This window comes from Brassica napus, chromosome A9 (assembly GCF_020379485.1).
Source record: "Brassica napus cultivar Da-Ae chromosome A9, Da-Ae, whole genome shotgun sequence".
Classification (NCBI taxonomy): Eukaryota; Viridiplantae; Streptophyta; class Magnoliopsida; order Brassicales; family Brassicaceae; genus Brassica; species Brassica napus.
In genome coordinates, this window is record NC_063442.1 from 16243646 (window position 1) to 16311929 (window position 68284).

General features: G+C 32.3%; 7 protein-coding genes, 2 long non-coding RNA genes and 2 pseudogenes across 10 annotated transcripts; 4 read left to right on the forward strand and 7 right to left on the reverse strand.

Annotated features, from left to right (window-relative positions):
• Positions 1-14048: 14048 nt before the first annotated feature.
• Positions 14049-15904, reverse strand: LOC106444292 (annotated as a pseudogene).
• Positions 15905-17446: 1542 nt separating this feature from the next.
• Positions 17447-17922, reverse strand: LOC106444293 (cysteine proteinase inhibitor 5-like). The gene has a single exon (XM_013885779.2). The coding sequence runs from the start codon at positions 17896-17898 to the stop codon at positions 17536-17538; it is 363 nt and encodes a 120-aa protein (XP_013741233.1). The 5' UTR covers positions 17899-17922; the 3' UTR covers positions 17447-17535.
• A 2287-nt stretch (positions 17923-20209) lies between these two features.
• LOC106444295 (cysteine proteinase inhibitor 5) lies at positions 20210-20682 on the reverse strand. Its single transcript, XM_013885781.3, has one exon. It carries the CDS (start codon positions 20659-20661, stop codon positions 20299-20301), a length of 363 nt encoding a protein of 120 aa, XP_013741235.1. The 5' UTR covers positions 20662-20682; the 3' UTR covers positions 20210-20298.
• A 5065-nt stretch (positions 20683-25747) lies between these two features.
• Positions 25748-27227, forward strand: LOC106444296. The gene is made up of 3 exons (XR_001288211.3): positions 25748-26106; positions 26176-26336; positions 26574-27227. It is a non-coding gene; the product is annotated as an uncharacterized LOC106444296 (long non-coding RNA).
• Positions 27228-35587: 8360 nt separating this feature from the next.
• Positions 35588-41743, reverse strand: LOC106441851 (annotated as a pseudogene).
• Positions 41744-41910: 167 nt separating this feature from the next.
• On the forward strand, positions 41911-43347 carry LOC106441853. The gene has a single exon (XM_048740736.1). The coding sequence runs from the start codon at positions 42149-42151 to the stop codon at positions 43178-43180; it is 1032 nt and encodes a 343-aa protein (XP_048596693.1). The 5' UTR covers positions 41911-42148; the 3' UTR covers positions 43181-43347.
• Positions 43348-49872: 6525 nt separating this feature from the next.
• Positions 49873-50621, forward strand: LOC106443550 (probable calcium-binding protein CML16). Its single transcript, XM_013885104.3, has one exon. It carries the CDS (start codon positions 49987-49989, stop codon positions 50470-50472), a length of 486 nt encoding a protein of 161 aa, XP_013740558.1. The 5' UTR covers positions 49873-49986; the 3' UTR covers positions 50473-50621.
• Positions 50622-51545: 924 nt separating this feature from the next.
• On the reverse strand, positions 51546-54116 carry LOC106437952 (glutamyl-tRNA(Gln) amidotransferase subunit A, chloroplastic/mitochondrial). Its single transcript, XM_013878977.3, has 9 exons — positions 53435-54116; positions 53040-53351; positions 52784-52963; positions 52609-52703; positions 52450-52525; positions 52292-52369; positions 52073-52216; positions 51885-51998; positions 51546-51785 (listed from the first exon to the last, which is right to left on the reverse strand). Exons 1-9 carry the CDS (start codon positions 53963-53965, stop codon positions 51699-51701), a joined length of 1617 nt encoding a protein of 538 aa, XP_013734431.1. The 5' UTR covers positions 53966-54116; the 3' UTR covers positions 51546-51698.
• Positions 54117-54350: 234 nt separating this feature from the next.
• Positions 54351-57072, forward strand: LOC106437954. Of its 2 annotated transcripts, none has more exons than XM_013878979.3 (11): positions 54351-54646; positions 54721-54807; positions 54891-55034; positions 55121-55212; positions 55304-55392; positions 55481-55584; positions 55685-55751; positions 55833-55908; positions 55992-56106; positions 56177-56708; positions 56806-57072. In XM_013878979.3, the coding sequence occupies exons 1-11, from the start codon at positions 54424-54426 to the stop codon at positions 56897-56899; spliced, it is 1623 nt and encodes a 540-aa protein (XP_013734433.1). In that variant the 5' UTR covers positions 54351-54423; the 3' UTR covers positions 56900-57072. The 2 variants fall into 2 exon arrangements, with proteins under 2 accessions (XP_013734433.1, XP_013734432.1); XM_013878978.3 differs by having other exon boundaries at positions 54355-54655.
• Positions 57073-57417: 345 nt separating this feature from the next.
• On the reverse strand, positions 57418-59264 carry LOC125578308. Its single transcript, XR_007316396.1, has 2 exons — positions 57924-59264; positions 57418-57805 (listed from the first exon to the last, which is right to left on the reverse strand). It is a non-coding gene; the product is annotated as an uncharacterized LOC125578308 (long non-coding RNA).
• A 4781-nt stretch (positions 59265-64045) lies between these two features.
• LOC106443551 (small polypeptide DEVIL 6) lies at positions 64046-64542 on the reverse strand. The gene has a single exon (XM_013885105.3). The coding sequence runs from the start codon at positions 64465-64467 to the stop codon at positions 64345-64347; it is 123 nt and encodes a 40-aa protein (XP_013740559.1). The 5' UTR covers positions 64468-64542; the 3' UTR covers positions 64046-64344.
• Positions 64543-68284: the final 3742 nt, after the last annotated feature.

Below are 68284 nucleotides of genomic sequence, written 5' to 3' on the forward strand. Positions count from 1 at the left end.
CTTAGAGAGTAAAAAATTCAAATAATATTGAAGCATAGATCGTTCTCCAGACTACTAAAAGCATATTAAATTATTAATGCGTTACGTTCCGGGAGCTTTCTAGAACTTGTGGAACGACCAACAAAATAAAACGATGATAGTATGTTGTTTGCTCTTTTCATAAATTTATTTGGTAAAAAAATATCATTTTTAAAAAAGTATTAAGTTTTCTTTGGGTATTCTATTATTCCAATTTGAGGTGGTCCAAATCAGACCCGACTCAAAGTTTGCAAAAACCCTATACTGTAAATTGTTTTGTTTAAAATAATAAAAAACCAATTAAATCTTGTTAGAGAAGTGACCTATAAAAATAAATGGGTTTTACAAAGACGGTAAAAACACATGCAGATTTATCTTTCTATCCTAGCTCTGTGCATACATATGATGATAATAACATTTTTTAAAAGAAATTTAGGACCCTAGAGCTTAAAGAAATGTATGTATATATGTTGGTTACTAACATTTTCAAAAGAAAATTAGGGCTCTAAAGCTTAAGAAAATTCAAGAAAAAAAATATGAGACCCTGTGCTTTTGCACCTCTAGCACACGTGTAGAGCCGGGTCTGGTCTGAGTAATCAAAATGGAATAGAACAACCAATAAAACAAAGGTTTCTGTAAAATGATCGAGCAGCCCTAGCTAAAGAAACAGCAATATCATGTTGCGCTCTTGGAATGTAGGAGATTTTGAAGTCCACAAAGCATATTTGAAGTGGTTGAATAACCTCTCTCTGTTGTTCAAAAAAAAAAGAATAACCTCCATCTGTGTTGAGAAGTTTGGCCAAGACTGTGAATCTTTAATCATTGCAATCAGGTCCCTACAATCTATCCCAAAATTATGACAGATCGAATGTTGAAGCATGCTCTCCATTGCCCACCTTAGCACCACCACTTCCATTGAATGTGATGTAGAGGTCTATGAACCATCCACTATACGAATATTATACAAGCTTAAGACTTGTGGTTCTTCGAGTGCATGTGTGTACCTGTTAGGGGGGGAAGGTATTGTATCATTTGCATTGTACCAAGCTTGACATTCATTCTCTGCATACCTGGCAAATTTTAGTGGGTCTTTATACATGTGAACAGCTTATCATTCATACCCTTCCAAATATCTTATATCTTATATATATATATAAAGTAGACTTGTGCTCTCTCCACGGACTGCCACGTCAACAGGAGAATGTGGGCAATTAATGACACATGGCACTCCTAAATAAAGCTTCCAATGTTGTTTTTGCTGTGTTGTGTTGATTGGGCCAAGTTTTGGTACGACACTTAATAAGCAATCTATTATGGGCCCACTTCTATTCTCCGAGTCTTCGTCTTCTCGATTTCCCTTGCTCCCATGGGTGTTCCTCTGTCAAACGTTACTTCTTTTAATTGATTCACGCCTTAAAGCGAGTACTTTACTTCTTCCGGCCTCTAAACCCACTACGCCGGCTTCAATGATCCGTCTTCAACATCGATTTCATTACCCCTAATTCTTCATACTATAAATAAGTCATGAAGCCCTCTCCATATTGCAGTGCTTCATCTTATTTTTTTGATGGTTTCCTTACAAACTTTGATTGCATGAAATTATAAGAAATTTATATCCAGAAAGAAATCGTGAGAAAATAATATTTGCTTGTCGTTTTGTGTGCTTGACTGTGTTTATAGATATGAATGTGCTTATAAGTGCGATGCTATGATCTTCAGGTACCATGGCTCCACTCTGATATCAGCAAGTTTTTCAGGGTAAGAAAAAATACACTTCCTCACTAAAAAAGTGCCAAAGATTCTCCTTTTCTTTTTTTGGTAACAAATGTAATCCATTTTTTCAGCCTTCCAGCACTGCACTTTTGATTTACCTGCACCGTTTGTGCTCCTTCACTACTGGCGTTTTCATCTTCTAGCAAAAACTTCCACTGTACCACTAAAAGTAATCTTTGATTCTAACCTCAGAATTGTTTGTCCAGGTGAAACGGAAGTGGAGTTCTCAACCAGATTAGTCAAGAATGCAAAGGATCTTATCATTAAAGAGGGACCAGAAACAGTAATCATTCGATTGATTACTTATGGAAATTGCCATCTTTATGTGTTAGGATGATGTTGGCATCTCAATATAACACAAATATCTTCTTTCTAGATTGGTGCTTTTATAGTTGAACCAGTCATGGTTGCTGTTCGTGTGTTACCTCCACCTGCTACGTAATTTGAAAAGGTCATTTCTAAAACTTCATTGGTACTAAGTACATTTGGCAATGGTTATGCTATTTTGTGTTACTAAGAACCAAGTATATTGGGCTCTTTCTGTACTGCAGGTCTAAGCGGTTGTTTGCAGTATGATATCCTGCTCATTGCTGTTGAAGTATGTGCTTATCTAACTGAACCATGTTCATTACCATGACCCCAAAATCGATGGAGAACAAAAATACATGACTAACCATTTGTATTTTGTTTGGCCTTTAAGTGACAAAAATACTTGATAGTTTTGTTGGGAAAATTTCAGAATTATCAACAAAATCGGCAGCACTAGGAGAGGTCATTGAGGAACCAAAGGTGGTTAAGAAATTTCTTCATAGCCTACCAAGAAAGAAATACATACATATCATTGCTGCCTTAGAACAAGTTCTTGATCTCAACAAGACAAGCTTTGAGGATATCATAGGACGGCTAAAAGCATATGAAGAGAGAATCAATGATGAAGAAGAAGAAGAAAAACAAGAAGATCAGGGGCAAAGCAAACTAATGTATGCTAATAACGACTCACAGCAGCAACCTTACCAAGAAAAATATGACTACACGAGAGGTAGAGGCAGAGGTGGTCGTTACGGCTATCGAGGAAGAGGCCGTGGACGATACGGAAATCAAAGGAATGGAGGATACTACCGCCAAGAACGAGATGCATCAAGGGTGGTATGTTATCGATGTGATAAGATAGGACACTTCGTCCAGAACTGTCCTGATCTCTTACTTAAGCTGCAAGAAACACAAGAAAGTGAAGCGGATACTACACGAGAAGCTGATGAATTGATGGTCAATGAGATAGTGTATCTCAATGAGCGGAAGGTCATACCAAACAAACTCGATGCAACTACAGCTAGTGAGAACTTGTGGTACTTAGATAATGGAGCCAGTAACCACATGACTGGAAATCTCGAGTATTTTTCGAGGATTGATCGGAGCATAACTGGGAAGGTGAGGTTTGGTGATGATTCTCGGATAGATATAACAGGCAAAGGCTCAATCAACTTGGTCACGAAGAACGGTGAAAGAAAGACGATTTCTGATGTATACTATATTCCCAAACTACGAAGCAACATACTAAGCCTTGGACAGGCTACCGAATCCGGCTGTGAAGTAAAAATGAAGGGAGACTTGCTATTCCTATACGATCGTGACAGCAAACTTATTGTAAGGGCAAAACGTGCACCAAATCGTCTATACAAAGTAGAGATGGAGATAGAGAACAGGAGGTGCTTACAGCTGGTTCATCACAAAGAATCATCAAAGTGGCATTCACGTTTGGGTCATGTTGGTTTAATCAATCTTAAAGTAATGATAGACAAGGAGCTAGTAACTGGTATGCCTCGTTTTACAGTGGAGAAGGAGACATGCGAAGCTTGTCTGCGAGGGAAACAAATACGAACTTCCTTCCCTCAAACAAGCTCGTACCGTGCAACACAAGTCTTGGAATTAGTACATGGAGATCTTTGTGGTCCGATATCACCACCTACCGCTGGACGAAACAGATATGTCTTTGTCCTAATCGACGACCATTCTAGATATATGTGGACCATTCTCATGAAGGAGAAGAGCGAAGCTTTCACTAAGTTCAAAGTTTTTAAAGCTACAGTTGAAGCTGAGACAGGGACGACGATCAAAACGTTTAGAACCGACAGAGGAGGAGAATTTACTTCGCTAGAGTTTAGAGAGTTTTGTGATAGCTCAGGAATTAAGCGACACCTAACAGCTCCATACGCCCCACAGCAAAACGGAGTTGTTGAAAGAAGAAACAGAACATTACTAGAGATGACCAGAAGTATCCTAAAACATATGGACGTTCCGAACTACTTGTGGGGAGAAGCAGTCAGACACGCAACCTACCTCATTAACAGGCTGGCAACGAGAACCCTGCTGTTGCAGACTCCGTATGAGAGTTTTAAAGGGAAGAAACCGAATGTTGGTCACATAAGAGTCTTCGGGTGTGTTGGATATACGAAGGTTGACACACCACATCTAAAGAAACTAGACGACAGATCAAGACCTTTGGTTCATCTTGGAACCGAACCGGGAACAAAAGCGTATCGATTGCTTGATCCATCAACACAGAGAATAGTGACTAGCAGGGATGTAGTATTTGAAGAGGATCAGAAGTGGAAGTGGCTTCAAAACGAGAAAGAAACCAATGATAACTTGAGCATGATCAACTTTGGTTTTAGAGAAGTTGGAGAAGAAGATACTCCACGAGTGGTGGAAGAGGTAAACAACGAAGAAGAAGGACTGGATACCGATGGTAGACAAGAGGAAGCACCCGTGGCTCTTAGACGCTCATCTCGTACGATCATCAAACCTGCGTATCTTGATGACTACGAACTGCTATGTGAAGAAGACGAGATGTACGAGACGTTGTGTGAGATAGAATGTGAACATCTTTTGATGCTTGTCAATGAGGAGCCATGGAACTACGAAGAGGCAAAGGAATTAAAAGTGTGGAGAGACGCATGCGAAGATGAAATAAAATCCATTGTGAAGAACGATACTTGGAGTCTCGTTGATCTCCCATCACATTGCAAAGCAATAGGATTGAAGTGGATATTTAAAGTTAAGAGGAACTCTGATGGGAGTATCAGCAAGTACAAGGCACGCCTTGTTGCCAAAGGATACATTCAAAAACATGGGATAGATTTTGAAGAAGTTTTTGCGCCTGTGGCAAGAATAGAGACGGTTCGTCTCATCATTGGAATAGCTGCTTCACGCGGTTGGGAGCTGCACCACTTAGATGTTAAGACAGCCTTCCTTCACGGTGATCTAAAAGAAGAGGTTTATGTATCGCAGCCGGAGGGGTTTGTTATCAAAGGGAAGGAGAGCAAGGTCTATAAGCTAAAGAAGGCACTTTACGGACTGCGACAGGCCCCGAGGGCGTGGAATGAGAAGCTCAATGCAGTGCTGCACGAGCTGAAGTTCCATCGCTGCCTTAAAGAACCTTCTCTGTATCAGAAACGGGAGCAAGGACATCTACTGGTGGTTGCAGTTTATGTCGATGATCTACTTATTACAGGGTCTAGCTTGAACATGATAGTAAATTTCAAGAGAGATATGGCAGCAAAGTTTGATATGACAGATCTTGGAATGTTAAGCTATTACCTTGGGATAGAAGTCATACAAAGAAAGGGAAGCATTGTGTTGAGCCAAGAGAAATATGCCAAGAAGATACTTGAGGAAGCCGGAATGAAAGGATGCAACTCTACGCATATACCTATGGATGCAGGTTTGAAACTAAGCAAAGCCGAGAAGGAGAATGGCGTGGACGAGACAGAATACCGAAGGAACATTGGTTGCTTACGTTACTTGATACACACGAGACCGGATCTTGCGTGTAGTATTGGCATTCTAAGTCGGTATATGCACAGTCCAAAGGAGTCCCATCAAGCCGCATTGAAACAAGTTCTGAGGTACGTGCAAGGTACTCTATCATACGGATTGATCTTCGAGGCAAAACCGCAAGAAGGCTTAATTGATTATAGTGATAGTAGCTACAATGTCGATCCCGACGATGGTAAGAGTACAACCGGGCATATATTTTACTTTGGTGGCAACCCAATCACATGGTGTTCACAGAAGCAGGAGATAGTTGCTCTATCGTCTTGCGAAGCGGAGTTTATGGCAGCAACAGAAACAGCTAAGCAAGCAATATGGTTGCAAGACCTTATTGGTGAGATATTCGGAGACCCAAGCAAGAAAGTTGTGATACGAATTGATAACAAATCTGCAATCGCACTGTCTAAAAATCCAGTGTTCCATGGCCGCAGTAAACACATTCACACAAGGTTCCACTTCATCAGAGAGTGCGTTGAAAAGGGCCTAGTAAGCGTGGAACATGTCGCTGGGGTGATACAAAAGGCTGACATACTAACTAAAGCACTTGGAAGAATCAAGTTCAAAGAAATGAGAAATCTCATTGGAGTTCAAGATGTGAAGAATGAAGAGATCAAGCTTAAGGGGGAGAATGTTGAGATAAGCTTGAGTTAGCTTAAGATACAAGTTACCTAGTTCTATTGAGTTATAGAATAGGAAAATATCTGTTTGTGATTCCTAATGAGTTTAGGAAATAGTGAGATATATATAAAGAGATGCAAGGGTGTTTGCATATCTTATGAGTTGAGAGCTTTAGGTTTTGAGTGAGTTTCCTAAAGGATTAAGAGATTAATAAAGAGTGATTTGAGATTTGTGTTTCTTTGATTCAATAACACCATCAAGCCAGATCTTCTGTCCTTAGCTAAGGTGAGATTTTTATAAACTGATTAGTAGCCTTTTATCTCGGTTGACAAATTTCCCGTACGATTGGTTAGTGTTTTAATAGATGCAGGCACCGTCTTCAGCACATATGCCTATGGAGCCATTCTTATGAGTCAAAAAGTAGCAGATGTCATGTATTCTCAAAGCAACAAGCTAGGTACGTTTTTAGTTTTGCCTAACGTGGTAAGACTCAACTGTTCTGATCTTAAAAACCATTTTTGGTATTTCAGGTGATTTCTCGCATGGATTTACTTATTCTGCTCATCCATTTTCATGTGCTATAGCGATTGAAGCGTTAAAGACATACAAGTAAGTTTGCGTAACCAAATGATGTTATAAAAAAGACACTGCAGTTCAGACTTCATAAAATGCAGGAAACACTTCATATGGATTAATTGAGCAGCTAAGCCTTGCGTGGTTTCTTGAGTACGCCCTCCGGCACTGCAACATGTGGTTCTGTAACTGAGCTCTCGCCACAGTATCTTCTGTAGATGTCGTGATATCATTCAGTGGAGGCAAATACTGGGCCTGCACCACAGCTGGTGTTAGTGTGAGCTGTAGATAGCTTCTCACCGTCAGAGCACATGCATGACACACATGTAAATCCATGCATATCATCTTCTGGGTTGTTGTTCCCGTCCTGTCAACACAGATTAGACTATGTCACACTAACTCTCTATTAAAAAGTTTTTGTCAGCTAGGAGTATGGGATGGTTTACATGTGAGTTGAGAGTTGCAGTTGGGGGTTGGGGCACGTTGGGTGATCATCTTAGAAGGATCATTTCAACCTCCATAAGCTCTCCCTCTTTCATGACATTGCATGCCTCCAAAAACGGAGAAGCCACGCTTCTGAGGAGAACGGCCGGCCGTCAAACCGGCAAACATTATTGGAGAGTAAAATGTAAAAATACAATAATTTTGTTATATAGATAATGATTTAAAATAGAGAAAAAAGACTAGAATAGCATCAAACCAATTTTTTGTTTCCAAAATAGCATTCAAGGTTCAAAGTTACAAAAATAGGTTTCATTAAAGAAATAAATATACACTTATACCCATTGGGTTAATTAATCCAAACCTTAGGGTTTAGAGTTAAGAGGTAGGGTTTTGGAATTATAGTTTAAAATTTTATAAAAAATAAATACTAAAATAAAAGATAAATTTTAAAAACAGTTTCAAAAAGTATTTTTAAATTATAAAAAAAAGTTTGAAAAAAAATAAAAAAAAATTTCAAAAAAATTTTCAAAAAAAAATTTATAAAAAAATTTATAAAAATTTCGGATCTGAAAACATATAATCTTAAACTATAAAAAAAAAAATTTTATTTTTTTAATTTTTATTTTATTTATTTTTATTTATTTTTGTTTGTTTATTTAATTTTAAACCAAGGGTACTAGGGATATTTTACCCTTTATTAAATGTCATTTTTGTGATTTTCTCCTTCTAGTGCCATTTTTGAGACATAAACTTCAAAAAGTGCTATTATTGACAATTGCCCTTTAAAATAATACATAAATATGAACAATTATTTTCAGAATTGTTTAGTATTGTACCCAATTAAGTTCAGAAACCATAGTCTTAAAAACTTAACTTCGAAAGGCATATGTTACTTTTAAAAACAGATTGTGTCCGGTGTGTTTTAAGGTTTAGCGAATTTTGTCATGGATTTTGGTTCTAAATAACGTTTAAAACATAAATTAAAACTCAGTAGTATAAAGATATTTAGTAAAATATGTTTATAGCTTTCCCCGATTAAAACTAAATAAAATAAAGTTCTAGAAGTTAAAATATAGTGGATTAGCCAAAGACAATACGATTTCAATATTTGTTAAAAAAATTAAATAAAAACATTGTTAAAGACAAGACAAGACATTTACGATATCGTGTTTCATTAAATTTAAACTAACAAAAAAAAAAAAAAAGTGAACTTAAAGATTTTTTTTGCTTCCAATTTCCAATTTAGAAAATTATTAATAAAATAAACGATTAATAAATAATCAAAACATAATTTTTTAAACATAATTAATGATTAATAAATAATCAAAACATAATTTTTTAAACTAAATCAGTTTGAATAGCTAACAAAATAAAAAATAGATTAAACTCTATAATATAACATGAATTTAGTGGAAAAATTAGTGAAAAATAACAGTTTAATTTAAAATAAATATGATAAAACTCAGTACATAAAATTGAAGAATGAATAGAAAAATTAATAAGAATAAAAAGAGAGAAGTCAATTATATTGTTTTCCAAATTACATTAACATATGACCGACCACCATTCACTTGCATCAATCACATGATACATCTATTTAGTGATAAGAATTCTCTTCGCTGGTAACGCCCAAGGTCAATATATCAAAAATATACAAAAGTATTTCCAAAAAGGAACACCGACTTGAGGCTTTTTCATATCTAATCAGCTGTGGAAGGTGTTTTTATTTCAATGCCATGTACTTTATGGCGCAACCATGTTATGCAAAAAAGATAGTTTTGAAAATATATACTTGGACAAACTTCAATGGAGACAAAGCAACATATGATCAATGTTGGCGTAAGTCATACAATTCTTATGTTACGTAACAACACTCACGACAATAATGTGAAACCCCCAACAACATATAATTTGTGTATTTCATAAAACCCATTTTCTTAAGTTCTGATTTAAATTGCACAACTATTAGCCCATCCGTTTTCGTTTACAAATAAAACAATTTTCTCATGCTTTATTCCAAAAAAAAAGAAAAATTCACAGACAACATTAGAACAAAAATATAGTTACCTAACATATAAATTATCGACCCAAATGATAGCTAAATTTTACACCCGATCAATATCATTTTTTCATTTTCCTGGAAACATTTCACCACTTTATAAAAAAGCCAAAAACCATCAGATAAGTAATAAAACTAAACAAAAAACCTGACCGACATTTTAGAACAACAAATGCCCTATGTTACATGGAAACGGAAGCGGGTACGTGAAAGCGGAAGCGCAAAGAAACGCAGAAGCGAGATTTTTTAAAATATTAGGAAGCGGGTACGTGTTGGAAGCGTATATCCATATATAAATAAATATATATATATATATGTAAATTTTTTTAAAAAATAGGACTAAAAATTATATGATTTAAATTTGAAATAAAATATTTATTTATTTATAATAATTTTGAAATGATTTTATATTAAAACTGTAAAAATACACATAAATAATTTTTACAAAAAATATTATATTAATTATTTTTAATACTTTATAACTAATTGACACAATATGTTTCAATATGTGCTATATCTTTAATAAAAAATCTCAATGCATAAAGATAATTTATAGTATTCATATGTGCTATATCTTTAATAAAAAATTTCAATGCATAAAGATAATTTATAGTATTATTTTTGATATTTGTATATTTATAACTCAATATTCATTACTATTAATTTTTTTATTTTATATAGAATAAAACTATGGTTTTATATTTTATTGATATACACCATGTTCGAAAACGCGGACGCGGAGAGCGATTACGCAGCGTTGCAACGCTCGGCGGAGGTCAAGCGCGGCGATTCCACATTAATCGGCTAAAAAATCGGGTTCACAAAAAACTCAATTTTTCGGGATTTAAATGCTTGAAATTGAAATTTAAATGTGAGATGTAAAGATTTGGTGAAAAAACATTAAGAAACACGCAAGATTTTCCTGAATGGTGACAGATCTATAACTTCTGTAATGGTGGAAATTGCAGAAAAGTTAAACGACAACAAAAGGAAGAAGAAGACTTATTTACAATTTTGCCATTCATTAAAAAACATTAAAAAAATAATACAAAATGTGTACACGGGGTTTGAAGACAGGTCGAGGTAGCTATTATAGTCATACTATTCCACCAGACCACGATGCTTAGGTCAAATACAGTCGCAAATAAAATAAGATATATAAATTTATTTAATAAAATGGATAAAAACATTAAAATTAATCTCCGATTACTCTCCGCTTAATCTCCGATTTGTTGTTAACTCGCTAGGCCCGGACCGACCGCCCGACTCACGCCTAGCGAAGTTTCGAACATGGGATATACATTGTATTTTTTTTTAAAACGGAAGCGTGATTCCAAAACGGAAGCGTGATTCCAAAACGGAATCATAAGCTTCCAACAGGTTCTTAAAGATAATATTTTAGAAACGTTTTGGAAGCGAGATTCCGCAAGCTTCCACAAGGTTCCGATTCCGATTCCGATTTCGAAGCGGGAAGCGGACGTCCGATGAAGCTTCCGTACAACGTAGTGAAATGCCAAGCCTAAATTCACGATAGCAATTTACACATAATTGGAGAGAGAGTAAGCAACACAGCTTGCATAATTGGAGAGGAAGGATGCTACAAGAATAAGTGGAGCTAGGGGAAGGCTGTTACTACCCACTTATGTGCTCCTATGTTCCAAGTTCGGTTTAGATCCAGTAAGGTCCACTACTGTGTCTACTCTGTTTTTCTTTCATGTAATTTGAATCAAGATCAGTTAATAAAGACATAGTTTTCAACTTGAAGAGTGACGGAAAGGTTCAGACATGCTTTTCATTACGAGAAGATGATCAAATTTGGAGAACAGATACCGACCGAGCTACTCACACTAACGAAAGGGTATTTACAAAAGATAATATCAAGTTTTTCTAACATACTTTTTGGCATACTCATTGCACTTGCATGGCATCACTAATCCTATATAATATTACATTTTCTATTCCTATATTATATTACATTTTCCTCAATAGAAGAAGGACATCCTTAAATATTTGGGCCAGTAAGTTTTATGGTCTCTTTGTAACATTCTTACATTTAAGCCGGCACATGGTTGTCAAATGAATAGAAAGATAAATAATGCCAAAAAAAATAGTTAGCTAACTATTGGTCATTCTAAAATAATTGTGTATTGTCATTGAACTGAACCAAAAAATAGTAACTGAGTTTCCTTACTTTTTTCATATGGAGAATAATAGCATTTTTTGTCGTTTTGGTATTAAAGATCAGGCGAAGCACTCAATCACCTATGCAATTCTGCAAATGGAAAAGACAACAAGGATACGTATCTTTGTGGTTTATTACTTCTGTGCACAGGAAAAATCAAAGAAGGAAAAAAGTTCCTAGATACCCTAGACTGGGAACACACACTACCTACATCTGATCTTTGTTGGAGTAAATTAAAAAAAAACACTCAGTGTCTATCCTATTCAGCTGGAGGACATATATCTAAAGAACATGGCCAAACTCAAACCCCCAAGAAGTTGCGACCTCCAAAACATAAATCATCTATGCAGAAATTGTCATTACTTCATCAGAGTTGAGAAATTTGTCGATTACATTGCTCATAGATAATTAAAAAAATGTCATTTCTTTACTTTGCTTTTTAAAGATAAAGCTAATTCTTCTGTCATGAATATTTAAAAAATCTTTAATTTATTGTTTGCTTTACTTTTGAAATTAATTACTACTCCCTCATTGACTCCTACCATCAACTTTCCGTTTAGGATAAACCCATAAAATTCAAAAAATAAATAAAATCATCTATACATACGTAAACAAAAAAATGCATCGGCCCCGTAAATACAGAAAAATTACATTTTCACTCAGCAGAAGTCAAAAAACGCATTGACATGACGTCGAAAGCTAAGGACTCCAAGCCTGAGATCTACGAACATTTATTCATAAAATCTATTATTCGTTCACGACCCTCAATTCTTAATTGGAAAGAACTACTAATTCTAACTCGATTGGACTAACAACTAACAGATGAAAATGAAACTAATTGAATTCAAAAGAGGAAACTACGTCCAAACCCGGCACGTAGCGCCGGAATACCCCTAGTACCAAATAATCCAAGGATAAGTCTCCCTGTCATTCTATGGGTCCATAATATTATTCTTCCACCAAAAAATATTTAGTTTACTATAGTAAAATTTCTTTAAATTAATGTGTTTAGGTATAATTTTATTTATACAATCAATGTTTAAAAAAAAAGAAATAAACTACATTGGGAATATAAAACAAAAAATATAATATAATATTTACATTAATATAAATTATATAAATAAAATTATTAGTTTATGATTTCAATGAGACTATGCATTTACATTCTAAAAATTATTATCTTATTATTTTTGATTTGTGATATATTTGAAATCGGCTCAGACTATAACCGACTAAATTTATTATTTTATCATATTTATTCATTTATCGAATGTTTATTTATAGAGTTTATACCGTATAAAGAAGCATAAAAATTAGGAAGTTATTATATGCAAAACAGCTTTAGTGGCAAATAAATGCCCTGCTCATATTTCCTAAAACTATTTGATTCAAAATCATTACATATAGAAATAAGATCACCTTTCTTATAAACATTACATTTCAAATCAAATTAAATAATTAATAATCAGGTTAGTATCTTGAATTCCCATCATTAATTGATACATTAAAAAAAACATTTTCCCACATCTTTGGCAAATCAAATTTAGTGTATCAAAATAGCTAATGGTATAATATTTTGTAACTATATATGTACAAAATTACTTATACCTAAACATATTTGATTGTGTAGTTTTGATTTTATCTGAAGATATTCTGAAAGTTTTGAAAAGGAATTGTTTAATCTCCTATATATTATTTGAGAAGCATTGCAACATTTTTTGTAGCCACGTGTCATCACTAGAATGATTCTTAGAATCTTTAGAGAAATAGGTTGGTCCATCTAAATATATAATAAGCTTTTTATTAAACCACAATAAATACATTATTAATATGCTTCATTATTTCCTTAAATAAAATTACGGAATTGCCTAATGTGGCTAAAGTATATATGACAATTAATTATTTTGAATAATAAAGATTTAATAAAAATAAGTGTGTATTATAATTATATTTTTAAAATTTTAAGCTATTAAAATAAATTAAACAATCATAGTAACCATATAATAAAAATTAAAAAACTTATTTATATATTATATTTTGAATTTTTAAAAACGAGTATAAATTACTAAAATTGTTAAAAGTTTCACATTCAAATTTTGTGATATATGATTTAAAACTTTTGTTATGACATGATACAAATAATCAGAAAATAATATAAGTTGAAAGTCTCATTTAATAAGTATCAAAAATAAAAGATATATAAATATATGTATCATTTTAAATTAAACTATATGCCATATAAAAATACATAAATAACTTAATTTTGAAATTTACTTTGAACATTTTTTGATAAAAAATTTGAAAAAATATTGACAACTTAATTTTTTTAAATATTATAAATTACTTAAACCATTAATCCCACAGTAAAAATTTTGTTATCACTAATTTAAACTTTTTGCTATAACATATACAAATGATAAAAAACAAAGATGAGCAAAAAGCATCATCTAATAAATATTAATATTAAAATATGCCATATATATGTTACTATCATTTAAATTTAATTATATATCATATCAAATAGAAAAAATATTTTTTCGATTTATAAAGTTTATTTATATGTTCGCACCAATTTAATTATATAAATAGTAGATAAGGACTTTTTAATTATTCAATATATATTTATTATTTCATAATATGTTATAAACATATAATATATAAAATAATTTATATATATAATGTTCATTCCGTGCAAGGCGCGGGTCTTAACCTAGTCTTATGTTAATTAACACCACCGATATTAAACAATAATAAGCTCTTATTTGACTTCTGATTCATGTTTAATAATGTTAACCAATCCGCCTACCCAAACTATGTAATCATTGAATCAATATAAAGAAGTACAAAAAATTAAGATACTAACCTGGAATTTATTATTTTAGATGTAGCTGAAAGTCATAATTAGCATGTGTAGATTTTGGATTTTCTGTTTCTCCAAGGACTTATGTTTTGATAGACGAGGAAGAAGGAAGAAGGAAGCTATGAAATTATAAAATAAAATATGAAAGTTAACAGATCAACGAAGAATGAGGACTGAATGAATCATTACTTCGCCAAAAAGGAACTTATCGAAATTCTTTAGCAAAACCTAATCCCCTGTTTAAGTTTCAAAACCTAATCTCTTAACTTAGGTAATTTTGTCCGAGTCGGTTTGTAATTGAAACCGTTATTCTCTTCAGGTTGATTTAATATATTTTAATTAAAAAAGTTTCAGAAAACAAATAAAAGCTAATCCCAGGTCATTATATTCAATGATTGGAGTGAGGGACAACAAAAGAAAAGTTATTGTAATGATAGTTTTGAGTCCATCATTTTATTGTCATAGGCCTGCCCAATTAGCTCTAAAAATCGCGGGTGTTATGATCCATAAATTTAAACCATCTATGCAGTTGGCACAACTTTTTCTTCTCATTGCCCGGCTTTCATTTCCTAACAAAGATACAACACATACACTTATTACTTTAATTAGCCATCGAAGTATTTTGCATATGGTTTCACCTTGCAAAAGGCGCAGGTCTCGACCTAATACCTAAATATCAAAAATCACTTTAATGGTTACCATTTAGGATTCATTATTTGACTAGACACAATTACTTTTTAAAATGAAATATATAAAAATGTCGGTGGTAAAGTAAAGAAATAAAACTATAAAACTATTAGTAGTCTAGGAAGCTTTAAATCTATTATTTAGAATACATTATAATTTACAATCGGACTGCTCCGCAGTTAATAATAGCAAAATCTCTACATGCATTTATGTATCTCTATGTTTTTATTATTAGGACAGCAACACAATTATTTCGAATATTGCCATTTCGAACTTGAATCTTATGTGAACTAACATATTTACCCATGCATGATTAGTGGATGTCAACACCTGATGCTCGTGCAATTTAAATAATATTTATTTACCCCAACAAACGTGAAATTTAAAAATTAAATAAAAATTAACTGACATCAATTCTTTTTATTTAATCAATTTTTTTTCTGTATTTATCAAATTTTATATAAGATTACATAAAACTTAAGAGGAAACAACAATTACATAGCAGGTTTAAAGGACGTGAGATTCATAGATTTCAACCATGGCTTATCCCATACAATCGCCTCGTACTTCTTGCTCTCACCATTTCTGGCTATGGGTATGCCTTCATTAGCCGCCACAATAAGCCGATAGTTCATGCCAGCGACTATCTGAGACTCCCCGCTAACGACCTCCACAAACTTGAGTCCCGATTTGCTCTGCTTATCGTATTCAGAGACAGCAAACTCGCCAATCTTTACGATGTGAGAATTTTTAACATCACTTATGGGACTCCATCCTCCGGTACGTGCTGCTTGGGACGCGTAGAGAGAGCAGAGGACGAGAGAGAGAGGAAAAGAATGAAAGTTGTCTTGTTATTCATTTTTGCATGTGTTGATAATGGTAGAAATTATATGGTTCTTTTATAGCAGAGAGGACTCATAGATATCTTGACTAAGTTATGGAAATGTAGTCAAATTAGATTTTATTATTTAATAACATTTATAGAAATGTATTTAAATTATATTTTATTATTTTTGAATCCAAGTCATGCATTTAGTAACTTTCAACCTTTTTTGGGCAAGATCGTCTTTCAAGCTCTTAAATCATACCTCCTATATATTATTTCAGGATCATTTAATAAGATGTAATCTTCTGTTTTGTATTAATTACATTTTATACCTTCTGAGTTGTCAACGCCTTATGTCTTAACTGTTTACGTGTCAGCCTTACAATTAATTAGACTAAACATAAACATTAGACCAACCTTTCTATTCTCTAGAGAAATTATTAATTGGACCATATTATAAGTGACGGCTAGGTTAGTGGATATTAGATGTACTAACTCCACATATTAAACTGGATACTAGAATATTAGTTCGATCAACTATGGTCTACAGTACTATGTTTGCATTTTCTTGTATGACGGTATAGGAGGTTTTATTAGTGGCTTTAGAATGCTTAAAACAGTCAAAATAGAAACAGGTGCATATACGCAAGAAAACCCATTAACTATTTTTCAATCTGAAAAAACACCTTCCAATTATTAATCCCTCAATGGACTTATTTTCGTTTCTTCATCTCCATTTCCATCTAGATGAGTTTAGTAAATAAATTACTAATATATCATTTTTGATTTAATCATATTTTTTTGTTTCACTATACTAATTTTTATTAATTATCTAAAATATAAGTATTTTAAAATATGGTTTTGGTAGGAAATATAATGTTGAGGTTTTAGCGGAAAATACATATTCATAATTTTGGCGAGAATTTTGATTACTGATTTTAATGAAAAAATAGATTTTGGTTTGGTTGGGAAAATGAATTTTGCAGTTTTGGCAGGAAAATGGGTTTTTGCGATTTTGGCTGGAAAATATGTTTTTGCGGTTTTGCGGAAAAATGTTTTTTTCAGTCTTGACGAAAAATGTGTTTTTGTGGTATTGATGGGAAAATGCATTTTGGCGAGAAAATGCATTTTTGCGGTTTTGGTGTGAAAATGTGTTTTTTTTGTTATCACATGGATGGGTTTGAATTAAAAACAATAGTATGGACATCAGCTTTGTCGGAACAATAAAATAAACTAGATTAAGATATGCGCTTTGTACGTAATGAACATTTTATATATAAATTATTTTATGCATTATATGTTTTTAACATATTGTAAAATAATTAATAAATATTGAATAATAGAAAATTCAGTAACTATTACATATATAATTAAATTGGTGATAACATATAAATAAATTTTATTTATTCAAACAATATTTTTTTCTATTTGGTAGGATATATAATTTAATTTAAATAATACTAACATATATAATATATTTTTAATATTAATGTTAATTAAATGATGATTTCTACTCATATGGTTTTTGGTCATTTGTATCGTGTATACCAAAAACAAATTACTGATAAAAATTAATTGACAGGAATTCTTTTTATTTATTAAATATTTTTCTGTATTTATCAGATTTTATATAAGATTAAATAAAACTCAAGAGGAAACAAGAGTTACATAGCGGGTTTAAAGGACGTGAGATTCATAGATTTCAACCATGGCTTCTCCCATACAACTGCCTCGTACTTCTTGCTCTCACCATTTCCGGCTATGGCTACGCCTTCATTAGCCGCCAAAATAAGCCGATAGTTCATGCCAGCGACTATCTGAGACTCGCCGCTAACAACCTCCACAAACTTGAGTCCCGATTTGCTCTGCTTATTGTATTCGGAGACAGCAAACTCGCCAATCTCTACGATGTGAGCATTTTTAACATCACTTATGGGACTCCATCCTCCGGTAAGTGCTGCTTGAGACACGTAGAGAGAGCAGAGGACGAGAGCGAGGAAAAGAATGAAGGTTGTCTTGTTATTCATTTTTGCATGTGTTGATAATGGTAGAGATTATATGGTTCTTTTATAGTAGAGAGGACCCAGAGATATCTAGCCTAAGTTATGGAAATCTAGTCAAATTAGATTTTATTATTAAATAACATTTATAGAAATGTATTTAAATTAGATTTTATTATTTTTGAATTCAAGTCATGCATTTAGTATCTTTAAACCCTTTTTGGGCAAAATATCTGTCTTTCAAAATTATTAAATCATATCTAATATATATTATTTGAATATCATTTAAAAAGATGTAACTTTCTATTCTGTATTAATTACATTTTAAACTTGCTGAGTTGTCAACACTTTATGTCTCTTAAATGCGTACGTGTCAGCCTTTCAATTTATTTTGCCCAAACATTAAACATAGACCAACCTTTCTATTCTCTAAAGAAATTATCAATTAGACTATATAATAAGTGACGGCTAGCTTAGTGAATATTAAATGTACAAACTCGACATATTATAACTCGATATTAGAATATTAGCTCGATCAACTTTGGTCTACAGTAACTATGTTTGCATTGTTTTGGATGATGGTTACTTTGACATACATGCTTACATCTTTTGAAAATCTCTGCTACTGTTTTGGAGGACAGTCCAACCTCTTCTTATTTTGTTTTATATAAAAATTAAAACTTGATCAACATCTAGAGATATTCACTCAAAGATTTGACTACTTCTTTTTCACTCAATGAAATAATTCTTTTGTGTGAACATTTGGCTACATCAACTACATTTGCTAGATAAACTACAACTAGAGCCACGTCCGTACGGGTGTTTGTTTTAACTTGTAAAATCATTATAAACCATTGGTAATTACTGTTTGTATAAACTTGGCAAACAATATTAGATTTTTGTTAGATTGTTACTGTTTTGAGTGAATTTTTTAATACAAATAAATGATTAGTAATACATTTATTAATTATTTTTGTTTTATTAGTTTCATTGTTAATTTTATATTGTACTCATACCACAGTATCTAAAATGTTGAAATTATTAATTACATATATATATATATATATATTATATTATAAATGGAGTACATATTTTTGGACAACAAAAATGTAATATTGATTTTTTTAGAATAATAAATAGCAAAATTTTAAAATCGTAATCTATATTGGAATATTAGATTTAAAGAGAATCACATTTGGATTTCAAATTAATTATGCTTGATTGTATGGAAGATAATTGGGAAATTACCACAAATACCACATTCATAGTACCACTTTTCATGTTTACACTAACCATTTTTACCCTCACTTTTAATGAAGGGTAAAATACAATTATACCCTTAGGGTTAACTAATCTAGACTTAGGGTTTAGAGTTGAGGGGTGGGGTAGGGTTTTGGAATGTGAAATTTATGATTCTAATAAATATATAAATACTAAAAAAATATATAAAAAATTTAAAAAAATAGTTTCAAACATAATTTTCGTTTTCCAAAAAGATATTTGAAAAAAAAATAAAAAAAAAATAAAAAAAAAATCAAAAAAAAATTCAAAAAAAAAGTTTTATAAAAAAAAATCGAATTTGAAAAAGTATATTTAGAAAAAAATTTATTTTTTATTTTTTATTTATTAAATTTTTTTTTGTTTTTTTTTGTGTTTCATTCTTTTTTATTATTTTTTATTTAAATAATAATTTATTATATATATAAATAACAAGGACATAAGAATCTTTTGTCACTTAATGAAAAATATATTTTTGAAAATGTCTCATTAGTGATGGTAAAAATGAAAAGTGGTAGCATGAAAGTGGTAAACATGTAATTTCCCCAAGATAATTAAGAAAGTTAGATTTGGAATGAATCACATCTTGTTATAACAAAATCCACAGGGAAGATAATTGTTGTATTTAGATTAATTATTTGTTTTAAATGCAGTGGCATAGACTTGTAATTATTTAGGAAAAGTTGGGGTTAAATACCAAATGTATTTCAGCTTTAATAAATTAGATAAGATCTGTGTTTTGCACGTAATGAACATTTTATATATAAATTATTTTATGCATTATATGTTTTCAACATATTATAAGATAATTAATATATATTGAATAATAGAAAATTCAGTAACTATTACATATATAATTAAATTGGTGATAACATATAAATAAATTTTATTAATTCAAACAATATTTTTTTATTTGGTAGGATATATAATTAAATTTAAATAATATTAACATATATAATATATTTTTAATATTAATGTTTACTAAATGATGATTTCCACTCATATGGTTTTTGGTCATTTGTATCGTGTATACCAAAAAAAAATTACTGATAAAAATTAATTGACACGAATTATTTTTATTTATTAAATATTTTTCTGTATTTATCAGATTTTATATAAGATTACATAAAACTCAAGAGGAAACAACAATTACATAGCGGGTTTAAAAGACGTGAGATTCATAGATTTCAACCATGGCTTCTCCCATACAACTGCCTCGTACTTCTTGCTCTCACCATTTCCGGCTATGGCTACGCCTTCATTAGCCGCCAAAATAAGCCGATAGTTCATGCCAGCGACTATCTGAGACTCGCCGCTAACAACCTCCACAAACTTGAGTCCCGATTTGCTCTGCTTATTGTATTCGGAGACAGCAAACTCGCCAATCTCTACGATGTGAGCACTTTTAACATCACTTATGGGACTCCATCCTCCGGTACGTGCTGCTTGAGACACGTAGAGAGAGCAGAGGGCGAGAGAGAGGAAAACAATGAAGGTTGTTTTGTTATTCATTTTTGCATGTGTTGATAATGGTAGAGATTATATGGTTCTATTATAGTAGAGGAGACCCAGAGATATCTTGCCTAAGTTATGGAAATGTAGCCAAATTAGATTTTATTATTTAATAATATTTATAGAAATGTATTTAAATTAGATTTTATTATTTTTGAATTCAAGTCATGCATTTAGTATCTTTAAACCCTTTTTGGGCAAAATATCTGTTTTTCAAAATTATTAAATCATATCTAATATATATTATTTGAATATCATTTAAAAAGATGTAACTTACTATTTTGTATTAATTACATTTTAAACTTGCTGAGTTGTCAATACTTTATGTCGCTTAAATGCGTACGTGTCAGCGTTACAATTTATTTTGCCCAACATTAAACATAGACCAACCTTTCTATTCTCTAAAGAAATTATCAATTAGACTATATAATAAGTGACGGCTAGCTTAGTGAATATTAAATGTACAAACTCGACATATTATAACTCGATACTAGAATATTAGCTCGATCAACTTTGGTCTACAGTAACTATGTTTGCATTGTTTTGGATGATGGTTACTTTGACATACATGCTTACATCTTTTGAAAATCTCTGCTACTGTTTTGGAGGACAGTCCAACCTCTTCTTATTTTGTTTTATATAAAAATTAAAACTAGATCAACATCTAGAGATATTTACTCAAAGATTTGACTACTTCTTTTTCACTCAATGAAATAATTCTTTTGTGTGAACATTTGGCTACATCAACTACATTTGCTAGATTAACTACAACTAGAGCTTGATCCGTACGTCCGTGCGGGTGTTTTTTTTAACTTGTAAAATCATTATAAACCATTGGTAATTACTGTTTGTACAAACTTGGCAAACATTATTAGATTTTTGTTGGATTGTTACTGTTTTGAGTGAATTTTTTAATACAAATAAATGATTAGTAATACATTCATTTATTAATTATTTTGCTTTATTAGTTTCATTGTTAATTTTATATTGTACTCATACCACAGTATCTAAAATGTTGAAATTATTAATTACATATATATATATTCTTAATTTTATATTGTACTCATACCACAGTATCTAAAATGTTGAAATTATTAATTACATATATATATATATATTATATTATAAATGGAGTACATATTTTGGACAACAAAAATGTAATATTAATTTTTTTAGAATAATAAATAGCAAAATTTTAAAATCGTAATCTATATTGGAATATTAGACTTAAAGAGAATCACGTTTGGATTTCAAATGAATTATGCTTGATTGTAGGGAAGATAATTAAGAAAGTTAGATTTGGAATGGATCATGTTTTATTATAAAAAAAATCTACAGGGAAGATAATTGTTGTATTTAGATTAATTATTTGTTTTAAATGCAGTAGCATAGACTTGTAATTATTTAGGAAAAATTAGGGTTAAATACCAAATGTACTTCACTTTTAATAAATTAGATATTAGCTAGACTATTTTGTCTCTGTATATACTTCGAAGCATATATGCATATATTCAATATAAAATAGATAATTTACAGCTGTATTAGACTTACAACATTTGCTACATCCAATATGTGTGTCATTTCAGAGAGTTCCACATCAATGCAAACCTCCATTTTAGTGGTCTGTTAAAACATGGGTATATTTATTTACTGCATAATGAAACGGTGAATATCAAGAATCTTGTAGTCTATATTTTACGACTTTTACTATAACTCTACCCCAACCAAGTTCAATGGAAGTATCAAGTTCGTGATTTCTAAATATCTAAAAATATATAAACTAACGATTATTCAATCAAAGATTTCAAATATATATATTGGTTTAGACTTATTTGGAGAATAAGGCTAAATATTAAATAGGTTCATTTAAACGTATAACTTATATTTATTGTTGTTACCTTAAAGATACATATTCTAGAGAAAAAGTTTGTTTTTAAAAGATTTATTTTTTATATTTTCAATGCATATTTTATTAACTAATTGCAAATTTCAAAAATTTTAATTGCACTAATTGATTTTTTATTGGCCTAAAATTGTAGAAAGAAAATAAACACAAAAAATTATGCAAATTTAATGTGTTTTATTAAAATGTGTAAAAAAAATTAGAATATAGATCTTTTAGGAACGGAGGGAGTATTAAATTTTATGGTAAATATAAATTTTCATTACTGTCTTTTTGGTAAAACACATCCCATATATATTATTCGATGATATCTTAAATTATAACCTCAGTTTTATATTAATTACAATAAGAACTTGCTAAGGTGTCAACACCTAACGTCTTCTTATAGTTTACGTGGCAGTTTTAAAATAATTTTAAACAAATATTAGACTAACCATTTATTCTCTAGGGAAATTAGATAATTTAAAATAAAAAAACTGTTGTCATGATCGACTGCTGATAGGCTCACTAATATTTCTTAAAATTATTTGATTTAAAATCATTACATATAGAAATAGAATCGCTTTTTCTTATAAACATTACATTTCAAATCAAATTAAATTATTAATAAGCAGGTTAGTTTCTTGATTTCCCATCATTCATCTTCTATATTATTAAAGTTGAATTATACTTTGAGATTATTTGGCAATATGAATAGTAGTTGAAAAATAGTACTGTTTGGAAACATGAATAGCAGTAAGTTAGGAAAAAAATAATAGGCTTATGCTACTAAAAATTTGGAAGTTCATTATTATATTAAAAAGTAATGGGTCTATGTTACTTGATATATATATTTAAATCAAAATAATAATTTAAAATTGATTTATATCAAACATTCATTCAAAAATATACATATATTCAAAATTTCATTTTTACTAACATATTTTTCAATAACTATTATAAAAATGTTTTCAATATATATAATAAAAATACAATACAAAGCTCAATTTCAAACACCAACTTAAATTATGGTTTTTATATTTCACATTAAATTTTAAAATATAATATATGTGATTATTTATATGATTGTACGTATAAAATATTATTAATTATAAGATAACTTATTTGATTGTACGTATAAAATATGATTAATTATATGATAACACATATTTTGTAACCTATGATGACACATATATGATATATATAATAATAGTGATTAGGAGTGGGTGTTCAGGTTCGTTTGCGGGTCTTTTTGGGATTTCGTGTTCAGTTCAGATCTTTGAGGATTTGGTTCGGATTTGGATAACCAATTTAAATAGGTTTGGTTTAAATATTGGATAGAGAATTAATCATTATTTAGTATTTTTGGAGTTTTGAGTATTTTTTAACTAATTAAGATATTTACGTTTGATTATTTGTATATATTTTCAAGCATTTATGCGAACTTAAAAGTATCATATATATTCTGAATGTTTTTATATATATATATATTAAATCTAAAAATAATTAATATATTTAAGTATACAAATCTATTTTGGATACCCAAAATAATTCAGTTCGGATCAGATTAGGTTTCAGTTCTTCAAATACCAAAATTTTGAATAATTCGGATATTTAATCAATTCCGGTTCGGATTTAGTACTACTTATTCGGATTGGGATCGGTTCGATTCTTCGAATTCGAGTTTTTGCCCAACCCTAAATAGTGACATAAAAAGCAAATAGCATCATATTTTTTTAAAAAATACATCTGCACGGGCGTGCGGATCAAAATCTAGTATATATTAAAACAGAAGTCACAATCTTGATTCATGTATGATTTTTTTTTAAAAATGGACCTAATGGACATATTCTTATAAAATCATGTTACATTTAATCAATAATTTTATCATTTAAATTTTGGGTCTACCAGAAATTTTTATTGGGCTATCAATAATTAGATTTAAAGAGTAGATGATCCATTGGACTTATAGAAAGTTATAAATTAAAAAGATATAATTTAATATTGTAATAATATACCTCCATATGTTAAATATTTAAATATTTGTCGATGTTACTTTTTAAAATTATAAAAAAAATTTTAAATAACAAAAAACATATTATCTAACAATAATTAATTTTTACTACCATAAACCACTGAAAAAAAATTTAAACTATATAGTTTATTTTAAAAATTAAATAATAACTAAATACTTAATTATTTACTCGATAATATAAATTTATAAAGCGAAAAATTTAATTTTTAAAAAACTTTCTAAATTTGTGAAATGTTACAATATCTTTGAATATGACAAGAAAATAACTTTTTACTAATCTTTATATATAAAGTTACGATTTTAATAATAAAATAATAATCCAAATATATATATATATATATATATATAATGTTTGCCTCCCTCGTGTTGCGTCACTTCAGCATCGAAGTCACAAAGTCGAGTCATGTGGTGTAGACATCTGTCCAGGCCACTGATACTCTGTGATTCATTTAATCTGTAGAATCATGGGCTGGGTTTTGGATCTTGACAAGTCAACTAAATTTAGTCTACCTGGAACCGTCACGCTCATCACCACCACTTTCTTTGTGTCTCTTTCGATGAGTCTGAAAATGACATAACAACTAAATTATGGTGATGTCATAGAAAAAAAGAGTTAAAACACAAATTACTTACAAACTAACCAACAACTTAAATTAATAAAATAGTATATCTTATACGCACCTCTTACAGACGTGAAATTAAAACACAAACCACAAAATTATATAACAAATAATAACTTAGATAACAAGTAAGGTATATCCCGTCCGTAGGGCGGACCGACCCTAGTATATATATATATATATATATATATATATATATATAGAGAAGAAAATACAAATGCATGTGAAAGTTTAAAATAATCTATTCAATGAAAAAATATACCGTAAACTTATTATGTTTTAAAAATTGATAGACACATATATTATAATATATACCAATTTAGAATTGAAAACAAAATATTTATATAAAATAAATGAAAACAAAAACCCGCGCGGTTGTTATGTCGAGATCTAGTTGATACATCTATTACTATAAAACACAGTTTACTCTCTTCTCCTTCCTCCACATAGGATGCCACCTAGATAAGTCTGTTTATACCTATGCAACACGTGTCCCGTATATGAAACTCATCGTTTCATTAACTTTGGTTGGACTCCTGTTTTATGTTTTGTATCTGTGTTTTAATTTATAAAACCCATCACGAAAATAACTAAGTGTGCTCGAAACGTCTTCATCTTCTATAATCGATTTTTAGGGTTCATGATGTTCTTCAGTTTCTGATTTCTTTCAGCGACCACGAAGTTTCGAAAGAGTTATGGGAGATGAATATTCACATCCAATCTCTGGTGCGAGCTGCCGTTCGCGTCGATTCGTCTGGCTTTCTTCTCGCCGGCAAAGGGAAATTGGAACCGTTACGGGCTCCATTCAATCGGTGTCATTAACAGCCTTCTTAACTCCTTCTTCCATGATTCTTCATTCAATGCATCCTTCACTATCTTCCGTTCTCTGACTTTGCATCTATAAAGAGGTGAGTTTGTATCCATAAATTTCATCATATCATTTCATTTCCTCGCACTCATATTAATCCAAATATCAGAATGGCAAACTCCCACTCCTCCTTGCTGACTTGAAGGTCGAGCAAAACAGCACCACCGAAGGAGTTCTTCAGATGCCGGAAAGCTTCTCCCTTTAAGCTTTTATTCTTTGTTTACTTCCGATCTATATTAATGGATTCTTGCGTTATCTTTCGTATTGAGGGTACGCTCTCTTCATCTCTTTTTAAGTTCCTTTTTTTAGAATTTCCAAAAGTTTTCGAGAATTTAAATTTTAAGTGTCTCTCTGCAAATATGATCTTTTAACAGTTTATCAATCATGGTTATGAGAAAAGGAATGAACTTTGTGAGAGTCTTCACCTGATCTAATGTCTCCACCTTTTTCAATTATTAATTGTCCTCAGTTTTGACTTTAGTAAACTCTTTGTGTGTGTTTCTGCAGATAAGAGCAGTGGTCTCTACAACCTCCATCTTTAGCGTTCAATCATCATCATCATCGGCAGCTCATAAGGGAGAAAGAGAGATACTTAGCAAAGCGAACGTTAAGGACTTTACCTTCAACGATCTCAGACTCGCAACCAGAAAATTAGGTCACTTTTTTCCCGTAAACAGATCACTCTGTAACGAACGATGAGTGGAAAAAGTATTGTTTCTCCCGTTTTACAGTCCCATTCCATCTCATTCCTTCTTCTCCAAGAAGACTACGGCGAGATCTTCGGCTATTAATGGGAACGCCAAAGAGAATCTTCATACGGCCGTTTCCTCTTCCGTCTTCGGCTAAACGCATCATCGTGAGATGACACGGCTCCGTGAAGCCGAACTCTGCGGTGATCCCTGAATGTATCAAATCAGAAGGAGGCAAAGTAGGTTTGGATAAGATCTTTGATTCTCTAAGAGTTTCTCTAGCAAGTACGAGTTTGTTTTTTTTAAGTTTTTCACAAAGCAAAAGTTAGTGCTTTTTGATTTGATGCCTTCTGGTTCTGTAGTAGTTATGAGATCTGTTAATTTGTTTGTAATTTGTTGTGTATATGACAATGGCTATTGCCACTGAAGATGTGAGGAGAGAAGTGATGATATTGAAAAGTTTGTCTGGTCATGATAATCTTCCTCATTTATATGATACATATGAGGATCATGATGATGTCTACAGAAATGATCACTAAATTTAATAGAAATAAAAGATCACTGACGATAAAAGAAACTTTCTTTGATACACACATGTGCTTTTTATGTCTCATGAAGCATGAAGGTTTATATCCATATAAACTTAAAGATTGCGTTGAGTTTATCTTCCTTTGCCTATATTAAATTCTGATTTTGTTGAACACAGATTTTTAGTTGTTTTCAAAGAAAACTTTCTGAAACAAAACATGGGTTTAGATGTGGAGCTCTGTGGTTTGGGGAAGAACATTTGCTAGAAGCCATGTGATGCAGGATGGTCTTTCTAGCGAGGACTAGGTTTTGGACAGCTTATTTTAGCTTGGATATGGTGCTACCTCATCTCTGTATATCAGCCGAAAGTTTGTATAACAATGAAGTTTATCTATACAATATAATAGTGTTATGCATAGGAGAGTCTGAGGTTGGTCAAACACTATTGGGAACTCTTGGATGAAAACAAAACAAAACAAAACCAAATAAAACTTTTTACTAATAATGCATTAAGAAATCACTTCATGGAGTTAGAATCAACATGATTAAATGTTACTTGACAAACTATAAAACCACCTGAGCAACGTGACACATGCTATTATTACAAACAAATGATAAAATTTGTTTTGATAATTTAAGCAGAATATGTTACTCATACTCTCTGATAGGGGTGGGCGTTCGGATACCCGTTCGGGTTCGGATCGGGTATTTCGGATTTTCGGGTATTTCGGTATAGAGGTGTAGAACCCGTTCGGGTATTTCTGTACTTCGGGTCGGGTTCGGGTATTTTTAGTTCGGTTTCGGTTATTTCGGATCGGGTTCGGATATTTAGATTTTGAAAAAAAAAAATTAAAATTTTCATTTTTCAAATTTCTTGTATTTAAATATATAACTTTCACTTAACTATTTTTTGTATTTTTAATAGATTGAATGGTTAATAGATTTGGACATAACATTTTCAAACTAAAAAGACATTAATTTGGTTATTGTTTTTAAATTTTGGATGTAATTTTTTGTTAATTGTTGAAATAAAAAGTTTGACATGTATTTTAAGTGCATAGCAAATCATCTTCTACGTAATTGTATGTATATCATATGAATTTAAAGTATGTGTAGTATCAATATAAATATTTTATATAAAATGAAAGATGTAAATTAAAAATATAAGGTTAATTATACATATGTTCGGTTATCTTCGGATATCCATTCGGGTTCGGATATTACCCGTTCGGGTTCGGATATCCAATCTCTCCTAATTTAATACCCGTTCGGATATTTTGCTATTTCGGTTCGGATTTTGGTTTGGGTTTTTTGGATCGGGTTCGGGTGCCACTTCGGATTTCGGGTAAAGTGCCCACCCCTACTCTCTGATATGTGTTTCTACTTTCCTAATAAATAAAACAAACTATTTTACCTTCAGCCTACAATGAACGCAACACACGCTCCTCATACTCTCGGATATATCTATTTCCATAACCAATAGTTTGTTACTTTGTTTCTAACTTTGGACGACAGCAAACAAACATTACATCACACGCAACACATCACACGCACACTTGACACTCCTACATTTAGTAAAACCAAATATATAGGCACTTAATCAAGACAACATACCTTCTAATCATACGGAGAAAGCGTTACAAAATAAATACACAATCATAAAATTTCTAAAATGAATATTGAAATAAGTAGTTAAAATTGTTGTGAAAATTTATGAAAGTTAATACTACTTTAAGTTAAAGTAAATTAAACTTTTTAAAATACACTTATATTGTTAGTTTATTTATTCGCCCGCCCGTAGGGCGGGTTTACCCTAGTTTAAAAGAAAAACATTTTCCCACATCTTTGGCAAATCAAATTTAGTGTATCAAAATAGGTAATGGTATAATATATTCTTTTTTTTGGTCAAAAGGTAATGGTATAATATTTTGTAACTATATATGTACAAAATTACTTATACCTAAACATATTCGATTGTGTAGTTTTGATTTTATCTGAGGACATTCTGAAAGTTCTTAAAAGGAATTTTTTAGTCTTCTGTTAATTAACACCACCGATATTAAACAATACTAAGGTCTTATTGACTTCTGATTCATGTGTAATATTGTTAACCAATCCGCCTAACGAAACTAAGTAATCATTCAATCAATATACAGAAGTACAAAAAAGTAAGATACTAACCTGCAATTCATTATTTTAGATGTAGCTGAAAATCATAATTGGCATGTGTAGATTTTGGATTTATGTTTCGCCAAGGACTTATGTTTTGATAGAGAAGGAAGAAGGAAGCTATGAAATTATAAAATAAAATTTGAATGATAACAGATCAACGAAAAATGAGGACTGAATGAATCATTACTTCGCCAAAAAGGAACTTATTGAAATTCTTTAGCAAAACCTAATCCCCTGTTTTAAGTTTCAAAACCTAATCTCTTAACCTAGGTAATTTTGTCCGAGTCGGTTTGTAATTGAAACGGTTATTCTCTTCGGGTTGATTTAATATATTTTAATTAAAAAAGTTGCAGGAAACAAATAAAAGCTAATCCCAGGTCGTTATATTCAATGATTGGAATGAAGGACAACAAAAGAAAAGTTATTGTAATGATAGTTTTGAGTCCATCATTTTATTGTCATAGGCCTTCTCAATCAGCTCTAAAATCTCGGGTGTTACGATCCATAAATTTAAAGCATCTTTGTAGTTGGCCCAACTTTTTCTTCTCATTGCTCGGTTTTATTTCGTAAAAAAGATGCAACCCATACACTTATTATTTTAATTAGCCATCAAAGTATTTTGCATATTATTTCATCTTGCGTAGGTCTCGACCTAAATACCTAAATATAAAAAATCACTTTAATGGTTACCATTTAGAATAGATTATTTGACTACACACAGTTACTTTTTAAAATGAAATATATAAAAATTTCGGTGGAAAAAGTAAATAAATAAAAGTATCAATAGTCTAGGAAGCTTTAAATCTAATATTTAGAATAAATTATCATTTACAACCGGACTGCTCCGCAATTAATGATATTAAAAATCTCTACATACATCTATGTATCTCTATGTTTTTATTATTAGGACTGCACCAATTATTTTAAATATTTCCATTTGGAACTTGAATCTTATGTGAACTAACATATTTATCCGGGAATGATTAGTGGATGTCAACACCTGACACTCATGCCATTTAATTACTATGTATTTACCCCAACAAACATGAAATTTAAAAATTAAATAAAATTAATTGACATCAATTCTTTTTATTTATTCAATATTTTGCTGTATTTATCAGATTTTATATAAGATTACATAAACTTAAGAGGAAAACAACAATTACATAGCGGGTTTAAAGGACGCGAGATTCATAGATTTCAACCACGGCTTCTCCCATACAACCGGCTCGTACTTCTTGTAATTTAAAGTATAAATGATCAACAATCTCATCTTCATCCAAATGACCCATCTGGATGGTGAAAAGAATAGAACCAAAAATAAATTGAAAAGTTTTTTAACAATCCAAAAATATTTTAAAATTTTTATCATTATTATAGTTTATCAAAGCTTGTTTTCATGTAAAGTTGTTTCATCAGGATTACGGGTAAAGAAGCTTGAAGGAAGCATTTAAAGAAAGAAAAACAAACGTTTAAGGTTATGTGTTGGCTTTGTTCTAGCATATCTGAAGAGCTTGTGTGTTAATAATAGTCTTTGCTCATCTGCTCTTATTTATATGTTTGGCCAATTAATAGTCAAGCATACATGGCAGAGTGGTTGAGTGGGAGATGCGTTAATTCAGAAAACCCGGGTTCGAATCCTCATGTAAACCTAATGATAAATAATTATTTTTTAATAAAATGACTTTGTTTTGGGCTTAGTTTCCACGTATTAACCTTATAATTCCACTTAACCATCTGTTAAGTCCACGTAAGACTCCGTCAATATTTGACTAATGGAGACATGGTCAATGTATGAATTTATCGAAAAGTGTTGGTTGGCGTATGAAATTTAAATATAATTTGAGTTGATGTATGTTTTAACACAAGGTGTGAATGTATGTACTGATCGGGACCGCGACTCCTTGTTGATGTATGAATTGACTGTTTTCCCTCCTCTATTGTATCCTTATTTGGTTACCGTTTAGAATTAACGTGAGAGTCTGAGACTGTTATTACCGTCTAGTTGTATTTAAAATCAAGTTTTGAATCATATTTTACAAATCCCCCTAAAATTAAATTGGCAAAACATATAAATAAATTTTATTAATCCAAACAATATTCTTTTCTATTTGGTAGGATATATAATTAAATTTAAATAATATTAATATATATATAATATATTTTTTATATTAATGTCTATTAAATGATGTTTTCTACTCATATGATTTTTTTGATCAGTTGTATCGTTTATAGCAAAAAAAAATTATTGATAACAAAATTTTCATTATGGAATTATAGTTTTAGTAATTTAATATTTTTTTAGTTAAGCTGTCAATGTTTTTTCAAAGATTTTATCAAAAAGATTGTTCAAAGTAAATTTTCAAATGAAATATTTATATATTTTATATGGTATTTACTTTAATTTAAAATGATATATATACCTTTTAATCTTAATAGTTATTAAATGAGACTTTCTACTTATACAATTTCGTAATCATTTGTATCTTATCATAACCAAAAATTTTAAACAATTGATCACAAAATTTGAACATGAGATTCTTAACAGGTTTAGTAATTTATAATCGTTTTAAAAAAATTAAAATATAACATATACAGAAAAAACTATTTTTTCTTATATGGTTAATGTAGTTGTTTAATTTATTGTAGTACTTTAAATTAAACAAATATGATAGAAGATACACTAATTTTTATCAAATCTTTATTATTCAAAATCATTAATTATCATATACACTTTAGCCACATAGGGTAATTCTGTAACTTTTATTTAAGGAAATAATAAAAAACATTAATAATGAATTTATGGTTAGCTTAATAAAAAGATTATTATGTATTTAGATGGACCAACATATTTCTCTAATGATTCTAAAAATCATTCTAGTGATCACACGTGATTACATAATCCTCTTTAACTATTGACCATGATTGCTGATAGAACAATGATGTCATCCCATTTGATCCGAGGCTTTCTCAGAGTGCATCATAAATAATATTTGCCTCATCTCAGGGGCGAATCTAGAAGTCTTCTTAACTGGGTGCATCACTAGTAATAAAAATAAAATACACATGAAAGGGGAATTGAACCAGTGATATTATGGGTGCACCATGCTTAGTTTTACCATCTGAGCCACTGAAAATTTACTGTTTTTACATGTAAAATGTTTGATATCAAAATAACTATGGGTGCACGTGCCACCATGCTCCCTAACGTAGCTTCGCCCTCTTCTTCCCAAGCCTGAGCCAGTAACCTAATATTCTAAGCATCTGTTACCAATTGTGGAACTTCCTCTAAAAACAATCAGCCTTGGATGTTGACGAGGAGGAAAACAAATCATTAAAATAGCTAACTGCAAATCCTTCAATCTCAGTTTCTAAATTTACCCAGTTGCTCTCCTTATTACCAAAAACTAACTTAATAAAACATAAATGATGTTTTTGGTCCATATCATGCCTTAGGGTTATATATTATATGATGTTCTGTAGATGATTTGTAATTATCATTTCTATGAAAGTCAATCTTACTTTTTGTTTTGAAATTCTTATATCGTTCTATTATGGATTCTACCGCGTCAGCCAAGAATGACTTTGTTATTTAAACATATTTACGAATATATTTTAGACTTACCAACACTGATGTTATTCACAAGTTCAAAAAATTATGTTCTTGTTCACGTTGGATCCATAGCATAAAAATGTAGATAGCGTTAGCAAAAGAATGTTACATAAGGAAGACATTTAAATGTCAAACTGAAAAGGACAAAGCATACATAATTTTAATCATTCTACATATATGTCAAATTATTTATGTGTAAATCAAAAGATAATTTTATATTAACAAAATTAGATTCGATGAAACTAGTTCTTTACTGTATGTTACTTAACTTTTCATTAAAAAATACTTATTTTGATTAAATGACATAGAATAGTTTTGTACTATGACTTAGTATTAGTTAGTTTGTGATCTAAATGTTTCATTGCATTGATGATTGATCGAGATACGATTCCCTACTTTTACCTGTTTGTATTGTCTCTCATTCGTTTGAATCAGCGTTTTTATGGAATTTCTATGTTTTGGAATTGTAAAAGTTTTAGAATCTTAAATCCAAATTTTCATTCGAGTCTTCTTAGTTTTTATAGAAAAACAATGGACAAGGCAAAATCGAATTTTCAGCTTTTGCTTTTATCAAATAAATTATTAATTTTAAAACATAAGTTGTAGATTTTTATGTTAGATTATTCTGAATTTGGCTTCCGTTTATAATATTCATAAAAATAATATCATTCTATTCGAATTGATACTTAATTTGGCTCAAAATTTATATACATAGCTGTAGGCATGGAACTGATCGGATATCTGGACAATTTTAAGGTATCCGGCGGATCCATAATTTTATTATCTTTATCCGGATACGGAGTTCTCGGATATCCGGGTGTCGAATATCCTTCTAAAAATTGTAATATCCGGCGGATATCCGGATCCGAATTTGGATCTTTAAAATAAATAAATAAATAATATTAATATATATAAAATATTAAAGATAATTTAAAAATAAAAAATATAATATTTTTGATTATTTCTATGTATAATATTACAAAATTTACATATACTATTATAAAAATAAAAATATATTAAATAAAGTTAGTTTTTATATATAGATATTACTATTTTTGAAATAGTTATTAATAAAATTTACGGATCCGGATATCCAGACTAAAAATCAAGATATCTGGATCTAACATTTTACTATCCGGATCTGGATTCGGCACCTCCGGATATCCGAATTTTTGGATCGGATCCGGATCCGGATCTCTCTGGACTGAACACTTTCAACTAAAAAAAGGATTGTAGAGTAAAATTTTAAAACATTAAAGATATGAAATCAGATATAATGTTCAAGTATTCTGCGTGTGGGCCATTACTCATTAGTCATCGTCTATGATAGATTTGCAGGAAACTGTGAGGGACATACTCGTCAGTCGTCCCCCAAAATCTAGTCGGCTCACATGCATATATTTGCAAATATAGCATGTACAAATATATCATTATGTATGTGTAATGTGTTTATGCAATACAATACAAGGAAGATACTTAATTAAGAAATTGCAAGAGAACTGGTACAGACGTCTGTAATATCTAGGGGTGGGCACAAGTAAGGTGAGCACAGTTACTTGTCACCAGCATTGTATCCGTTATTTGGTCTCTATTTGATCTGTGAAATCGGGGTATTTTAGTTGATTAAATCAAATATCAAATTATCTATTTAAATTATTTGCAAGTACATAGATGATATCAAATACTAGAATAAAAATAATTATTTGACATTGCTAGTTTGTTACTCATTTTTATTAATGTGTTTACTAATGGGGGTTCCCTAAATGTATTTACTCGTTTATATTTTCATTTTAATAAGTGAACAAAATATAAATGATTTAATTATGGAATGAATTTTTTTCTTATATATTTTGTTTTCCACATTAGCTAAAACATAAAGAAAGGAATGAATTATTTATGAAATATAAAGTTATTTAGCTTAAATTCCAGCGAATTATCAAATAACTTTTATATAGTTTACAAATAACAAGTAATAAGATAACCCAAATGTTAGCAAAAAAGAAAAAAGGAGAAATTTTACTTATACACTTTACATGATACCACTTTTCACTTATACCACCACTCAAAGGACATTTTCATAAATAGCACATTCATTAATTGGTAAAAGACTAAACTAATCTTATCTTTACTTCAATCTATCGTCTCTTTCTTCTCCACCGTCGTGATCCTTCTTCTCTCTCCTTTCGGATCCACCGTCTCTCTCTCCGTCAGATCCACCGTCTCTCTCTCCGTCAGATCCGTCGTCTCTCTTTCCGAGATTCATCGTCTCTCTTTCCGAGATTCATCGTCTCTCTCCCTGTGGAGATCGTTCTTCTCTCTCCGTTGAGATCTGTCGTCATCTCCGACGAGATCCATCGTCGTCTCCGTTGAGTTCCATCGTCACTCTCTCTCACGCATCTAGCGATAAGCAATTACGAGAATCACGATTCAAAACCTCAAAGAAGTTGGCTCCTCTCCACGATTCACACTGGTATGTTTCTAATTTGTGTATTTTTTTTGTTCGATTCAAGTAATATTTTGGATTTGTTCTTTCTGTTATAAAAAAAAAAAATCAACGAAGGTTGGTTTACAACAGGTCGATCTAAGAGAAAGAGTTTCGATAGTGAACAATGAGTTTTCAAAAAATTATAAACCTTTATAAATTTGGGTTCAAGTAATTTTAGGATTTTCGTTCCTCTGTTATTCAAGAAACAAATAAGGTTGATTTAGACTTGTCATTTGAATAATTCTAGTTAGGAGAAATATTTTCGGATAGTGAACATTGTATTTTTAAAAATTATAACCTCTTATAAATCTGGGTTTTAAGATATTGTTGATAGTACAACTCAATGCTTTACAAGGTTTGGTTCTTGTTAGTTTGTGTTTGCCCTTGTGAGTCTTTTCCTTATATGCACTTATGTATCTATGAATAGGAGAGCTTTGTGTTTGGAGCCAGACAAAAACAAACAGTGCAACCTGGCCATCTGCTTGATGCGTATGGGTCGAATCCCAGAAGCTAAATCTCTGATTGATGCTGTGTGAGATTCTTCTGCCGAGATTGAGTTCAGAGATGAACCGTTCACGAAGTCTTACGACAGAGCCGTTGAGATGTTAGCAGAAGTGGAATCTAAAGATCCAGAAGATGGTCTTTCGGATAAGTTCTATGCGGGATGTTCATTTGCAAACGGAACAATGAAGGAAAACAAAGCTCCTCGAAACGCAAACAGGAACCACTCGCATGTTCCTCCTTCTCCAGCATCTGTTAGACAAACGTGAGAGAGGCTCTGTTGGTCCTAGGATGGATGAAACTGGCCCTTATCTTCCCACTGAGAAGGTTGATCAATTGCAAAGTTCTGATACAAGGGAAAGGAAGGTAGTCTTGCTGCAGCTTGGGCTCTAGCTAATCTATATTATCTTGCATGTTAGAAACCTCTTATAAGGGTTTATAAAACTATTTATAAGAACTTATAAATAATTTATAAGGTTTTATAAATATATTTATAAAAGTTTATGAATCTGTATATAAGGGTTTATAAAAATATTATAAGAGTTTAATAATCTTCATACCACAATTTATAAGAGTTAATAAATCTTTTTCAAGAGTTTATAAATCTTTACAAACATTTAGTAGTAAAATATTCATAAAGAAAGTGTCTATAATTCTAATATAAATGTTTGTAAATTATTATAATAAATAAAAGATTATTTATAATGGTTTATAAAACAATTAATAAGACTTTATCAAATCAGTCTATAAAGTTTTTTAAATATATTATTAAAGTATAATTCATTTATAAGAGTTTATAAAATCAGTTTATAAGGCTTTATAAGGATTACAAATAATTAATAAATGTTTATGAATAATTTATGAAGATTTAGAAATCATTTATAAACCTTTATCAATAGTTTATATATATTTCTCATGTGGTGGAAAACAGCGAGATGAGGCAGCAAAGGTTCGTGGGGATACTGAGTTTGCTGTATATCGTTGCGTTCTTAGCTAAGAATAAGATAAAGTGTCTCCAAGAAGAATGGGGAGTGTTGGAGAAATCTCCGGAGACAGCTTTAGATGTGGATCAGACGATCTTCGTGGCTGTTTTGTGGTGAATGATAGAATATTTCTGGATGTTGAATCGTTCTTGAGTGTAGATTTGCTCATGAATCATGATTGAACCTTACCGAGTCTATATATATATCCTTTAGTTGATTGTGGATGATGTTAATGATGTACCTCTGTTTGCTAAGAAAATCTGAGAAATGATATAATTGTTTTATAAAGAAGAGGCAGAGAAACCATATCAAATTATATCATCATAATAAAATCCTTATAAGGCTTTATAAAGATACTAAATAATTTATAAATGTTTATAAATCATTTATGAAAATTTAGAAATCATTTATAAACCTTTATCAATTGTTTATATATATTCATATAAATGATTTATAAACCTTTATAAAATCACTTATAAGAATATACCAAATATTTATAAGGTTTTATAAAATCATTTATAAATATTTAGAAAGGTAATTTCATTTATAAAGTCTTAAAAATCATTTATATGAATATATATAAACTTTTTATAAGGGTCTATAAATCATTTATAAGAATGTTTAAAATTATTTATAAGGGTTTATAAAATCATTTATGAGGATATGTAGAATTTCAAAAGGTAATTCTTTTATGAAGTCTTATAAAATTTTATAGAGGCTTATAAATCTGTATATAAGAGTTTATAAAAATATTATAAGAGTTAATGTTGCAATGTCACAGATGCTGGACTTGACGTTGTTCGGGATCCATTCCACAAAGTAGGATGAGTTCTTGTTCTGGATGTTCATCATCTGCTCATCAACCTCCTTAGTGCTCAGCTTTCCACGGAACACAGTGGATGCAGTTAAGTAACGTCCGTGACGAGGGTCAGCAGCGCACATCATGTTCTTCGCATCCCACATCTGCTGGGTCAGCTCAGGGACACTGAAGGCACTGTATTGCTGTGATCCTCTCGATGTCAACAGAACAAAACCCACCATGAAGAAGTGGAGCCTTGGGAAAGGGATCAGGTTCACAGCGAGCTTCCTAAGGTCGGAGTTGAGTTGACCAGGGAAACAAAGACAGCATGTAACACCACTCATTGTAGCCGAGATGAGATGGTTCAGATCACCAACTAGCAAATCACACAAAACAAACAAGTCAAGACCCAAATGTTACATTAAGGTTAATATATACAGAGTCTTTTACTCACAGGAGGGGTTAGAAAGCTAGCTTGAGGGTATGGAAGCAGATGTCGTAGAGAGCCTCATTGTCGAGAACCATACACTCGTCAGCGTTTTCAACGAGCTGATGCACAGAGAGCGTTGCATTATATGGCTCAACAACAGTGTCAGAGACCTTAGGAGAAGGAAACAAGAGTTATTTACTAAAAATTAAATTTGTTCCAAATATTTTTTTACACCTTTATAAATATAAATCTAGATTTCAAGATATTGTTAAAAGTACAACTCGACGATTTATAAATCTTTATAAAGAAGTATTTAAACAAGAGTTCAATTAATTTTAGGATTTGCTTCTTTCTGTTATCCAAAAAAACAAATAAGGCTTAACTTGTTATTTGAATAGTTCTGGTTAAGATTAAGATTTTCGGATAGTGAACATTACATTTTTACAGAACTATAATTCCTTATAAATCTGAATTTTGGGATATTGTTAAAACTACAACTGGACGATTTATAAGTCTTTATAAAGAAGTTTTCAAACAAAAGTGGATCGCATATGTCTATAAAAAACATATAAATGTGTGAACTTGGGAAGTCTTTGAGGAATGCTAGGCAAAATGAGTACAAGGAACTCAAAAATGATTTATAAACATTTATAAAAGAACTAAATGCAACAAAAGAAATAACAAAGAACTCTGCATTAGAAGCATATGCTATTACTTCTTCAGCCTCACCCCTTCGTCTCTTTGTTTCCTCTAATTCTTGTTCATCCAATTCCTTGTAGCCACCACCACGACCTCCCCTATATGGAGAAAATAAATGAATAAGCACAGGTCTTTCAAGAGAACAGTGAACAACAGCCTATCAGGCTGAAACATAACGTTTCTTAATGCAAAACTAATTTGGCCAAAACATTTCAAGTGAGAAAGCACATTTTGATGCATTAGGAGCTTTGTCATACTGAACATATTACCAAAGAAAGCATTCGGTCAAATTTCAGAAGATAATATTGTTTCCCCTTTTCCAGTTATCTACGAGGCCATATTTAAAGATGAATAAGCTGACACGAAGATTACTATTATCGAACAAAAATCTTATAAATGTATCCTAAATTCACCGCAAAAGCATCTATAATACCAATCCTCAGCTCGAATACTGTTAAAGAACAATACAAATGAAGGTTGTCATTGACATTGAGTCATACCTCACACCACATTCATTCTGACCAGGTTTATTGGTGTTGCAGATATTACATTTTAAACGCTTAGCCCAGTTGACATTGCCACACCTGATAATTAAAATATTAGAGCAAAAGAAACGGATTGCTCCTGCTTTGAAAACCAAAGTATATGACCACTAAAGATCGGAACGGCGGAACCAAAGCATATATATACCCACAGCACAAGTACACAAAATGCATAATTACCCAATGAAAACATTCTATTAGCTAAACTAGTAGAAAAGTAGTATAAACTTTTATATAACCTAAAATATACACAGATCGAGTTGCAGTTAGCCCTGAAACTACAAGATATTCACCAAATTAACAAACTTTTCCAAATTAACAAGGAATATCAATGGATAAACTGAAGCAAGAGACACATACTAAACTAAGAATTCATAAGCAACCCAAAGATAAAAGCATCTCACACTGAGACAACTACCAAACAAGCTTATATGTCTCATTTAGACTTACAAGTGGATAAAGGAGGGTTTTTTCAGCATTCTTCTGATTACTCTAAGCCGAAACCAAAAACGATATCCAAAAGTTTTAGTGATTGCTTTTACAGAATTTTGGTACAGATTGTAAAACTAAGTTGAATCGAGAAAGTAAGAAGGAGATTGAAACAGTGGAGCTTCCATGGAATTCATAAACACAATCGAAAAAACTTGATGGTGGTTAGTCGTCTTCATTCATAAACACTATGTTCTTGATCGATAAATTTATAAAGTCTTATAAATTTGAGATTTGAAAACTTCATGAGAAAGACTTCGTCTTCCTTCTTAGAAATTGATCGATTTTGAGAAATCAAAGATTAAACTACAGAAAGAGACGAAAATAACCATATATTATCCTCTCACCTTTGTTACGCATTCGTCATGTTTTGTTCGTTTGAGCTTGTAGTCTTCGCCAAATCTCGTCGGACGTCAGCGTCTTCAAATCTCGTCGGAGTCGTCGAATCTCGCCGGAGAATCATATCTCCTCGGAGTCGTGAATCTCGTCGTTCAATTTGGGAACTGTTTGAATCGTGGGAGAAAGAAAATAGGTGTATGTTTGATTAAATAAGGGTATAATGGTACTTTAGCCATTAAAATTTTAATGGTAAAATTGAAAAATGTAAAGTTGAAAAGTGGTATTAGGAAAGTGGTATTAGTGGCAATTCCCCAAGAAAAAAATAATAATAAGATAAGACAAATAATTTGAAAATTCATCATTTATTTAGCAAATACTTGAAATGGTAAATACTCATTTTTAACAAACCAAAGACAAGTCTAAAATTTAACTATCAATACAAACAAAATCGAGTACTAATATATCCAAAATACCAAGTGTTCGGGTGCAGTAACAAACGGCAGATAATTACAAAAAGAAAAAACGGCAGATGCATGAGTTCGTTCATCTCGTCCACGTATATATTCCTCTGTCACTGGATGTGTTTGCTAATTAGTAATGATCGTCACTCCACGTCTTTTCTTTTGGCTTTTCTAATTCTTCCTATTATAATCTTTTGGAAATTTCTGTTTATTTGTGCAATAATGTTTTTTTTATGTAGTGTGTTTTTTTGATTTAAGACATTGACGTGCATGTTAGTATACAAAAAAAATCAAATAGTGTTTGGTCTGTTGGTGTAGTAGATAGACATGGCCTCTCTAAAAGATCGAGAAGTCGTGTTCTCTTGGATACTGGTAGAATAATTTTTGTTACTCCAATTTGAAATTGAGTTTTATATTTATAATTTTCCTCGGTTTACCAAATTCAAGAAAACAAAAGGTAAAAAAACAAACCTAAGGTTCTTTGTTGATCGTACCCTTTCTCTTTTTTGCTTTTCTTTCCCTAATTATTCGGTTCTAAGTTTCTAACCATCTCCTCTTATGTAATTTCAGTAACTGGATTGACCATTTTTGGAATAGAATGCTTTGGAATTAATGATCAATTTCATCAATTCCATAAAAAAATTTACCATTTAACATGAATGGAATGGAATGCTCATTCCATCAATTCCAAAAATATCTATCCAAAATACAAAGCAAAATATTCCAAAACAATTTTGATAAGGAATAGATGGAATGAATTCATTCTATTTTTCTACTGCATTCCATTCATCTTATTCCATTTTTTTATATTCCATGTATTCCTTTTTTGATTTACCAGTTACAGCCTAAGTAATTTTGGTAATTCATATTCAACATGCTAATAACCAACTAATAACTCTCTTTTCCTACAGCCAAATGCATGATTATACTATTTTTACACAATAGAAGCGAATAACCCCTAAGATTTGCTGAAAAGTGAGGATACCATGTCAAAAATACTTGAATTGTAAATAGTTCATTGTAAATAGTTCTTCTGAGCGCAAATTGAATCCACATGACATTTATACCCAAAAAAAATACATGACATAAACAAATAATATGACAATTCATTTAAATTACAATTTAATTTGAAAAAAAAAAAAGAAAAATGGTGGGACAATTGAAAAGGGGCTGAAATTTAAAAAGAGGGAAAATAAATAGAAAATAAAAATAATAAAACTTAAAGCTAAAGAAAAACGCTCGTCCTAATCTTTACTTCTCTCGATCTCAATGCCCAAAAACAATACAAATATTCCCAATTTGGAAACTTTATATTCTCTTTTTTTCTCTCTGTTCTGTTTTGTTTGTCCAACATGAAAGACAGAGGAAAGAGAACAGCAACGGAGCGAAGAAACGACGACGCTTCATTCTATTACAGCACACCCTCCGACCTCTCTTGCCGGAAGCATCCATCTGTTTCCGCTGTCGGAATCTGTCCGTACTGTCTCAACGACCGTTTAGTTAACCTCGTATGCTCCGAATGCGGCGAACAGAGACTCTTTTCTTGCTCATGTTCCGACGTCTCTCCTAATCCGACCTCAAACTTCGCCGGAAACGTCGTCCGGATCTCTTCTTTCATCGACGAAGAGGCGACGAAACAGAGGAAGACGACGGAGAAGAGTCGAAAAACAGAGGAAGTTGTGGTGTTCAAGAGGAGTAGTAGCAGTTGCGTTGAGATTAGTAAGAGGAAGCATCATAGGTTCTCAAATATCGGAAGGTTCTTCAGGAAGATTAATCTCATAAATGAGAGAGCTTTGGATTACAACGACGATGGTAAGAAACAGAGTGTTTTGAGATCAAGATCTCTGTGTAGTTTCCGAGGAGGAAACGGGTGCTTTATCGGGTCGGAAGAAGACATGTCGTCTTATTCCGGTGCAAGGAGCTCTTTCTCCGCCGCGAGAAGCTTGAGCGTCAATGGCGGGTTAGGGGTTTTCGATACGATGACAGAGCATCGGAAGAGCAACTTCAGTGAATCAGAGCCGCTGCGACGAAGCTGTTTCGAGGGGAGGAAGAGTAACTTCAGTGAAACAGAGTATACTCGGAGGGAGAATAATTATCCACAGAGGAGCAACTACGAAGCAGCAGCAAGTAAGAGTGATTCGTCGGCGATGAGTTTCACGAGAAGGGTTTTATCGGTGAAAGATGGTGAAGAAGAAGAGCCTGGTTTTATCGAGATTAAATTCGATTCCTCTGGACAAGTTGTAAACGACGGCGTTTTGGAACACGGAGGAGGAGGGTCTTGCCGGTTAACCACGAAGGATCGAGAGGTGAGTAGGAGTCGAAGGAGCTTCAAAGGATGGAAATGGTTATTCGGACATCATCATCAAAGAGATTCATCATCATGACGACGAAGATTGAAGGAAAGAGATGAATTTTATGGGATCCAGTAAGGAACAATTGTCAACTCAATTGCTCCTATGTCAATCTTAGTGAGAAAGCTTTGGCACTTTTTGAATATTTTTTTTCATTTTGTTTTGTTGAATACATCGAAATTGGAATTCAAGTTTTATGATTTTGCAGGGTAACGTTTAGGGCTGGGCAAATAAATCGAACCCGAAAATTCGAACCGAATCCGATCCGATAAAAATGAATCCGAACCGATCCGAACCCGACGTAAATACCGAATGGGTCTTGTTTTGTGGTATTTTGGGTTATGGGTATTATCCGAACCGAATCCGAATCTAAATGGATATCCGATATAACCCGAAACATTCAAAACCTCGAAAAGATCTTGTACCAAACATGATCTCAATTCCTAATATGTATCCAAAATACATTAAGAAATATTGAACATCTAAAATACTTATCTATTACATGAAGGTTGGTGGTTCTATTACATGAAGGTTGATGGTTAAAGATGGCCGTTGAATCTTGAAGTATTTAGATTTAAATTTTGTTTTCGTTAAACAATATTTCTCATTTCATGAGAATTTGGTTTTCGTTTTATGCTTTTATTTATTTGGTTTTCTTTTTATCAGTAAATATGTTTACTTTCGTTTGATTTTGAATGATCACGGTTGATGTTCCTTATTTTTGAATCGATTTTACTTAAGTTTTGGTTACAAAATAGGTACAAATCAGGTATTTTAAAACTGAAGAACCGATTTTACTCATGTTTTGGTTATAAAATAGGTAAAAATCAGGTACTTTTAAACCGAAAAACCGATTGGGACCCGAACCCGAACCCGAAAGTATATTGGGTTGTACCGGTTCTTTGAAGATTCACTAACCCCGACCCGAACCCGATAGAACCCGAACCGGTCCCAAACCGAACTTTCATATAATCCGAATGGAGCTGATTTTGATGAACCCGAAAAACCGAAACCCGATTGGATAAAACCGAAACCCGATTGGGACCCCGAATGCCCAGGCCTAGTAACGTTATGAGTGTACCAATTCACAAGTTACACAACATAACACAACTCAAATATCAACCGGTTATTTAACCAAAGTCTCATTTTGCAATTTCTTAGAGATGTTATGTATTTATTGGGTAGTTGATTAATTTGCTGTTGAAACGTGTTTGTGATTGATTGGCCGCTGAGATTGGTATGTCTTGTGTGACAGAAGCTCATTAACTAGATATCTAAAATCTTAACTCATTGCATTATATTGTATGTTCTTTTCAAAACTCTTTTGTATTGGTTAAGCTATTAACAAATATTTAGATGGGAGTTTATGATCATCAACCTTGTGCTACTCGGTTATCGTGTTGTGAATTCAACTCACTTTGTCCTCAGTATGAGAATAAATAGCTGACAATAAAAAAACATATATGTTTATATTCTGATCTAAGTTGAAAATGACCACAAATCTATTTTGGAATTGGTCTCCAAGAAACTTACTAGCTATATTCTTGGAAACTATTAAGTGGTGGATTCTTATCTTTCGAACCCTTGTGGCTTCAACGGAGAAGAGTTATTTTGCCAATAACTCTGAAAGAATACATCATGTATTTTCACTTCCGGTTGTACCTTTGTTACCAGATAGAACTTTGGTGGAACTTACGTCAAAAATGAAATTTTACTCTATATTTACTTTTACTCCATTTTGAAAGAAAAAATAGAGTTTTATATTGGAGATGCTCTAACATACATGACACAAGTCCCTTCACAGAAAACATTAACGGGTTTTAAAATCGTCGCAACCCCAAATATAGTTAAGCTTGCAATGATGCAATTGCAAGCTAGTCGTATATAATTTCTCACTCAGTAACCATTCACTCGCGGAACTCATGAAATCTAAGAAATTGTAAATACTGATTAATTTTTTGCATGAGCCCTATCAATTGTGTCGGCATGGATTTATGCTTTTTAATTATACTTAATTAAAATAATAGTGACTTTTAAGGTACGTAGATTATAAGATTTACAATAAGAGGACTTTAGAGGGAGTCTGGAGATTGAAAGAGTTTTATGTAGTTGAACTAGAAATGAAGAAATTGGTTTCCTTGGGAAAATGTTTGCATACATAAAGAAGAGGGCGTTCTAAGCTTCAGAGATCTCCAAGATTTTAATACAGTTTTATTAGCCAAACAATTATGGCGATTGATAGATAAACGAGATTGTTTATTTACCAAGGTTTTTAAAGGAAGATATTTCTGGAACTCTCATCCTTTGGATGATCACAGATCTTACTCCTCTTCTTATGGATAGAAAAGCATCTATTCAGCTCGATCTCTGGTTAAAAAAGGACTAATCAAAAGAGTAGGGTCTGGGCAATCAATTTCTGTTTGGAATGATTCATGAATTCCTGTTCCTCGCCTGAGGTCAGCATTACCAAAAACCCAAATTCAATTTTTAAATTCATCTCTCAAGGTGGAAGATCTCATCAATCTGACTGATAGATCCTAGAACGTAGACTTGCTCAATGCATATATTGATCCAGATGATGTAAAGATCATTCATGAGATAGCAGTTAGTAGGACATAGAGGCCAGATACATCCAGCTGGATGTATACAGAGTCTGTTAAATATTCTGTTAAATCAGGTTTCAGGACAGAGTCATTATATCCATATAGGGGACCAAGGACAATATTTTATGGACCACATGTTACACCACTGTTGGCGTTTACATAGAAACTTAAATGCTCACCGAAACTTACACATTTTGTTTGGCAAGTTTTATCTGGGACCTTACCGGTATTCAAGAATTTGAAGTCACGTGGCATAGATTGTGATTTACGATGTAGTATTTGTGGAATAGAGGAGGAAACTATAAATCATGTTCTCTTTGAATGTCCACCATCATTTCAAACTTGGGCGTTATCTAGGATCCCTTCGCCCCCCCCCCCCTCCCCCCGCAATATTCCCATCTTCTTCGGTTTACACCAGTTTGGACTATCTTTTTTGGAGAATTCCGAAGGAGTTTGATTCTGATTGTTTCCCCCTGGATTATGTGGTATATATAAAAGAATAGAAATGATAAGATTTATCAGAATAAGGATGGGAATCCTCCGGAAATTTTGTGCAGAGCGGAAGTTGAAAGTACCCTTTGGACAGAGGCACAAGTTTTAGTTCCAGAATAACATGGAAATGCCCAGTCAGGTGATAACGGACAATTAATGGAGCATACAAGAGTGTGATATGTCAATGGGGCTTGGCGGCAAGAAGATGTTTTCACTGGACAAGGGTGGTATTGTCAAATGAGGGGGACATCGAACGTAATGATGGGGGCAATGAATCTCCGCTGCAGCCTTTCACCGCTACATGCAGAATGTGAGGCGTTGATTTGGGTTATGGAATGCATGAAGACTCTGTAGTTTTCAGATGTAGTGTTCGCGGAAGATTGTTCTCAATTGGTGAAGATGGTGTCGTCACCTGAGGATTGGCCAGATTTTGCTACACATATAGAAGAATTCAGCCGCAGTAAGACTTTTTTCCCTAGTTTCAAGATCAAACATATTTCAAAGGCACAAAACACAATGGCGGACAAGCTTGCACGTGGTGCAAGGAGTTCTCCTTCAGCTATATTATATGTTGATTCAATACCACCGGTTTGGCTAGCTTAACCGATGGTTTCTACTTAGAGTATAGCTCCTATGTTGTCAAAAAAAAAAAACTAGAAATGATGAAATAATTGACTTTCTCTGTTTCTGTTCTTTCAGTCTTTCGATTCATCGTTATCACTAGGTCTGTGCAGATTATTGGTTTAGGCTTAGCGTGGACCTATGCTGAAAATTTGGGCAATAGGATTCGATTCTGGCATGAACTTGCTTTATTTGTATGGACCATAAAAATTAATTCAGACACGATCGGTATGTAGATTTTTGGTCGGTTGGCCCTTAGGGTTTTGGACCACTATAACGTCATTAGTCATCAGCATAATTTACTTTTTTTGGTAATCAGCGTAATTTACTTTGTGTATGTCTAAGAGATCAATAGTAACTGTTGACGATTATTATGCCATTTTACTTCTTTTGAACTTATGAATATTGGTCCTTTATTAAAAAAAAAACTTATGAATATTGGTTGATTTGTTTGAAGCTCGAACATGTATACATATGCCACCAAATGCAATTGCAATAACGTTCTGTATAAAAAAGCTATATATATACATATGTTGGTTTAGTGCAGGACTGCAATGAGTAAATAAAAGAGCAACTGGTAAAGATCATGGACATATAGTTTCTGATCATGCTATACTACTTGATTGATTTTGATGACTTGTCGAGATTGACGATAACAAATAAAAATCAGTTATCATTTACAAAAAAAAAAATCAGTTATGTAAGCAAAACTTACTAGTATTGCCGAACTAAACGTTTTTAAGACAGAAGACATGCATGGTTGAAGTGAGAGACATTTGGCCATGTATATTTCATCTCCGATATGAAACAAAAACCGATTTTTATTGTTTTTTTATAATGAGTAGATATGAAAGAAAAACTTGTTGATATATATATATATACATATATATATTGAAACAGATCGATGTATAATAAACTTAGAATTAGTTTGTTAATATTCATGTAAATGTTTGTGAAGTTATTTTATTTCTGTATGATCCTATAAATGTTGTCTTACCAATTATGTTATACCTTAATAATGAAAACTATTTTTATTATTATCAACTTTTAATCTTAATTTATCTACTTTATCTGGTAATGGCTTAGGGATGGTCGTATACGATAAGGTCAATGCATGTATTTGCCAAACGTATCAATGTATCATCCTATCTTGATTCTTGATATTCCGATTCACATAGCCTATGCTTAGATGTTTATTAAAACGATATTTAGCGTGTATACAATGGACAACTGTTCACAAACAGCTTTGAATTACGTCTTATCTTTTTGTTCAATTCAGATGAAACTTATTCAGTATTTGATTTCAATACACTTTAGTTGCTATTTCCATAAAGATTTGTAGCCATATGAGTATTTCAAGAATACTATCTGTAAACAGGATCCTTATTTAAGTTATTATAATAACAAACTGTTTGAGCTAGATAAGAAATTAATGATTGATTCTTGCTTGATGGAAAAGCATTTTCTTCGTCCATGCCCTACCAACAAGAATAGCTTGATCGAATGGCTACATTATTGTAGAGTTATGTTTAAGGAAAATTAGCCACCATTATTGTTATCTGTTCACACATTATTATTATTTTTTGTCAATCTCTTCACACATTATATTATCTAAAAATTATACTCCATATAACTTCATTTATTATATGTGCTTCCTTAATTAGCCTTCTCCCAATGTCTTCCTTATATAGAAGCAATACCAAGGAGTTCCTTCAAACCAAATATTCCAAATTACTACAATATGTTAGGATTCAGTTTGTTCTTTAATCTCTTCCATTGTCTTTCTCCTTCAAGATTCCATAGAACATCTTAACACATTTGTAGCTGATTGCCTTGTTGTATCGTGTTGTTGCAACCTCTTGTTCTCCAAATCTCAATCTTTATCTTCCTTGACTCCCTGAAAAGCTGGTCAAGAACACGAGAAAGTTTTATGCAAAATGGGGGATAAACTAAAGGATAAAAAGAACGGGGCTCACTTGTGAATGTCGAGAAAATACAGGGCTTGATTCGGAAAGGAGAAAAGAGTCTATGAGTATAGAGATGCAAGGTTTTGTATGTTGAAGAATTTGAAGGCTTTGGAGAAGTTTTCAAAGAATAGTGAGTTTTTTTTAAGCTTCTGGGGAAAAGAACGGTTCAAAATTCTTCGTCAATGTCAAGTTGTGTTAATAACAACTTTGACCTAAGATTTGTAAGTTGTTATGAGATAGTTGAAGAATATTTATAATATGTATGTATTTTCACAACTTCACATATTGAATTTAATGGAAAAAGAAATCCACTAGGTTGGTGTTTCGCTTGTTCCAAACTTCAGAAATTCATATTATATCTGCCAAATATTTTTCATCATGTAATAAACAAATGATATGATTTGTTAAAAAAATCATATAATGACAAGTTCTTGCTAGCATTTTTCTGGATAATAAGTCGTGAAAGATTTAGGTTACAAATAGATATACAGCAGAACAACTAGCATTTTTTTTTACTTAACAAAATATATACAAGAATAAGTGGTTTGGTCAGAAAATATATAATAAGTTTGATTGGTATTTCAATTTTAGAACGGTAAAGAAAAAATGTAACATACTTATAGTAGGTTAGTTATATATTTTCAAAAAAATTAAATATACAACACATCACTTATCAGTAAACACCTAAATATATAAGATACTGAGAGTAGGCAAAATCGATTTTAAATAGATTATGTATAATGTAAATCATATATACTATGAAATCAAACTGTCCATTTAAATATTTAAATTTATTACAAAATAGAATAAAACATAATCAATACTAGTAATAAACAAGAATATAGTTGTCTAATAATGTGCTTCCTACTCAATTTCCGATTTAAATGATATCACCGTCAACCCTTTGTCTCGACCTATTTAATATCTTATCAATAATTGAAAAACAAAATTCATAGTACCAATCAATAAAAAAGAAAAGATAATGTAATTAAATTTTACTTTACTACGCGGGAATACAATTCAACAATAATAACAATAATAATATAAAAAAATATTTCAACTTCGTCTCCATAAACGCGCTTCTTCGTCTTTAAGAACTATTCACCATTCAAATCCAATTCCAAGAATAATAATTATCTTCCTTCTTCCTCCGTCAATGGCGTCCGCGAAACCAACCGATCAGATCAAACAGCTCAAAGACATCTTCACTCGCTTCGACATGGACGGCGACGGAAGCCTCACACAGCTCGAGCTCGCCGCTCTCCTCCGTTCCCTCGGCATCAAACCCCGCGGCGATCAAATCTCTCTCCTCCTCAACCAAATCGACCGTAACGGTAACGGCTCCGTCGAGTTCGACGAGCTCGTCGTCGCGATTCTCCCCGACCTCAACGAGGAGGTGCTCATTAACCAGGAGCAGCTCATGGAGGTTTTCCGTTCGTTCGATCGTGACGGTAACGGTCAAATCACGGCGGCGGAGCTTGCGGGGTCGATGGCTAAAATGGGACATCCGTTGACTTATCGCGAGTTGACGGAGATGATGACGGAGGCTGATTCTAACGGTGACGGTGTTATTAGTTTTAATGAGTTTGCGCATATCATGGCTAAATCCGCCGCTGATTTTCTTGGATTAACTGCTGCTTAATTCTCTTATGTTTGTTTTTGATTAAATTGATTATTTTCTAATGTTCAGTTGTTTTATTGTATTATGCAACCTTGTGTAATTTAACAATGGGCGTTAATCTTCCCTCTTTTCTTCTAATTAGTTTATGATGATATACTAGTTGGTGACTTTATCAAGATTGACTTTTGATGAGATATGAAAGAATAATCATGATGAAAATGTATTAAGGTTGGTACTCGCAAGAAGCTCATATAAGCACATAAGTCACATTTATATAAATCATCTAACCTTACACAAACAGAAATATGAAAATATCATATTAACATTTTATTAACAATCAAGTCGTATTAACACAAAAAATAAAGAGATCTTGATCAATACGATATTACAGTCTATGATAGCTCTAAATGCAGATAAAACGTACTCAGTAGACTAAACCAGTTGCAGTGTTTCACGATGAGCCATGATAGTCGAAACAGTGTTTTTTTTTTGGTCAGAAAGTTTTAACACATAAATAATTGAAATCGTTTGACAAAACAAAAATTAAATAGATAGTTTACTAACAAAAGTGTTATCAGACACGTAAAGACAAATGGGACCATTGTATTTTATAAACAATTATCTCACCGAACATTGCAGGATCCTTCTCTTTATGACTTTGGAAAATAAAAATTTTGCGGACTTTTCCCTTCGTGTGGTCTAGATCCAGTGTACTGGACAGTCGACATTGGACTCATAAAACAAAAACATAAAAAGATAGGAAACAAATAAATCAAAATTTAAAAGTGAAGTAAGGAAACTAAAAGGAAGACGTAAATCGTCTTCTTTTTATTTAAAAAAATTGTTTCCACCATCATATCGATTGAACTCTGTTGTACTATCAAATATTAATCAATCAATTATAAATACAATCAGAAAAACACAACTGGATATAGCTAAACAAAATGAAAATACACGAATTATGTGTAAAAGATTTCCGTGTGTGGTGAATTACAGATGCCTTCTTTGACACGGAATATCAATAAAAGAAGCCCTAATCTCTATATTAGAGATGTATAATATATATATCCCATATTGATTTTGGCTCTACCTAGTAAAACAACCGTGTTGCAATAACATAAAGCGTAAGAAGGATATAGTGAGCATCTACATTTGCATTCCAAAATACAATAGAAATTAAATTACAAATCAATTCGCTTTTACCTAAACAAAGCATGAAAGTAAAAAGAGCCTCCAAGCTTTCATGTTTAGGCTACATTTGGCAACGTTGGAGGAACAAAGCCTGAACCTTTGAGAGTCTGCTCAAATATGTGACCAACTTTCAGCAATTTCTCCTAAAACCAATAGCAAAAAACTCAATCAATCATCATTTTAAGAAAAAAAAAAGTTCTTAAGCTAATCTTGAGAGTAAGCAAAAAGTTTATGCAACAAACCTCATCAAAGGCTGCACCAATCATTTGAAGACCAACCGGTAAACCCGAGGGACCTCCTTCAACTAATCCACATGGTAATACAATCGCAGGAAGTCCTGCAAGATTTACATTAACCTGCAACAAACAATCTCATGTCATTACAAACTATGTTTTGTGCTATTGAAAGAGAAACAAAACACATTTCATACCGTCATAATGTCTCCAGCATACATTGCCAATGGATCATCTTTCTTTTCACCAATCTTGTATGCAGCAGACGGAGCTGCGGGTGAGATAAGGATATCATTATGATCTAACGCCGCTTTGAAGTCTTTTCTAATTAGTGTTCTCACCTATATATTAACACCAAAGAGAACATATATTTGTTACTGATCCAAAATGGTTAATGAAGATGCGAGGTTACCAACCTGTTGTGCTCGCTTGTAGTATGCATCGTAGTAACCAGCCGAGAGTGCATATGTTCCCATTAAAATCCTCATTTTCACCTAAACACACACACACACTTGGTCTTTGATTATAGCAAAATGAAGAAGTAAAGCTGAAAAATCAGTTTATGAAACCGTACCTCCCCGCCAAATCCTTGACCACGCGAACATTCATACAACTTATTGAGCTCGTCAGCCATAACTTGATTCCCATATCTTCATTTCCACCACAAGAATCAATCTTTATTATGTATAGATAGACCATATAGATTGTGAATCAAGTCATATCACGGTGTTACCTGACACCATCATAACGTGATAGATTGGAAGATGATTCAGATGAGGCAATCACATAGTAAGCTGGTAGTCCAAGAGAGAATGAAGGAAGAGAGACCTGTGAAATTTGAAAACATAAATTTCTATGTATTTGTACACAAAGAACACATTAAACAACAGAAAGTCAGAGGAACAAACCTCTGTTACTACACAACCCAATGCTTCTAAATGAGAAGCAGCTTCCTGAGTTGCAGATCTCACTCCAGAATCAACACCTTCTTCAAGCGTCTCGCGAATGAGACCAACTCTCACTCCCTTTAATGGTTTAGATTCAAAAGAATCCATAGAAAGAAACTGTGTATCAAACTCAGGCACATCCTGAACAAAGCAAAGATACTTATTTTAGTCAAAAGCAAAGACCTTTCTTCTGTCTCATTACAGTAAAAGACCTTACTTGTTTGCTACTGGTGGAGTCAAACCTATCATACCCAGAAACAGCATGAAGAAGCATCCCAGCATCAGCAACCGTAGAGCCAAAGCAACCAATCACATCCAACGAAGATGCGTAAGCCATAAGTCCAAACCTAGAAACACGCCCATAAGTAGGCTTAAGTCCAACGACACCACAGAAGGAAGCTGGCTGCCTCACGCTCCCACCAGTATCACTCCCAAGAGACACCATACATTGTCTCGCCGCAACAGCTGCTGCTGAGCCTCCTGATGAACCTCCCGGTACACGTGTCAAGTCCCATGGATTCGCAGTTACCTTTAAACCAAAATCAAAACCTAAAGATCAAATCCCTAAACCATAAGAAAGACTTAAACCTCTCTTCTTCTTCATTAACAAACCTGAAAGGCAGAAGCTTCAGTTGTGCTTCCCATTCCGAACTCATCCATATTGGTTTTCCCAACAACGATCCCTCCCATCTCCTTGATCTTCTTCACCGCCGTGGCGTCGAACGGAGGACGGTAATGCTCCAAGATACGAGAAGCGGCGGTGGAAGGCATACCTTCAGTGCAGATGTTATCCTTGACGCCGATTACAACTCCGGCGAGAGGGCCCACTTCCTCGCCTCTGGAGATTCTCTGGTCTATCTCTTGAGCCTCTTTGAGAACGTTCTCGGAGACGTGGAGGAAGCATTTGAGCTGAGGCTCGGTGAGACGGATGCGGGAGAGGTAAGATTTCGCGATCTCGGAAGCTGTGGTTTCGCCGGAGAGGAGAGAGCGACGAGTGGTGAGGATCTGGGATTGTGGAGGAGAGACGAAGGAAGCGTCGAGGGTCGGAGAGGAAGAAGCTAGGGATGCGATTGTTTTGGAGCCGTGGAATCGTCGGAAAGGGAGGAGAGTGAGAGAGCGCGGCGGCTGCAATGTCGATAACATCGCGAGTGGAATGTTTACTTCGAGTTTGAGTTGGATTACTAAAATCAACTCCGGTGGAACGCCGGAGAAATATATCGGCGGCGAAACCTTGCGGCGGCTGATTGGGTTTAGGGGGAGAGACTGAGGAGGAAGAAGATAAGATATGATCAACAACTGAAGACCAGGGGAATTATAAATGGGCCATTAATGGGCTATATGTTTATGCCCAATTTAATAATAGCCCAACATGTTATCTATTCAGTCTGTAAAGTGTAAACCTATTTCTACCCCAATTGATTCGGTAGGAACGATTCTACCGAGACGGTTAAATCTAAACCGGAAAATAAAAGCAAACCAAAACCCTCCGAGGGAGACAGAAGTTTAGTTGATGTACTAGCACCAGCAGCATCTTGTCTAAGCTGCATCTTCCAAACTGAACCATCCACCCAGAAAACAGAACCCTAATCTGAAGACAAGAAATGTGCTCTCTTTCGATTAGAAAGCCACCAAATTCATCCTTCATCTTCCCAAAATTCGCTCCTTTACTTGTACGACATCGTTTCACCCTCCCATTACTCAAACCCCGGAGTGTCCGCGTCGTCGCGTCTCTCTCCGGTGCCTCATGGGTCTCTCAAGCTTCCAAAGACAAATACGGTGGCTGGTCTCTTATTCAAGACGACCCTCCTCTTCCTCACTCGAAAAGTACAAAAAGTTAGCATCTTTCTCATAATTGGGGTTTTCCAATTGAAATTGATTTCGATCTGTTTGGGTTTTAGAGTGGAGGAACGTTGTAATCACTGGTGTTGGATCATCACTCGCTCTTCTGTTAGCTACTCTTGCTTACTTCTCAGTCTCCAGAAAAGGTTCAACCTTTTGTTCTCTCTCTACTCTTTTGTTTTCACATAGGATGGTTTGTATCTGAGATTCAGTGTTTTTTCCTTGACAGGGTTTAGGTTTAGCTTTAGCAATCCGTTGCATAGTTCAAGTGTGGATTTGAATCAGAATGAGAATGAAGAGAGTGTTGAGAAGACTTCTGCTTCTGAGTCAGACACTGAAGGCGTTGACTATGTTTCAGATACTGTTGACACTTGTAACGTTCTTGCTTTCTAGTCAATTTTGCTTTGTAAGATTCTTTACAATTGCTCTAACAAGTCTTTATCTTCGGCTTTGCTTTAGCATCATCAGCCCTGAAAGCTCACCCTATCACCACTCCAGTTTCAGTAGATGCTGCTCAACAAGAAGCAATAGCAGTTTTAAAGAAACTAAAGGTTTTTGTTTCCAGAAACTTGTACTCCCCCTTGATGAGATAATGCAACCAACTTGAAGTTAATGTACCAGCTCTGATCATGAACATTTCAGATAATTGAAGATGATGTAATGGGAGACGAGTTGTGCACAAGACGAGAGTATGCTAGATGGCTAGTTCGTTTAAATTCGTTACTAGAGAGGTAATGATGATACTTCTTGGAGTTATAAAACTATCTATGTTTGTTGTGAAGGACTGATAAAAAAAAAGAATATGTTTTTGGCGTTTAGAAATCCAAAGCACAGGATTGTGCCAGCAGTAGCTTTAGCTGGCTCTTCAGTTCCTGCATTTGAAGATGTGAATATTACAGACCCTGACTTCGAGTACATTCAAGGTACCTTCTGCCAAGATGAGCATTTTTACTTCTCTCTATTCACTGTTCTTAATTTGTTTCTATTGAATTCACCTTTCTCGCTTTTAATTTTCTTTTCCAGCCTTGGCAGAGGCAGGCATTACATCCAGCAAGCTATCCGGAAACGACATTAGTTTTCATCCTGAAAAGTACAAAATGGGATCAGGCTTTCTTCCTCTTCTATTGTATTCGTTTTATCCTTAACTGATGGACATGTACGATGACTGCAGTTTTGTTTCCCGGCTCGATTTGGTTAACTGGAAAGCTGAATTGGAGTGTGATTTACATCCTGAAATCATGCAAGAGGTGTGATAAAGTTTTAACATCTTAGGCATTAACGGTGATTGCTTCATCAGATACTTTAATGACCTGACTTGTTTACAGTCCAGATATCAAGGACAAAGGTAGACTATATCGATACAAAGGATCTCAATCCTGACATGTCCCTCGGCTTCTACTTGGACTTCTTGATGGGAGACAAGAGTACAATCAGAAACGTTTTCGGTATTCTATCCCTCTGATTCTTACATTCTTTATCTTCTTTGGATTGTAGACTAAATAACATATATTACAGGTAGGATCAAGCGGTTTCAGCCGAGTAGACCTGTCACAAAAGCACAAGCAGCTGCAGCATTAACAACCGGTAAAATGGCGAAAGCTATTTCAGAAGAGCTGTCAAGGTTAGAAGCAGAGTCCTTCTCCCAGAAAGCTGAGATGGAAGAAATAAGATCAGAGTTGCTTGAAAAGGGAGAGATAAGGCAACTTTGGGATGAGAAGCTTCAGGTAGAGAGATCCAGAGGAGTTGCAATGGAAGAGCTCTATCTCTCCAGGGTTAATGAACTAGAACAAGAAAAGGTTTCTCAGCTGAAGTGGTTTGCGGAGCGTTTGAAAGAGAAAGCAGCCATAGATTGTCAAAAACAGTTGGTTACTAGCTTGAGAGAAGATATTGATGAGATGTCTCAGAGGCTAACAACGGATGAATCTGTTTATATGGTTGAGCATAGCGAGTTACAAAAGATGCTGAGTGAGTTACAGTCCAAACTTGAGTCGGTGCTTGATAAAAGATCTATCCTTGAAGCTGAAGTGGAAGCTCTTAGAATTCTCAGGTAAAATGACTTAATAGTAATAACTAAATAACTCAGTAGACCCTATTTTAAAGTATTAGTCTTTGGATAAGCATTAAACTTTTGAATGAAAATGCAGAACTTGGGTAGAGGATGAAGCAAAGGCAAGCCAAGCAAGGGCTAAGGTTCTAGAGGAAGCGGGAAGAAGATGGAAATGGAACGACCATTCTTGAATCTTTGAGATTGTACAAAACAGAAATGTGTTGGGTGATTGTTTGTTATATGAGTCTTGCAAATCTAAAATCAAGAACTTTGGTTTTGTTGGTTTATTTGGGGGAAGACAATTAAATTCTCTGTAATTCAATCCTGGTTATAAATTGGAAACATAACAATCTTTGGTTTCCAATCATTGAATTCAATCATGACTTAACCAACTTGTATACCCAATCTTATGACTAGTGGTGGGCGTTCGGGTTCGGAGGGTATTTCGGATTTTCGGGGTAGAGAATCCGTTCGGATATTTCTGTACTTCGGATCGGGTTCGGGTATTTTTAGTTTGGGTTCGCTTATTTTGAATCGGGTCTGGATATTTAGATTTTAAAAGAAAAAAAAATAATTTTTTTCATTTTCTAAGTTTCTTGTATTTAAAAATATAGATTTCACTTAACTGAATTTTTATTTTTATAGATTGAATGATTAATAGGTTTGGAGATAATATTTTAAAAACAAATAGATATTAATTTGGGTATTGTTTTTAACTTTAAATGTAATTTTTATTAATACATGAAACAAAAAGTTTGACATGTATTTTAAATGAATATCAAATTATTTTCTCCATAATCTTTATATATAAAGTACAGTTCCCTCAATCCTGGTGTCTCAACGTCACCACCAGCTAGATAAGTCGTCGCTCCTCATCGCAACACGTGTCGCCGATTAATGAAACTCGGTGTTTCATTTAGATACACGTCGAGATGGGCTTTCTTCATTTATCGTGTGTTGGGCTATGAGTTTGGTCCCTTTATCCGGCCTGGATAGATGTGGTTCTCGCTCTAACCCTAATCTCAATTGAAGAATCGCAGACCGTCTCTTTTGTTCCTGCGATGGCGCCACATGATGTCTGAGCTTCCTTTCTCTATCTGAAACGGCCCAAGTTGTGATTTCGTGATTAATCCCATTGATTCATGTGTCTTTAAAGCGTTGTTTAGAGAGGCGGTTTGGGTTTGTTATAAATATATGTGATATTCATCTCCTTACCTCTGTCATCATGCGAAAGAGATAGAGATTCCGCCGGTAAATCAAGTTAGCGCACGTGATTGAGGTCCGATTCTAAGTCGGGGTCGTCTGAAACCAAACAGCCGCGCTTCATACGCGGAGGTGGAAGAGAAGAGAGGAGGTGAAGAACATCGTACCGGTGGCTGTTCCAGTTAACAAGCGCTGTCGGGGAGTTTACAAAGGTAGCCATCGAAAAAGAGAGCGTGACGACCAATAATCTCCAGGGCTATTGATGCTTTTGAATTTGTCTGGGAAAATTGGAAGAGGATAGATCTGGTGATGACGACTTCAGAAGAGCTCTTTATTAAATGACGTCGTTTCATGGATTTTTTTATTGCAGTTTGAGGAGAAAGGAAAACGTTTGTTTCAAAAATAAAACAACGTGCATTTTGTTAAAATTGGAAACTCAAAACGACGCCCATTTTTTTTGAGAAATTTGGGATTTGCTTTTCTTTGTATTTCGGACCCCACACTAAATAAACGATATATTTTTGCCCCATAATCTTAACTTTCAGTTCTCTCTCTCTCTCCACTACATAGTAACAACGTATCTGGTCTGTTTCTTCTTCTGTATAATGTTAGATCATATGGATTGTTTTTAATCGAAGGAAGAGTTAGAATCTCTGATCATAAAGAGTTAACTAAAATATAATTATGAAACATATTGTTATAACGTATATACACGTACGACTGCATCTTCACAAAGCCATTAACTCGCATCTACACTTACATGGAGACCCCTATCCTCCACCTATATAAACAATGTTCTATTTCACAATTATCATCACCATCTATAATACATAAACATCAAGAATAATGACTTTCCAACGCAGAGCCTCGGCACGTCTCGCCAACAAGCCAAAACACAACTCCGTTTACTTAAAGAAACTCAAAAATGCCTCTGAGTTTTCCATTTCCGATGTCATTGCATGTGTCTATGCTCCTGGCGTTTTTCTGCGCAAAAGACTTACAACACTATCTGCAAAAAAGCCAGGCTACGCCACCTACAAGGAGCCCTCTCCTTACACTTAGATGCTATACACAAGAGATGGAAGCTTGCCTCAAAGCTGGCCATGCTGAGGCACACTTTATAGAGGAAGTAAAGCAATACTTCGCATTGGATCAGCCTAAAAAGGCCTCAAACATCTCAAGTTCTCGGCCAAGAACAACCATGATTTAGGTACATATTTCTATGTTAATCTTCTAATGATCACAGGAGAACATGAAGGAGGCATGACATTTATGGACCTCTTCAATTGGCGTACAAACATGTTATCAGTCCACCGATATTGGAGAAACTGATACGTAGCTTGCAAGATGTCCCGATCGTGAAGAGGCCATCTTATGGTACAAACATGATCCTTATAATGCCCCTAAGAATCTGCATGCTCAAAGGAAAAGAAGATAGGTGTAATGTTTGTTATTACTACAAGCAGATACAGATGTTCTTGGATATGATAACCTGACCATTGCATTCGCCCTACCCAATGATCCGCTTACTTGCCAAGTTTTGAATTCATGATTCTCTTTTATAAGTATCCTGTTTTGTTGAACTTTAAATATTCCAGTACATGTGTTTAATATTAATGGATCTATACTTGGTTATCAAAAATCATTTGGTCATACATACTCAAACTTTGGTCATACTATCATTTCTTGCAATGCAAGTTTACACCGTTTCAACACACATCCGCACCAACGAGCATAAGCCCATACCTCACAATCGTAACCAATAAACATTAAGCCCACTAACTAAACTTCTAATTTCAAAACATAGTATACAACTCACCACTCAAATTCGAGATAAACATCAAATAAACAATTATCAAGAACATGTAATACATAACACATAATGATTCAATAAATATATGTATCTTGATCCAACATTATAGCACACGATACATTTTTTAACTAATTATATTATATTATGTTTTTCCTGTTCCATAATAAATTTACAGTAAAATTTTGAAATAAAATAATATATTACTCGGTATAACAAATGAAACAATATAGAAGATAATAGAATAGGTAAAACAGCCACTAATAATACACTGAAACTGAATAATATAAAAAAATACAAGTACATTCAATATAAACAAAATATAAAATAATAAATGTTTTGAGTAACCACAACAATAAAAACTCGAATAATACTTACTATATATAAAAATTGAGCAAACATTTAATAAATGTATACCATTTCAATCATGAAAATTGTATCATACAAAAACAATTTTATAATATCTAGCCAGAATTATAAAAAATAAACAAAATTAGTCAGACATATGCGAAGATGATATAAAATGTGTTCTCATAATAAAAAACATAACATAAAATAAAGATAATAACTAAAATAGTATAATGTCCTAAAATATATTGGACAACAAATAAAAAGAACAAAAACAAGTGATAAAAATAAGCAAACATCAAACATTAACTAAAATGGATATAATATCCTTCATCACTTAAAATATCCTAATAGACAATAAACACTATTATACGCATTTCTTGCTAATGCAAATCTAAAAAAACAAACCACCAAATCATACAAAAAAATAAAAACTAGATCACAAGTAAAGTATATCCTGCCCGTAGGGCGGGCCTGCCCTAGTTATATATATATACTTATGATTTTAAAGTATGTGTAACATCAATATAAATACTTAATAAAAAATAAGAGATGTAAACTAGAAATATAAGGGTAAGTATATATATATGTTTGGTTATCTTGGGATATCCATTCGGATTCGGATATTACCCGTTCATGTTCGGATATCCAATTTCTCTTAGCTTAATACCGTTCGGATATTTTGCTACTTCGGTTTGAATTTCTGTTTGGCTTTTTCAGATCGGTTTCGGATGCAGCTTCGGGTATCGGGTAAAGTGTTCACTCCTAGTTATGATCTAAGCAACTGAGGTAATGGGCCAAGCTGATAAGGATTTTCATATGCTAGCCAAAAATAGAAGAGGAGATTATGACCGAAGTACAAAAAAGCTTAGAAATAGAGACCATTCATTGATTCCATGTTAAAAATTATTATAGCATATTTTTGATATTGACTTTATTTTTGCATTTTTTTAATAAGATGATAAATCTATTTTAGCATACGTGTGGTCAATCCATTAAAATCGAATAAATTAAAAACAAATCAAATTAAAATAGAAAAATTGTTTATATTTGGTAATATCATATAAACTGAATGTATGTTATTTTTTTATAAACCGTGATATACGGATATGGTTCGATATATAAACCGATCAGACCAAATAAATTGACTAAGTAAAATATAATAGTATAGTTGTATGTATATTATATAATTTTTATTGATAATATATAAATATTGTATTTTATTGATATGATCTTAATGTTTGATACGTAAATCTGAACAATTTATTATTTTAAGTAAATATTTTTATTGACATATATTTGTGTTAATATTTAGTTATTTAATAACATTATGATATTTTTATTATTATTTTATGAAAATTATGAAAATATTTTTTAATTCAACTAATTATTTTTAATAGTTAAACAAAACATGAAAAAATATTTAAAAATCAGATTACTATTTAATAATCTGATTTTTAATCATATAAATTACAATTGATAAAATGCTATAAATATAAATTTAGTTAGATTTTTTTATATTAAAACTGAAGAAACCGAAAAACTGACAGTTTATAAACTAAACTAAGTCAAAATAGATATGGTTTCAATATATTAGCTAATTTTATAAATTGAAATACCAAAAAAGACCAAACCCAAACTGGACCGAAGTCTGGATAGAACGGCCCTAATTTCACGTGCTATTTCGACCGCTGTACACACGTAACACACCCAGCTATAAATAGTAGTATAGTACTATTCTGAAAATATATACAAGCTATTGATTTTTGAAACAAATCTAAAGATGGAAATAAAGAAATTGTTAACACTTACGTAAGAATGTTTAGCTTAGCTGGAAAAGGTAAATAAAACCACTAAATCGTAAATTCAGTGATATGAATATCAATAAATACATTTGGACCCCGACGTGAGAAAGTGACCAGAGAAGAAGTCGATGGTTTTGGCCACGACACCTACGGTGGTAAGACCGTCGTGTTGGTCCACCGCACGTGGTCGAGCTTATCTCTTGTCTTCTTGAATGTTCAACTTATTTTGTCTCATACATCAAGATTTTCTTATTGCACATAGATTTTTTTTTCTTTCTTACAGAACTTAGTTTTGATAGAATTCTGAATTATCTAACAATTAATTGATGGTGTGCAACGACTAGAGCCCGAATTCAGATTCTAGTGGTCTTCGTAAAATATGATTTATTGAATTCGAGTTTTCTAATTATGAAATTCTTGGTTAATCAAACGATATGTATATAATAACATGACAAAAAAAGGAATATATACGTGTAGACGAGTAATGAGTACACTAAACATATGGGCGCGTAGCTAAAAGTTCGCCGACAACAGAATATCAACGAGACAATGATGAAGATTTGGTTTCTTCTCCCACCTGACACTTTGACCTCATTTTCATGCTTTCTTTTAGAACAAACAATTACAAATGCAGTGTTCGAATAATAATGGAGTTATAATGACAAATGACAATACTTCGTAGTTCGTAGTTGAAACGATCCTCTCTTTTTTTCTAAGACTCCATATGGATGTTCAAAAAGGCTGGTTTCATAGGCCAGCCAACTAGGAACCAACCGAGATTTTATGGAAAGAAATAGAATCACTCTACTCAAAACTCTTTTACAAAAAAACGGCACGAAAATTCAATATACAATGTCAAAACAAGTTAGGCCTTAGTTCAAAATAAAATGTCAAAACAAGTTTGAAGATCTGAAAAAGTATCAATTGTCAGAGACTGGGAAAGACTCATAAACATTGAAGGGTTTTAAATTAAGTCACACAGTGGGCATGATTCGTTGCAATAATAGTGTTAGTCTTGAGACGATATTGACACAATTAATTAAACGAAAATACTTGATGCAATTAAATAGAAAAAGGAGATTCATTTATATTTTACTCCCTCAGTTTTATATAAGTGTCACTTTAATTTTTTTTTGTTATATAAAAAGTATCATTCTACAATTCTAATACAATTTATAGTTTTTTTAATTCAATATTAATTGTAAACTGCATTGATCTTATAAATAAATATATTGATCTAAAATGTTATTAGTTAAATAGAAGACATTAATAAAAATATAAATGTATTTTAGTTAATTTTTTAATATGTGTAAAAACTATCTAAATGATAATATTTATCATGAAACGCATAGAGTAATAGATTAAATTCGAAGTACATTATACATGTCTTCCATCATAAATAATTTGGTACCTAATGGTCACGTCAGATAAGAGGGACCCGGACAATAATTTTAATGCTGTGCGACTGTGTCCCAGCATTAATAGTGTTAGTCTTGAGACGATATTGACACAACTGTCCCTTGATCAATATCTATAGTCATTAAATTTAATTATTTTAATTTAATAATTCAGTAGACCCCAAACAAACACACATCATGGTACTTAAAGGTTAAGTTAGGAGAATTTTTAATGAGTCCAAACAACTAAATTAAAGTAGAGTTATCTCAAACGTGGAGCACCAACGTTACATTTGATTAGACAAGAACCAAAGTGTATTTATTTTATTTAAGACTTTAATTTATCTTCAAATCAACTGGCTAATCATTGAAACTAGGAAGAGGTTGTTGGTTTGACTAAAGTTACGAGACTTGAAGTATGCATTAGAAAGTATGTGGTATGCAAACTTGTACCATTCACATAATAATTTATAACTTTTTTTAATAATTGGATTTTATTTTATAAATTGAAACTTATTAACATAGTCGTGTAAAAAATATAAATTCTTAGTAAATGAGTTTTGTCAATTTTGGTTAAATAACATATGTAGCTGGTTAAATATTTAATATTGTGCTATATTTGCTGGACTATTTATCATGTAGCTACACTGACTTCTTAAAATTCAAACATTTCAACTTGTTTAGTCGAACTTGGACGGTTAGTTTTTGTTTGGGTTAATGCAATTTCACATACTAGAACTAATCAAAAGTTCATAAGACTATAAAGCAAGGAAATTAAGAACTGGTAGGGCTTATATTATGTCTGAGATAGCTGAATTTACACCAGGGGAGCTATAGAACTAAGGCAAAAGCAGTACAAAATTTATCCCAAAGTTTTTATTCATCGATATTTACAAATTTACCTCCAGCAACCTAAAACATATATACCCATTTCAAAAGTGTATGAACTTTCATCCCCCAAGATCGACGATTAGCAAGCAAACCCAAACAAGTTTCTCCTTCATATCTTCTTGCAATCATCGGTTTGATCCGGTTCAGCTTCAAGGTATATCACCGCTCAGAAACAACCAAGATCAATCTTGCCAACACAGGAGCATCACAACACATCGTTTGATGATGTAAAGCTTAGCTCTCTGCTCTCTAAGAACACCACCAAGTCCTCTACTACTCGATACTCTTCTCTTCAAAACTCCCATTTTAGATATTTTAGAGTTTTTCGTTGATGGTTTTAGAGGTTTTAGTTTGAAGATAAGAGGAATTAATATCAACAAAGGAATGTCTTTCTTTTTATAGAAGAAGAAGAGAGTTTGTAGGGACAACAAGTCGAAGTCGGGCGTGGAAGTGCACCCCAACCCACCTGACACTGTCTTTCACCATCCACTTGTGTTAAGTGTCGCATCATTTTCAATCTTCAAAGAGATGATTATAAAATTAGTGGTGATTTGTATCTGTGGTGCCTTGTACTTGTGTGAAAAATCCTTATACTTCGAACATGCATGCCCCTCTCTGTTCCCTCTTTTATTTTCCACCAAATATTTTTGAGATCTTTGATTTCGATAATTTGAAAGAATACAAAAAAGATTGTTGTCGTTGCTAAAATGCAATTATTTAAAGCTCTTAAAACCAAAATCTCATACCATCTACTTAAAATGTGAATATGTAGTATTTCGGTTTATTGGAGCATATTATATTCAATCACTTTGGGACCGGACCCTTGTGGATAGCATGAAATAATTGGGGTTTGTTTGCAGACGGTGTATATTTCACTAATTATAATTTGTTTATGTGTTGGATCCACGTCAGTATCCCCTATATATCCCCTATATATCAAAAGATAAGCATTACAACGTATTTGTATCCACATGTCATCACAACAATCATTTTTAGAATCTTTAGAAAAATATGTTGGTTCATATAAATATATAATAAGTTTTTTATTAAGCTAACCACAAATTAATCATAAATGTTCTTCATTGTTTCTTTAAACAAAAATCACGGAATTACCTAATGTGACTAAAGTATATATGACAATTAATAATTTTGAATAATAAAGATTTTATAAAAATCAGTCTATTCTCTATAATTTTTAATTCATTTTAAAATAAATTAAACAACCACATTAACTAGATAATAAAAAGTTAGATTTTTTCATATATGTTATATTTTTAATTTAAAAAAACAAATATAAATGACTAAAGTTGTTAAAAATCTCACACTGAAATTTTTGTGATCCATGGTTTAAAATGTATGTTATAACAAGATACAAATGATTACGAAATTACATAAGTAAGAAGTCTCATTTAATAAATCCCCTAGACTATATTTGTGAAGTGATTTTGCCACATGTCCTCTCTACAATCATTTTTACAAAAACAATGATGACATGGCAAACAAGATTGATGACATGACTTATAGTAATATGACATGGACAATCACATTTATTACTGACATATATTTTTGGTAAACTTTATAGAATATGACAATAACTAATACATTACATTTAATGTTGATTTATATTTTTGGTAAACTTCTTAAAATATGGTAATAATTCATAAATCATTACTAAAATAAATATATTGAAATATACATTATAAATTTCAAAATATATTATTTAATTGTATTTTTATAATTATACAATTTTTATTACTAATATTTTCAAAATTTTCTACATCTTTTTTAAAATATTAATAAATTGTTAATCGTAATTTCATTAGTTTCTTTTAGATATCTACAAATTTTATAAATATTATTTAGTTATCATTTTAATAACTATACAATTTTTATATGATTTTTTAATAATTTTATACAAGTTGATTTAATACATTTAACCAAAATAAATAGATAAAATTTTTATCTAAGATTCAAATTTTAAGTATATTACATGTATATTATTATATGTAATTGAAAATAAATAAAATTATTTTTTTCTTAATTTTATGCTTAAATAATCAACTTTATATTAAATATTAGTCAAAAATAATAAAATATATAATATTAATAAATTTCATTTTAAATATAATTTAACTTTAAAAAATTTATCACTGCACATGGTGCAGGAAAACACCTAGTATTATATATATGCATATTAATGTTTAAAAAAAAAAATTATATACCATATAAAATACATAAGTATTTTAATTTCGAATTTGATTTGAAATTTTTTGATAAACATTTTGAACAATTATTGACAACTTAATATTTAGATTTTAAACTTGCATTGAATATTTTTAAAATTATAAATTACTAAAACTATTAAACATCCCATAATTTTCTTATTGTTATCATTGATTTAAAATTTTTGTTAGAAAGAAATACAAACGATCAGAAATAGTATGAGTATAAAATAGTTTTTAACAGATGTCAATATTAAAAATGTACTATATATCTATGTTAATATCATTTAAACTTAATTTTATAACATAAAAAATAGAAAAAGTGTTTGTCTGAATAAATAAATTTTATTTAAGTATTTGTACAAATTTAATTATATACGTAATAGTTACTAACTTTTTAACTACTCAATATATATTTATTATTTCATAATATTTAAAAAATATATAATACTTAAAAATAATTTATATATAATATTCATTTCACGCAAGGCGCGGATCTTAACCTAGTACCAAATTATAGACCTTCCAGTCCAGTTGAAATCATATGGTGCGTTGACAACTTTTATTTTTTTTGTGCGTTGACAACTTAGCAATGACGTTTTCGTAAAGATGACATGGTTCATATTTTTTTTATAATAAAGTTACGTTGTCTCTCTCCACCTGCTGCCACATCATCGGAAAAGAAAGGAGCGTTTTGAGACACATGTCACTCTCAACGCACAAGCCAAATCTGTGTTTTGTTCACTTTGCTTGGGCTGGACTTTTTGATTGCGGATGGATTTTGTAAACATTATTTTGATCGAGGATGGACTTTAAAAAAATGGAAAGCAACGTCAATATCTAAATTTTATCTTCGTTGGTGTTTCTTTCCGTCTTCTTCTTCTTGCCCGACGAAATTTCCAGAGATCTTTCACCTCTCCCAACGTCTCAACCTTCCATTATTACGTCTGTAACTCCGATCTTCTGTGCCACTCCTCCAACTATAAATCATTAAATGGACCTCTTCGTATCCTTATCATGCTCTTGAAGTCTGGTCGTTGCCTTCAGTCGGTGGTGACGGTCTCCTTCGTCTGTGTGAGGCTCGGAACATGAAGAAAGGAAGGGATCTCTTGGAGATTGACATGCTCCTGCTTGATAAATAGGTTGTCCTTTTCATATTCCATCGCATATATTTCTCAATTTGGATCTGCTGATTCTTATATAAGTAGCCACATTGTTCATGTTTATGCCTCTTACCAGTCAACGATCCTCCAAGGTTCCATCATGTGCATCAGCTGATCACTTTCAAAAATCTTCTCAGGGAGGAAGCTATTTACGAGATCAGTGGCATTGAAGCAACCACCACACAAAAATATATTCCATTTTTGGTAAATACATGAACCCAATGTCTGTTGATGAAATTGGGAAGTTTGTGAGAATCAAATTTATTTTTAATCCTTGCGTCTGGTTTGTGCATATTACATATTGTGGATGAGTACATTTTTTGGTCTAAAAGTTTGAATATCCTTTATCATTACAATGATGCACGCAGTAATTTCTGAATCTTAAAGTAACCCAAGATTGTTTGGTTTGGTGTCTGCTTCTAAAGCCATTGCTTGGTATCCTTATGTTAACGAGCTTCTTCCCAGTGTGGTAGGACTCATGATAGATTCATATGTTTTTGAAATACAACTAATACTCATTTAGGTTCCATAGATAGTTACAGTCAAATAAATTTCTTATTAGTTTTGCCATGATTTCACATTACATAACGAAATGCATAACCCTCTTTGTTCTTGCATATGACAATTTAGCTTGGTCAAAGAACGTAACAAGCTGCTAAGCACGCGTGGATTCTCCCAAAACCAAATCATAGTATAGAAATACCTTACCTACTCCAAATTAATAATTATTTTGACCT

What these genes read in the sequence shown, in the direction of transcription:
- LOC106444293 (XM_013885779.2), bottom strand. Translation starts at nt 17,898, where the DNA reads ATGAATAACAAGACAACCTTCATTCTTTTCCTCGCTCTCGTCCTCTGC.
- LOC106444295 (XM_013885781.3), bottom strand. Translation starts at nt 20,661, where the DNA reads ATGAATAACAAAACAACCTTCATTGTTTTCCTCTCTCTCGCCCTCTGC.
- LOC106441853 (XM_048740736.1), top strand. Translation starts at nt 42,149, where the DNA reads ATGAAAGACAGAGGAAAGAGAACAGCAACGGAGCGAAGAAACGACGAC.
- LOC106443550 (XM_013885104.3), top strand. Translation starts at nt 49,987, where the DNA reads ATGGCGTCCGCGAAACCAACCGATCAGATCAAACAGCTCAAAGACATC.
- LOC106437952 (XM_013878977.3), bottom strand. Translation starts at nt 53,965, where the DNA reads ATGTTATCGACATTGCAGCCGCCGCGCTCTCTCACTCTCCTCCCTTTC. An exon ending in GTCAAGGATTTGGCGGGGAG is followed by an intron (nt 52,370 to 52,449) that starts GTACGGTTTCAT and finishes GTGTGTGTTTAG; the next exon opens with GTGAAAATGAGGATTTTAAT. An exon ending in ACTACAAGCGAGCACAACAG is followed by an intron (nt 52,217 to 52,291) that starts GTTGGTAACCTC and finishes GTTAATATATAG; the next exon opens with GTGAGAACACTAATTAGAAA.
- LOC106437954 (XM_013878978.3), top strand. Translation starts at nt 54,424, where the DNA reads ATGTGCTCTCTTTCGATTAGAAAGCCACCAAATTCATCCTTCATCTTC. An exon ending in CTTCTCAGTCTCCAGAAAAG is followed by an intron (nt 54,808 to 54,890) that starts GTTCAACCTTTT and finishes TTTCCTTGACAG; the next exon opens with GGTTTAGGTTTAGCTTTAGC. An exon ending in TGACTTCGAGTACATTCAAG is followed by an intron (nt 55,585 to 55,684) that starts GTACCTTCTGCC and finishes TTTCTTTTCCAG; the next exon opens with CCTTGGCAGAGGCAGGCATT.
- LOC106443551 (XM_013885105.3), bottom strand. Translation starts at nt 64,467, where the DNA reads ATGGGAGTTTTGAAGAGAAGAGTATCGAGTAGTAGAGGACTTGGTGGT.